This window comes from Gekko japonicus, unplaced genomic scaffold, assembly GCF_001447785.1.
Source record: "Gekko japonicus isolate JY-2015 unplaced genomic scaffold, Gekko_japonicus_V1.1 scaffold451, whole genome shotgun sequence".
In the NCBI taxonomy this organism is placed as follows: Eukaryota; Metazoa; Chordata; class Lepidosauria; order Squamata; family Gekkonidae; genus Gekko; species Gekko japonicus.
Genome location: NW_015175983.1, coordinates 265251 through 326097, shown reverse-complemented (window position 1 = coordinate 326097; position 60847 = coordinate 265251). Strand labels below are relative to the sequence as shown.

The 60847-nt window shown below is 50.4% G+C and overlaps 2 protein-coding genes across 2 annotated transcripts; both read right to left on the bottom strand.

Moving 5' to 3' along the window:
• Positions 1-3343: 3343 nt before the first annotated feature.
• On the bottom strand, positions 3344-14405 carry MED28 (mediator complex subunit 28). The gene is made up of 4 exons (XM_015426266.1): positions 14268-14405; positions 8328-8394; positions 7261-7373; positions 3344-3950 (listed from the first exon to the last, which is right to left on the bottom strand). Exons 1-4 carry the CDS (start codon positions 14403-14405, stop codon positions 3753-3755), a joined length of 516 nt encoding a protein of 171 aa, XP_015281752.1. The 3' UTR covers positions 3344-3752.
• Positions 14406-17583: 3178 nt separating this feature from the next.
• On the bottom strand, positions 17584-52900 carry LAP3 (leucine aminopeptidase 3). Its single transcript, XM_015426271.1, has 13 exons — positions 52784-52900; positions 51371-51486; positions 50210-50264; positions 45999-46104; positions 41967-42126; positions 39593-39782; positions 36974-37107; positions 35000-35124; positions 30827-30915; positions 28504-28606; positions 23105-23184; positions 19786-19895; positions 17584-18145 (listed from the first exon to the last, which is right to left on the bottom strand). The coding sequence occupies exons 1-13, from the start codon at positions 52883-52885 to the stop codon at positions 17950-17952; spliced, it is 1566 nt and encodes a 521-aa protein (XP_015281757.1). The 5' UTR covers positions 52886-52900; the 3' UTR covers positions 17584-17949.
• Positions 52901-60847: the final 7947 nt, after the last annotated feature.

Here is a 60847-nt window from a genome sequence, read left to right as displayed (position 1 = left end):
GGGGGGGGGTGCCATTCCTCTGCCACGTTGTGAAACTGACATTGACCCCCCCCCCCAAATACATTCTCCTGGTACTCACCAGGTCTAGATACTATGAATTACCAGTATTTTAGAAATATACAAATAGGCGATACCTGTAGGATTATGTGCAAAGGAAAAGTTCACCAATAACTAGAGAGCTTTATACTTTCCCTGTTCATTCTTCAATTCAGTTCCTTTTCAAAATTCTTTATAGTTTTTCATACAACTTCCATTTGCTGTATTATGTAAACAGTTGTTTTAAAAGATTTATATTGTACAGAAGCTGGGATCATGTGTGGTCGGCTGGTTCAGAAATGGATGCTATAAAAGTGTGATATTTATTTGTATTTATTGCCAAATGCACGATATGAATATTTATAACCTGCCATTGATTATACACATCAGTGTCTGTATTTTCAAAACTACTTACTACATCTTAAAACAGCAGGAATGTCACAAAGCCAAAAGAGATCCCGTGAGAACAAAGGCATTATACAGAGCCTGCTAACATATTGACATGATGCTGGGGGAAAGCTGATTCTCACTTAAGAAACAGAAATCCTGTCTCTTTTGGTCACACAAATGCAGTAGCTAAGAGGCCCCCAACCTTTTGCCAGTTTGGTGTCGTGGTTAAGTGCGCGGACTCTAATCTGGGAGAACCGGGTTTGATTCCCCACTCCTCCACTTGCACCTGCTGGATGACCTTGGGCACACCATAGTTCTGATAAGAGCTGTTCTCTCGTGAAGTCCTCGAGAGAGCACTCTCAGCCCCGCCTCCCTCACAAGCAATGCTCCCTCTAAGCTGTGGAGTCTTGTGAGCAAAAATTCTACTGGCATTAAAGGTGCTGGCATTAAAGTTGTGAGCGAGCGATTTGGCTACTGCATGAATTGGTCTGCCCTGGAGCCCTCCTTCCTGAGCGAAGACAAAAATGGGGGCCAAAAAACTGTGAAAAAGAGCCGTTTCTGTCAGAGTTCTCTCAGCCCCACCTACTTCCCAGGGTATCTGTTGTGGGGAGGGGAAGGGAAAGGAGTTTCTAAGCCGCTCTGAAACACCTTTGGGTAGTGAAGGGCAGGGTATAAATCCAATCTCTTCTTCTTCTAAACCCCTCTGAGACGCCAAGTGAAGGGTGGGATATAAATCCAATCTCTTCTCTTCTTCTTTTTGAGCCTTTTGGAATTCTGACATAGTGAAGTGGCGGCAGCCACAAAATGGCTGCTGCAGGAGGCGAGGCCAAATAGAAATAGGAAACGGCTGCCACGGATGACCTCCTGGCACACAGTGAAGATCCTTGTACTGTGGGGGCAGCTGCTGCCAAAGCCATCTCCAGGGGTCAGCCAGAGGCCTTGCTGCCAGGAGCCCCAGGGGGCTCCTCCCATTCCTTCAAAACCCTCGGCAGGCACCAGGGAAGGTGTTGGGGACACCATGTCGGGGACCCCTGCGGAAGAGCTATTAATTTACGTACGACGTTTTTAAAAGGGTCTCGGTGAGCGTGGCGCTTCTTTCAGGAATCACCACCCACCCTTAGAGAGGCCTACATGATTAAATCCACTTATAAAATAAAGTTACAGCTACCCAGAAGTAATTCTGAAGTTACAGCTTGTGTCTGTTCCGTTCACAACAGGCCAAAGGCCATGCAGTGCTTCTGCGTACTGAGTCAGTTCAGGGGTCTGTTGGGCCCAGTGCCGTCTGCCGCAGAGCCCCCTAATCTTGTTGAGACGCTGGCAACTTTAGGAAGTTTGAGAGAAACTGACCCAGTCACGTAATGCTGGGAAGCCAGGCATCTTTCTATGCAAAAGGAACGTCCTTCTGGATGCAGGCTCCCCACAGAGGAGCAATGCTCCCTCTAAGCTGTGGAGTCTCATGAGCAAAAACCCTACTTTGTGAGCTCCTGGCCTTAAAGTTGTGAGCGAGCGATTTGGCTACTGCATACATTAGTTTGCTCTGGAGCCCTCCTTCCTGAGCTAGGACAAAAATGTGAGAGCCGGAGGCCAAAAAACTGTGAGCTGGCTCGCACTGACTCAGCGTATAGGGAACACTGCAGAGGTGTACAGTGATGCCTCCAGGAGTCTTGAAGGGCCTCCTGGTCCAGAGAGGTGGAGCAGTCCCAGGAGTGGCTACTTGCTCTGGGAGAAGTCAATGGGTGCCAGGAAGCCCCTGGACACACTGCCACATCAGGAACTAGTGCCCGGCTGTGACTGGGACCTGCTCTCCAGGGCTGGATGCTGAACGGCCCGGTGTGGAAAGCCCTTTTCAAGTGGCGATGCCAGGGACTGAAAATAGGACCATCTGCAGGCAAAGCATTTGCTCCGTCTCAGTACTGGGGACCCACATAACTGCCTCTGATGTTCCAAGGTGATTCTTAAAACAACAACTGCTTTATTTCAACTGCCTCTCGTGTTTTTACAGTCCAGCACCCTCTCCCCTTGGTATACATTCACATAGTGCTACAGTGCTACTTATTAATTTTGTTTTAGATTTTATACCCTGCCGTCTGGCTCCAGAGACCTCAGTTTATGGCTGTGATCCATACAGTCGTTTAGAGAGATGTGGGACTTCTCATACAGAGAGGGTAGGGAATTCTGACTTTGAATAGCTGAAGTGTTCCCCCCTGCTTGACCCTCGATCACTGCATCATACTGTGCATCATTCAAAACCAGCTTCCCTTGAGGCAGGGTTGCTGCCGGAGAAATGCAGATCCAAAGTCCCGCCCATCCTCAGACTTACAGACGTGCTTTCACACTGCATCGGTGTACTGAAGGGAAGGATCCTTGGGATCAGACTGGGGTGCAAGAGCTGCTGCAAGAAATGAGAAGTCGCAAAAATCCCGACACATACTGGGGAGAACCTGTTTGTAGCCCACCCTGAGCCCGTTCGCGGGAAGGGTGGGACAGAGATTGAACCTCATAAATAATGAATAACCCCTTGTCCCATTTACAAAAGAACTTATGCACAAGGAATGATTACTATTTATTCTCTTTAAGCCACAAGCCCCCGACCACTCTGTTTGCAAAGGTCACCTGACTCTCAGGAGCAACTCTTCAGGGAAGACGGAAGAGATAGCCATTCTGTGAACTTTGTGTCCATTTATGATTCATTAGATCCGACCGGCTGCAGTCGAAACAAAGCCAGTTTTCTAAGCAAAATAAAATGGGTTTCTCCAAGAGACCCCGTGGCGATGATGTGAAAGTGAAGACAGCCAGTTTTTATTTCTGTTTGTTACGTGTGATTTTATTCTCCACTCCATCAATTCAAAATATTCAACAAGTAACTCTTGGCTTGCAGAGACTTCCACTGAAGGAAGGCGGTTCAGGTTTAGGAACCAAAGGACATGACTTCAGCCAGAAAAGCAAGGCACGAAGCAATCCCTTCAGTGGCTGAGTCTTTCTTTTTACTACTGTTTCCCAGGGCACCCATGCAATATTTAAGAAGGAAGCTTGCTGCTGTTCTTCCAATTACTATTTAGCAGAAAGCATTTTAATACCCCCAACAACCGTGTTTTCAGTCTACACGCCAAGTTGCAGTTTCATTTCCCCCCCCCTCCCAGATAGAATACACACAAAAAGAAGCCCGCTCCCTAGATGACAAATTGCATTTTCAACCTTAGCAATAATGCTGAAAGTTTTTAAAAAAATAGTTATACCATACAAACTGTACAAGGTTTTTAAAAGTTCCACATCACTTGGTCTAAAAAGTAGAAATGGTGTTCCAAAAGTAGAATGAGCTTTCTTGTTCATGTCTGCTTAAGAGGTGCTGGGATATTTGCCGACGCTTGCTCTAGGTAAGCCAAAGGTCCTTGAGGCATTTCAGCCGGCTTTTTATGCTGCACATTGAGGTCTTCGAGAACTTGATGCCAGTGTCGCAGCTTCCCCAAGTGCTTCTGAATCAGTGCTTCTTTCCTCTGTAGCTCATTCCTCAGTTCGGAAACGTCCTACCAGAGAAGCAGGCACACAAGAATCAATGCACAGTCAGGAACTGCCTCTCTAAAACTTGGGTACTTACTAAACTCTACGAACTCTTGAACACTAGAAACAGTTTTTTGTACATTTTCATACATTTTCTACTGTTAAGTACTGGATACAGTATCTAAAATACTCTTTGCAAGTATAGTTTCTGTTAATTTAGACATGTTCCTATGAACATCTACTCTGGAATACAAAACAAGGAAGTATTTGCCTGACAATGCTGATCTTAAGAGGATTCTGATGGACAACAATCGACCTGTTTTCCACACTGGTTGCAACAGCAGCAGACTTTCAGCAAACCTCCTGATGTTTTCTCCAAAGGATGGAAACATCAGCACTTTCAGAGGCAAAGATGAGGAGTCTTTATTTACTGTCAGATCTTGGGTCCGAGGACTCTCGCAACACTCTTGAGATAGCAAGATTTGTTTATTGAGAGTTACAGGTCATCCAAGCATATACAGAGTTCGTGTTGGAACTATCGGCGCCAGGCTAGGGCCAAACCTATACAGAGCGTGGGACTGCCCCTGGTTCCCCAAGTGCCCAATCATCCATTCCCAGATGGCCTGCCAAAGCTTCAAGCTCAACCCCGTGGCCGCCCCCAGCACCTGCAAACTAACAGTTATGTTATCCATACTGCAAGGTCATGCCGACTGCCAGGGGTCATTTCATAGAAAAAGAGGTGCAGGAGCTCATTAGCATAACTCATTAGCATATGCCACACCCCCTGACATCACCGGAAGTGTGTCAGAAGGCAACACCCACCGCTCAGGCTCCACTGGACTGTTGATGTTGGTCTATTTGTGGGGGGGGGGGAACGTGCAGATCTGCCCTCACAGAGGAGGGAGAGCTTGTACCTGTAACTTTAAAGGTGCCACTGGACTGTTTTGGGCGGCGGCGGGGGGGCTCTGCAACTTACCTGGCTGCTTCTTGCTCTGACTGAGGGCTGCTGGAAGCAGGAGGTGGGGCTTGTTCCATGTGCCCGCCTCCTTGGCTCTTTACTGCCGGAGCTCCGCTCCTGTGCGCTCCTGCAGGAAATTATCCCTGCCAACCACTACAAGCCCTAGGTCAGCGAAGCAAAGATTCACATCCGCACTCCCTCCCAAAGAATGTGCATATACGAAAGCAGTGGGAAAGATCAGCGAGGAGGAAAGGAGTTAACCCTTGATGTAACAGAACGGTAGTGTCAGTGGAAAACAACCCATGGCAAGCGAGGCATGAGCCTGACACTTGCATCTTTCCCCTCTCCTCCATTTTATCCTCACAAGAGCCCGGTGAGGTAGGTGAGGCTGAGAGGTTGGGTTAGACCACTGTGTGAGACCGGATGCTGGACGAGATGGACCATTAGTCTGATCCAGGAGGGGTCTTCTGATGCTCTTAAGAGAGGGTGTGACTGGCTTCAGTGGCAGAGTGGGGGCTGGAACCTGGGTCTCTCAGATCCCTGACACCTCTGGGTCTCACAGTCCTTGTAACAGGGAACACATCGAGACATTTCCAAGCTCTGGTTACCTTTCTTTCAAAGTACAGTTACCCAAACTTCAGCCCAGTTGCTCACAAAAGTAGAAGGCCTAACCATAAGGATACAATATATTATATGTAGCCTTGACCGGAAAATGCTGTAAGATCAAGTTGTCATTAAAAGAACAAACAGTGAACAATAGCTAGCTGAGAAATGCTGGCTTGCCTTAACCCCACTAATAAATCAATAGTTGTAGATTTTCTGGGCTGTCTGGCCGTGGTCTTGGCATTGCAGTACCTGATGTTTCGCCAGCAGCTGTGACTGGCATCCTCTGAGGTATAACACAGAAAAACACTGCAGACTGGGCCAACCGGTAAAATCAGCAGTGGCTGAACATAGCCTAACTCAAACAGGACACTGTATCTTATTCCAAGAGACTGAAAGGCTGGACAACACATCCAATTACCATGTCAGATTACACAGGGAAGCCACTGAAATTAATAAACATAAACACAATTTCAACAGGAAAGAAGAGATTTTAAAAAGAAATAGGGCAATGGTTTCCAGTCCTGAAAAACACAAAATGCTCTACATCTTACAACAGCACTAAAGATAAGATTAGAATTTCAACAGCCAATCCGTATGCAAAAGAACCTCCTCATTAGCATATCACAGCATGAGGAACTCCTACCCCACCTTCCTGAGTAGATATAATTTACCTGCCTACCATCTTTCTTCTCACTTTGACACAGAGAGTACTCCATCTTTCTGTGTTATATCTCTGAGGATGCCAGTCACAGCTGCTGGCGAAACGTCAGGTCCTACAATGCCAAGACCACGGCCAGACAACCCGGGAAATCTACAGCAACTAATGAACTCCAGCCGTGAAAGCCTTCGACAACATAATAAAATCAATAGTTGAGGTGAAATATGAATCTGGAACGTCCAGACTCCCTGATTAGTTTCTTAACCATGAGTCTACATCAGCTCTCAGAAAGGATGCTTGTCCTTTCTTCACTAACTGTGCTGAACTAGATCTACTGGCAGAACAACCCTACAGTTTTAAAGCATGGCTTTCCTATAAGAGGAAATTTGTATATAAATTACTCTCTAGAGTCCATCCAGAGTTCTAAAATGATGATAATGCTTTAACTGCAGTTTGGTGGAGCGCGGAGTCTAACCAGGGAGAACTGGGTTTGATTCCCCACTCCTCCACAGGCAGCTGCTGGTGTGACCTTGGGTCAGTCACAAGTTCTCTCAGAGCTGTTCTCTCAAGGGCAGTTCTTGGAAGAGCTCTCTCAGCCCCACCTACCTCGCAGGGTGTCTATTGTGGGGAGGGGAAGGGGAAGGCGATTGTAAGCTGCTCTGAGACTCCTTCGGGTAGTGAAGGGCAGGGTATAAATCCAATCTCTTCTTCTTCTATTCTTTCTTAAATGGAATTGTGAAAAATATGCTCTTTGGGTCGAAGACCCAATTTAAATCACAGTTAAATTTCCAGCACAGCACAAAGATCTCTGTTGGTGGCTCCAAACCTCTGCAAAAATGAATGGTCGTGAACAATCTCAAGCCATACGGTTAAAATTTTTAAAGTGAAAAAACCTCATTGGCAGGTCAGTCTGAATGCGTCTTTAAAAGCCTATGTGCTATATAAACGGCCTTGAATGAAGGAATGCCTCATTCCTTGAGCTTACATCCAAAGACTATAATTCCGAACACCTTTGTGCAAAACAGCACTCCACTAAAATCACTGCTATTTACCACAGAATGCATACAATTATGACTGAGATTTACAAGGAGAGAAATTAAAAGTAGCACCTTACCTCTTTAATTACTTGCTCTGGTTTCTGGACAGAGAGCTGTAGCCTTTTTTGCAGGAAAAAGCATTCTGTTTGTCTGGCAACATCCAAAAACTTCTGAATGCACTGGTCAACACCTCACGTATAGGCAGAGAAACAAAGATTTTAAAGCGGTTTGGAAGGAAAACTCCAGGACAAACATCTTTACAAAGCGAACCCGTTACAAAATAACTAGAAAGGGTCAACATTATTGTGTGACATATTAGTATTTAAAAACACATCATGCAGAAACGACAGTTTCTCTTCTGAAAACATAACTTTAAAAATGTATAATGGCCGATGGTTAGACAGTGAGCTCAGAAAGAACAACTAGAGATCTCTATTTAGCCAGCTGCATACACAGGATGCAGAGATTACTTTAAGAAAGTTTTACTTCCATTGGGAAAGAAACAAGAATCTTGATAGAGGCAATGAAAAAGCCACAGGCCTCCAAAATTTCAGTTTTTGAACCCAACTGAGTCATATGATATCAGTACATGTAGAGAAGATATACCAAAGTAATTTCAAAGGTTCAAAGAGCACAGCCGGGCCCGGCGATCCCCAACCTGTGTGCAGTCAGAGGGACTGGAGTGTTTTTCACAATGCTGAGCCAGATTTTTAGATGCATCCACTACCGTATGCCCCTGAGAGTGGTGAGCCATGGCTTACTCCTCTCTTGAGAGGAAACGGGCACTGATATTGTTCCAGTGTACAGCAAGGAGGCACCAGGATTCCCTGGGACAGCCCAGGTGACAGACATGAAAGAATCCACGAATCACGCACGGACAGCACAGCCCTGACCCCTGACTGAATGGACAAAGAGAGGACGGGATGCCAGATGGCAATATTCATTGGATGATTGAGGGATGATGCCCACCCAGTGTTCGGGGGAAAGATTTATGTATGATCCTGACTGTACAGTGAAATACGCCTCTTCACGAAAAAAGTGCTTCAGGTGTATCAAAATGTATGAACAATGACGCAGCCAAAATGAAGAATTCCCCAGTCCTGGCAATCCCCATAACCAAATAAAGACAGGTACACGTGCTTACCAGTTCTAATTTCTTCCTGGTCTGTTCCATTGACATAATCTTGACTCACAAGGGAAGCAAAGCAAGCCTACATAATCAGAAAAATATATCATAATCACTATAGCCAGCATGGTGTAGTGGTTAAGATCAGTGGACTCTAATCTGGATAACTGAAGCCTGCTGGGTGACCTTGGGCCAGTCACAGTTCTCTCTGAACTCTCTCAGCCCCACTTGCCTCACAAGGTGACTGTTGTGGGGAGAGGGAAGGAAGGCAATTGCAAGCCACTTTAAGACTCCTTAGGGTATAAAAAAGCAGGGTATTAAAACCTACTCTTCTTCACTACAACCAAAAGGTCACGCAACCAACATTCTAAGCATATAACTTGCTTTAATTCAAATGAATTAAGCAATCTGTCCTTACAACACGCAACAGCTGTTCTCTTTGCAATAATGAGGAGTAGGGTTGCAAAATGTAGTTGATTCACTGATGAGGTTCGCGGATTAAAAATATCTTGAAAGTTTAGACAGATATATCCATTTATTCAGGCAGCCAGTTTTTAAATATACTTTTGAATGCAAGTTTTTACCAAAACTGAAGGTGGCAAGCATTCTCTCCGAAGAGGCATTCCCCTTCGTACTCAGACAGGAGAGAATGCCTCTTCTCTGATGGTGGTTATTGCAACATTAACATGTAATGTTTGCTTTGTTCTCTGGAGCGATTGCTTTATTTCTATGGACAGTCAGTCAGTTAATTCATCAGTTCAAAACTCACACGATTAATCAATAGAGATTTCTTAAACAGGGTGGCAGCTCAAGCGAGAAGTCACTAAAAACTTCATGTGATCCACTGGTACCTGCGCTTGCAATAAAACCAGATGCCAACTTTGCTGCCACATACACCCAGACGAGAGGAGTATCACTGGACCTGACGACATTAACAGCAGCATCTCAGGCTCATTCATGTGCTCATCTTCTAACATTGTATATGCCATTAAATGCCAACAAGGCCCTTTGTAGGCTTACCAAGTGGCGGCGGGGGATCCTCATGTCTTTACAGGATCCCTGCCGCGGGGACGGCAATACGCGTTGCACCCGCCGTCGCCAGGATGTGACGTGTAGCGTAGCGTCACATCCTGGCGACAGCGGGTGCAACGCGTATCGCCGTCCCCACGGCAGGGATCCTGTAAAGACATGAGGATCCCCCGCCGCCACTTGGTAAGCCTAGCCCTTTGGTTCTCTACATAGGACAAACAGGACAAACCCTAGGCCAGAGGATAAATGGACACAAATCTGACATCAAGAATCACAAGACTGTAGGAAAACACTTCAGCCTCCCGGGACAGTCAATGGGTGACCTCAAAGTAGCTGTTTTATTGCAAAGAAACTTCAGGAACAGACTACAAAGGGAAACTGCGGAGTTGCAAGTTATTACAACACAGAGAACAATGGACTTCCCAGGCCTTAACAAGAGATATTATCTCACTACGTATGCTAACCTCACTCAGCCCTTACATCTGTATTCTCACCAATCCCCCAGAAAGGCCATACGTCCTCTTTTTTTCATTTTATTTCTTATTTGGAATAACAGATTAGAATAGTAGGTTGTAATATAATGTAATGAATAGCAGAATTTAATGTCATTTGGAATGGTAGGTTGGAATGTATTTCTCTGGTCTGGGGGCAGAGGAGATATACTGCACAGCCTGCTGCCCCACCTCAAAGAAGTAGATGCTGTAAGGTTATCTCCATCCTTGAGAGGAGATGGATGAAGTATAACGGCAGGATCTCAGTTAATTACTCTTAGCATCCCACGATTAAGAAGGATGCATCTGCCCATCCACCTTCAATTTTGACATATTTCTTTCTTTCTTTTTTTTTCCCCCCGCCCCCCCCCCCCCCCCGGAATTAAACTCACACAAATGCTAACCATATAAACTAAGCTTGTTATTTGGTCCTTGAATCTGTTAAACATCTTCATTATGCTAATTTACTGCTCATCCTCTACCTATATGTATGGACTGGTAATTTCCATTTCATCGTATCTGAAGAAGTGTGCTTTGCACACATAACTTATACCTCGAATAAAGCTTTGTTGGTCTTAAAGGTGCCTCCACTGGACTCAGACGTTGTTCTGCTGCTTCAGACCAACACGGCGACCCACCTGATTGACCCACTTTTGTACAACATAGAGCTTCACCACAAAGAGATGTTTTGCAGCAATTGTCAATGACATGTGAACTGGGTACCATTCTGCAAAACCAGGGGTCATTTCCTGCAGGAGCGCACAGGAGCAGAGCTCCAGCAGTAAAGAGCCCAGGGGGCGGGCACAGGCAACAAGCCCCGCCCCCTGCTCCCAGCAGCCCCGGGCCACAAGGAGTATGAGTGTCTGCGTGTCATGTCCCCCCCCCCATAGCTAGCAATCCAAAAAAGTCCAGTGGAGCCTGAGCAGTGGGTGTTGCCTTCTGACACACTTCTGGTGATGTCAGGGGGTGTGGCATATGCAAATAAGTTATGCTAATGAGTTGTGCTAATGAACTCCTGCACCTCTTTTTCTACGGAATGACCCCTGTGCAAAACTATTCTTACTTGTTGCAAATACCACCAAGGCCAGAAACCATTTAATTAATTTGTGTTCAGGGAAGTCACCTCAAGGTTAGACTACTGTAAACGCTCTCTACATGGGGCTGCCTTTGTTGCAAATTCAGAAGCTGCAGCTAGTGCAGAATGGGTCTCTCTAGACGGGAATGGGTCTCTCTAGACGGGACGACATCCAGCCTGTGCTGAAAGCGCTGCACTGGCTGCCAATGGCGTACCGGATTCGCTTCAAAATGCTGGTTCTTACCTTTAAAGCCCTATATGGCCAGGGTCCGGCTTACATAAAGGCCTTTCCCAGCATGTTCCCCCAAGGGCACTACGGTCGGGGAATCAAAATCTCCTGGACATTCCAGGCCCCAGGAACATCAAATTTACTGTCACCAGGGCCAGGGCGTTTTCGGTGGCGGCTCCTACCTGGTGGAACAAGCTCCCAGAAGAGATCTTGTGCAGTTCTGCAGGGCCTGTAAAACTGAGCTCTTCCACCAGACTTTTGAATAGGAGCCGCCACCACCACCACCACCATTCCATCACCGCTTCCTCTGTCTCCGCACTTTGACCACCGGTTGAGCGGGTATTATTGGGGGTGTGAGACATTCCTGGTGGATAACAGTGCTGCCGGGACTCCAGAACCCCATCTTGGAATTCACAATTTAAGTGATTTATTGGAGCACCGATATTTTAGTGAATTGTATCATACTGTATTTTATACTGTTCTTTATATTGTTTCATTGTTTCAACCTTGGCATTTATGCCTCCTTGTGAGCCACCCTGAGCCTTTGGGGAGGGCGGGATATCAATCCAAAAATAAATAAATAAATAAAATAAGTAAATCTCATAAAACATCTACGCTACGCTGGTATTTTTTGTTTGTTTTGCCATTAAACCACAGTCGACGTGGCAACCACGTTGGGTTTTCTCAAGGCAAGAACCATTCAGAGGTCGTTTGCCATGGCCTGCCTCTGCATAGTGACCCTGGACTTCCTTGGTGGTCTCATCCAAATACCGACCGAAGCCAGCCCTGTTTGGCTTCCAAGATCTGACAAGACTGGGCAAGTCTGGCCTATCCAAGTCAAGGCGTAGCAGAAATCGTGAGCTAGAGGCCCCGGTCACACGGGAGGATCTGCCCCGCAAGAGGGACGGATCGGGGGTGCATCAAGCGGGCGCAATCACACTGCAACATTTGGGAAGCATCACGCACCCGTCCCCGATCCAGCCCTTCGGCCCGAAAACACGCATTTAAAAGGTACTACCTTTTGAGCGCTACCTTCCAGATGATGTGCGGCAACTCCAGGCATCTGGTCGGGGAAGTGCTGGTTGCCCGTCGCAGCCACGCCATTCCCTGTCCCACGCATGCGCACAACCGCGCTACTGCCGGTTTGCTGCACAACGTGTGATTGGCTGCCGGAGCACGGAGCCGTGGGGGCACATTGGATCGCGCTCCCGCGGTTCTTTTTGCTCCGGCTCTAATTTGCCTCTCTTCAGCAGCGGATCATACCGCTCTTGTGACTGGGACCTTTGTTTGCCTGAAACTTGGTCTACAAATCCAGCAGAATTCTGGTGGCTGAATTCTGAGGCTGTAGCATGGGCCTCTAGCTGCAGGTGAGACGGCAAAGGTTTTTTATGGTAAAGTTCCCCGTGTAAAAGAAATGCTGCAATTAAAACTAATGCATACTAGTTTCCCATCTACAATTATTAATGTACAGGAACTCTGTGCTCTGACAAATAGTCCCTTCCACTGCTGTCTTAAAGTGTAACAATGCACTAAACTGCTGCTTTATCACCATGTCTTCTGCTGCATATTTTGGCATACAATTTACAAGTGACCACCCAATGACAATCAGTGTCCCAGCAGTGGAACAGTCTGCCTCAGGAGGTGGTGGATGCTCCTTCGCTGGACGTTTTTAAGCGGAGGCTGGATGACCATCTTTCAGGTATGTTGTAGGGCTATCTTTCGGCTATGCTCCTGCAGTATGCAGGGGGTTGGACTAGATGACCTGCAAGGTCCCTTCCAACTCTAACATTCTATGATTCGAAATATTAATAGCAGAGGGTGTCCTTCACTCAGCATTGAGAATGGTCGCTTACCCCCATAACCCAGGCTCCTGCCAGGCTGTTAGTGCCATGGTGATATTGATACTAAATACACAGGAGCAGAATTTGTTGCCGCTTCAACAGTGAATAGAATGTCCGGTACGTACAGAGGGCTGTCTTACTGAGTCATGATGATCAAAGGGGGCTTTCAATTCACTATCTGAAGTGGAAGCTTTGTGTATCATTCTGGTCTAGACAGCCAAGAAGTCCACAAGAAGAAGAGGAGATTGGATTTATACCCCGCCCTTCACTCGGAGTCTCAGAGCGGCTTACAAACTCCTCTCCCTTCCCCTCCCCACAACAGACACCCTGTGAGGTGGGTGGGGCTGAGAGAACTCTGACACAAACTGCTCTTTTTCAAGGACAGCTCTGACAGAGCTTGTGACTGACCCAAGGTCATCAAGCCAGGTGCAAGTGGAGGAGTGGGGAATCAAACCCGGTTCTCCCACATTAGAGTCTGCGCACTTAACCACGACACCAAACTGGCTCAAGGAGATGTCAAAATAAAACGACTTCATTGGAACTGAGCAGTATGACTAACTCCATTTGCCAGATGAAACTAATAGTCTTTCAGGCGCGTGAAGGCTCTTTCCTACTTTTGTCAGACTGTGCCCCCCCCCCCCCTAGAATATATTTACTGGTCTGGAGCATTTCTAGCCTACCTTTCTCCAGTCATCGTGGACTCAAAATTCGTCCCAGTGATGACTAAAAACATAACCTTAAAAGGAACGCCTATTTTCTTGCCCTTCTGCTGCCAACAAGAAGGGTGACCGATTCTACCACAGGATGAATTTCAGAGGGGCAGCCTAGGGGTCCAAAGGGTTATTCTCTGCTGAAAAGGGGGGGGGGGGGAGGCAGGAAAGCCTTGGCTAGTGTTAGGGAAACTCCTGGACATTTGGGGAGGGCAGGGGCCTCAGTCCTCCACCCGCCATTTCCTCCAGGGGAGCTGATCTCCGTAGTCTGGAAATTATTCGGGGGGTGTCTCCAGGTCCCACCTGGAAGCTGGCATCCCTACGAAAGGTAGACAAAAGGAACATAGACACAGCGCCCTAGAGCGTAATTATGGCGCAACGTCCGGTTCCGGACTGAAAGACCAATGAGCTTCGTGGGATCGAACGGCTGCTCAGTACTGCGAAGACCCCTCGCGGAGAACCGGAAGTGACGACGGCGCGCGGTCCATACGGGCCCCCCAAGCCCTCTTTTTTCGAAATCCCCCCCCCCGGTCGAGAAAGGGGCGCGGCGACCCTCGTCCGCTCTCCGCCCTGCCCCGCCTACCTCGAAGGAGGCCTCCAGCTCATCCACCAGAGTGCCGTTGGGATTTCGCGACCCAGCGCCGGGGTTCAGGGGCAGGAGGCCAGCGGGGCCTGGGCCGCCGGGGGCGATCCCGAACATCCCGCTCAAGCCGGCCGCCATGGCAACCGCGCCGAGGCCAGAGGGCAGTACTGCGCAGGCGCCCGGTCGACGCACCGACCAAAGAGAGACGTAGGGCGTCCTGAGGGAAAGGCGTGCCCTGGACCATAGACTCGGCAGTCCTAGAGCGTTTCCTTGTTCCTAGGGGGCGGGCTTATTCGGACGCCATTTTGTGAGGGTGCGTTGCGAGGAAACGAGGGAGGAGTCCAGGCTTCTGATTGGGCGGTGTCGGTCGCTCTCTTCAGATAAGTTGCTTTCTCTCCCTGAGGCCGAACCCCGGGCAGGATGCGAGGGTGATTTCTCCTCAGAATGTTTCCTTTGACCAGCAGGCGGATGGCAAGAGATGATGACATTTGACGCTGTACATTTGAAACGGTGCGCGGCGGTCCCAAAGTCATTGAGAACAACAACAACAATAATAATATACTTTATTGTCGTTGTACATAGTACAACGAAATTCATTCGGTGATCTACAACCATACTCCTATACACTCACACAACCATTCACAACCATCCCATAACTCCCTTAAGGTTCACATTGCAACTTAAGCCACCAATGTCACCCAAATTCCAATTCATACAGCATTTAAAGCAATAGTAGCTCTCGAATAAAAACTGTTTTTTAATCTGTTTGTCCTTGTTTTAATTGTCCTATATCTTCTACCCGAAGGCAGCAGTTCAAACAGGGAGTGTTCAGGGTGTGACAAATCCTGACAAATTCCAATGGGGGCACCTTTAAGACCTAGGTTTGTTCGAGGGATGAGCATTTGTGTGCAAGGCACACTTTCTCCAATGCACTGGAATGGCAGAGTAAACCTTGGTTGGCCTTAAAGGCGCCCCCCCACTGGACTCTGGATTTGCTCTGCTGCCTCAGACCAACACTGCAGACTACCTGGACCAAAGTTATTTAGATTCAGGGGTGGGCGGGGGGCCGTGTTGGTCTGAAGCAGCCGAGCAAATTTAGGGTCCAGGGGCACCTTTAAGACCCACCAAGGTTTATTCTGGGTGTAAGCTTAAGTGAGTGTGTGCACAGAAGTTTATAATCGGAATAAAACTTGGTTGGTCTTAAAGGTACCCCTGGACTCAGACTCTGTTTAGATTCACAGAGGCCCCCTCCGTCACGGAATTTGCCGCAAGAAAGGCACGAATGTCGGGCGGATTTTCGGGGCATGATCAGACGGCAACATCTGGGAAGCGTAGCACACCCGTGGCGTCCCGCCGAAGATGCGCAGTAAAAAAGTACCTCGGAAAGTGCACTAGTATCCGGAAAATGTGGGGCAGGGGCGGGCGTCTGATCACAGGAGTGCTAGTACCCCGTGGCATCCGGTGCCCGTCCACTTCCCGTCACAAACTGGATGTTTTTCGTAAGCGCATGCGCACAAACACGAAAATGAAAGCAGTGCTGCTCCGCAGAACTGTGCATGCGCACAAACGCAAAATGCTTGCCGTGCCGCTTCTTTGCCACGCTCCAGCATCGCCGTGTGATTGCCAGCTAACAGCCTAAGCGCAGAGACTCGGGGGACCGTGTGATTGGGCTACCGTGCTTTATTTTGCTCCAGGGCAAACAGCCATGCCTCCCCCCCCCCCCTGTTATCTGACCCATGTGACCGGGGCTAGAGTTACTTAAGATAAATGATTAGGGACTGTGGTCTATCTATACTTCCGCATAAGACTTGGATTCCAACCCTCTCACCATCCTGGTTGCCCTCTTCTGGGCACGCTCGAGGTTGTCAACATCCTTCCTAAAATGTGGTGCCCAAAACTGGACACAGGACTCCAGGTGAGGCCTGACCATAGCAGAATAGAGCAGAACGACCACCTCCCTTGATCTGGACACAAGGCTTCTGTTAATGCATCCTAAGATTGCATTGGCTTTCTTCGCAGCCACATCGCACTGCAGGCTCATGTTTTGCTAGTGATCAACCAGATCAACCCTTTGCCTGATGGTGCTGCCATCATGGCTACCAGGAGCACAGCTGCACCACCTGCTGGTTCCTCCCCAAGGATATGTGGGATACTGTAACTCTGCATGCCAGAGGATCTGGAAGGGAAAGGGTTAAGAGAATTCTCTCTCTCTCTCTCTCTCTGGTACACTTGGCTGTTGGCCCCACCCTCTCATTGACTAGAAGCCCTTGCTGGCCCTTCTGTGTTCCAACTTATCCAGGCTTGGAAGCGAACCTTTTTGAAGTTAATCTGTCCACACAGTAAGTTAAATGTCCCTATGTGAATAGCTCACACGAGATGTGCTGTAAAATTTCTGTCTCTCGTTACCATTAAAGTCAGACCACCTTTGTAATTTGCTTGAACAGCATTTCCCCTTCGGGGATACTGTGTAAAGCTTCTGTGCTCCCAAGGCAAATGATGTATATTTTTACATTTAACCCAATAGTATCCTGGGCTGCATGTTCAGCTGCCCTGTCTCCAGTGACTTTGCCCTTTCCCCCTCATTGCCCTCTTGTGCCTTTCACCGACTTCAAGAACCGCCGTGTGCCGCATCGCCCTCCACCCTCACGTTTCCCGTGAAGCCTTTGCCACAACTCCCCTCCTGAAATGAATCTGGAATGACGGCGTAGTCTTCCCCATCTCACTGCTGCCCCTCTGTCGGGTTTTCATTACAAGTTCCTCAGCACAAGCACCTGTCTTATATCATGTACTCTGTAAGCACTGTGCTCGTGGATGATGCTCCAGCAATAACAGCAGTTGTATCAGATCTGATTGAAGAGGGAAGTCCTTCTTCACCCAGAGAGTAATTAACACATGGCATTCACTGCCACAGGAGGTGGCGGCGGCTACAAGAATGGGCGGCTTCAAAAGGGAATTAGATAAGCATCTGGAACAGAGGTCCATCAGTGGCTATTAGCCACAAGGTATAGATAGGGACTCTCAGGCTGGGGCCTGGGCTTCTTTGTCTTCTTGGTGCTGGGGGGGGGGAGTCAACAGTGGGAGGGCTTCTGGTGTCCTGGCCCCACTGCTGGATCTCCTGATGGCACCTGGCATTTTTGGCCAATGTGTGACAGTGTTGGGCTGGATGGGCCATTGGCCTGATCCAACATTGGCTTCTCTGATGTTCTTAAGTAGGCAGGGTAACATTCCAACTTCTGTCCCTTTCAGTGTTTTTCTGGGAGGGCAGCAAGCAACCTTTCTCAAAGCTGGGGGGGGGGGTGCATTTATAAATCAACACTCAGGTTTCAAAGTTAAGTTTATTGCCTGTGACAGATTTACAGTCCCGGTTTCTAAGTCTGATTTGCGATTGTTCCTTCAGTACTAAATGTACAAAAAGGGCTCTGTGATGTCTCGTTGGCATAACAAAAAGGGGGAGAAAATAAGAGATCTTTGTTTGGCAAGGGCCTTTTACAAATGAATTTGTAGTCCGTCACTATAGTATTTTTTTTTTAATTTGCAGAAAACACCACGTGTTGTCCTTTGGGTATTTTGGTAGGTCATCTACACCCATGGGGACATTAGCTCGTTTCTGAATCAGTTCCAAAATTAACCAAAGGACTGGTTTTAAGGTTGGAGGCTACACAAGGGCAGATCTAGCCACTTCCTAGACGCTTTTCTTGTCTTGGCTCAGTCGGGTAATAAACTCGACTAGAGTCCGCGTGGGGCGACCTGCCATGCCTTTGCGGAGGTACGGGACTTCGTCTTTATTTTCCATCACGCCAGCAATATCCAAGTGAGCCCAGTGAGGGGCGGTTACGAACTCTTTCAAGAAGGCAGCAGCTGTGCAGGCGCCACCAGACCTGACAGGAAAGACAAGGATTGCCATAATTAATCCTCTTTTACTGTTTACTTAAGAATGCAAGCTCATTTCAGACGTTTATTAATTTAGACATTTTCTGTGCCCCCTCTCCAGGGAACCTGCCCAATGTGGCTTGCAAAATAAAACACAATAAAGCACAAAACACTGTAAAACACAAAGCACTGTATTAATTTAAACTCAGCCATAAAAACCCAGCCAAGGCATAAAAACGTGTGCAGTTCTTGAGCTATAAGCAGACTATAATGCTTCTGTCAGCTACGCTGCCTTGAAGGTTGGGGAGGTTGGTCTGTGTCTGGTTAATTGCTATTGCTTTCCTTTCAGGTTAATTGCGACTGCATTCCTTTCTGTGATTTCTCTGCTGTGCGCCGAAACGCTTATCTATACAGATGTGCAGGAGGGTGTTGTAGTGTCTGGGACTTCCCTAGGTGCCGTGGGAGAGTGTTCGTTCTCAGCTTCAGCTACCTAACGGTCTCTAAGCCTTAGCCCGCGCGCGGGAGGGCGTCAAATTGGCCAGTACTGGAGTGTATATGCATACGAATACCCTATATCCTATTATGCCCATGGGGCCGCTGCCATTCTTAACATGTTATGTTATGTTACTGCATCTATAGCTCTGCAATAAAAATATTACCGTTCCTGAATGCGTGTACTTCGTTGTTGGCTGTGGGTAATACATGGGTAATACAAAATGTTTCGGCCTGGCACTGAAAAGACGGTAGGGTAGCTGCCAGGAAACCCTCATGGGGAACGGCGAGGTTGCTCCCTCTAAGCTGCGGAGTCTTGTGAGCAAAAATTCTGCTTTGTGAGCTACTGACATTAAAGTTGGAAGCAAGCGATTTGGCTGCTGCATCAATCAGTTTGCTCTGGAGCCCTCCTTCCTGAGTGAAGACAAAAATGCCTGAGCTAGAGGCTAAAAAACTGTGCGCTTAGCTCTCACTAGCTCAAATTAGAGAGAGCACTGGGCGCCACCACTGAGAAAGCCCCGTCTCCAACCACCTCACCTTTGGAAACGGGGACACAGAGAGCAGGTCTTGTGAGGAAGACCTTACCTGGCGGGCTGAACAGTCTAGAGAGGGAGGTGGCCCTTCAAGTACCTCGGCCCCAAGCCATTTAAAGCTTTAAAGGTAAGAAACAGCCCTCTGAAATGTGCCCAGAAACGGATGGGCAGCCGGAGACATGGGTTGACACAGCTGCAGCTTAGAACCCACGCCAGGGTTGCACCTTTCAGATGTAAAAGCCACGGGTCCCTGTTGTTTCAGATTTCCATCCTCCCAGCTTCGATCCCATCTTTGTGGGGCGGGAGCCTGTGGAGGCAGAGGGGTGCTCCCAAGCACTGGCTGTCCGTTCGGCCTGCGCACTGACCCACGGCTTCGCCTGATTTGCAGGGGCCCATCCCTGGAAGCAGACGGCCTTGCCTCCTGCCGCTGCCCCACTTGCACGCAAATCCAGACACGCTCCTTAAGCTACTCTTGCCTCCGTGCCTCGAGAGGCTCTCCGCGTCCTCTCCTCACATACTGCACCTTCTCCTTCTCCTGATTCCCGACTGACACAAGGACTCGGAGGGGCAGTTCCATGTAGTAGCAGCGACTACGGGTTCCGTATTTCAGTTCGGCAACATACCTGTACTTCCCAATGTTGTTGAGATCGGCAAGCGGAGCGTCCGTGACCTGTTTGGTGTAATGTTCATAGAGAGGCATCCTCCAGACGCGGTCCCCGGTCACGATGCTGGCCTGCAGAGGAAACATCAGCATCGCACTGTGAGTGAAAGGAAGTCAACGGGGTGGATCCTGCCCCTGTCCTACCACTCCACCTCATAAGGTTTGAGGCCTTTCTCCAAGGTCTGGAAGAGTCGCTTAAGTTGGACGAAACTCCTTAAGCATCTAACTCACGGGAGTGCTAGGAAGAAGAGATTGGAGAGGCTTACAATCTCCTTTCCCTTCCCCTCCCCACAACAGACACCCTGTGAGGTAGGTGGTGCTGAGACAGCTCTGAGAGAACTGCGGATTGCCCAGGGTCACCCTGCAGCTGCATGTGAAGGAGTGGGGAATCAAACCCGGTTCTCCCAGATTAGAGTCTGTGCTCTTGACCACGACACCAAACTGGCTCTCAGATCCACTCTGGTGTTCTTAAAACTTTTCCACAGGTCCAGGACAAGATGCAGTCATGATTCTGATCTGATCCCAAAGCTTATGGCTCTGATCCCAGAGCTAATGACTCCAGCACACTCGATCACCCAGAACAAAGCATTTGTGTCTTCTACTTTCTCTCTGGCGTAGAGTCCACATGAAACAGTCAAATGCGCTTTGGACTTCCAATGTGCAAATTCCCTTGTGAACGTACGATGTGGAGACTTGATTAGCACATGCTGGAGAATAAGGTTAGTGGGAAGGAACTGCTGGAATGCTGAGGTGGTGGGAAGGACTGACCAAAGGGAAGGATTTCGTCACACAGCGTATCAATTTGTGAACTCGCTGCCACGGCCACCAACTTGGAGGGCTTTAAAAGGGAGAGTGGGCACATTCATGGAGGACGGGGCTATCAGTGGCTGCTCATCATGATGGAGATCTACTCCCTCCAGTACCAGAGGTAGAAGGCCTCCCTAAATCCGGTGCTGGAGAACACAGGCAGGATGATGCTGTTGCTGTCTTCCTGGTTCTGGGCTTCCCAGAGGGAGCCGGTTGGCCCCTGCATGAACAGAACGCTGGATCTGATGGGCCTGGGGTCTGATCCAGCCGGATTCTTGAGAGCCAGTTTGGTGTTGTGGTTAAGTGCGCGGACTGTAATCTGGGAGAACCAGGTTTGATTCCCCACTCCTCCACTGGCACCCGGCTGGATGACCTTGGGGCAAGCCATAGTCCTGTCAGAGCTGTCCTTGAAAGAGAGCAGTTTCTGTCAGAGCTCTCTCAGCCCCCACCTACCTCACAGGGTGTCTGTTGTGGGGAGGGGAGGGGAGGAGAAAGGGATCGTAAGCCACTCTGAGACTCCCTTGGGTAGTGAAGGGCGGGGGATAAATCCAATCTCTTCCTCTTCTGCTCTTGCCACTTGTGACTGGAGGGGAAGGACTGTATTTTAGAATGGCTCCCACATGTTAAAAGCTCTCTGCCAACAGAAAGCCAGCACATATATATGAAGGAGCATTTGAAACTGGATTCCACCCACCTATGCAGTCATTCTGTTGCCTCGGACTCCTGCATGCTTGTTCAGGATGGATAAAAGGAAATAATTATTTACAGAGAGAGGGATTAAAATGTGGAATTCGCTGCCAGAGGATGTCGTGACGGCCACAGGAATGAACACCTTGAAAGGGGGATTGGATAGATTCATGGAGATCAGTCTATCAATGGCTACAAGCCACGGTGACTGAGGGGAACCTCCATATTCAGAGGCACTAAGCCTCTGAAGCCCAGAGCCAGGATGCAATATCAGGAGAAGGCCTCGGCCTCTATGCCCTGTTGTTGGCCCTCCAGAAGAACTGGTTGGCCCCTGTGTGAGACACGAGACTGGACTAGATGGACCCTCACTGGTCTGGCCCAGCAGGGCTCTTCTGAGGTTCCTATCAGGGGAAGGCCTCGGCCTCTCTGCCCTGTTGCTGGCCCTCCAGAGGAACTGGTTGGCCCCTGTGTGAGACAGGATGCTGGACTAGATGGACCCTCACTGGTCTGGCCCAGCAGGGCTCGTCTGAGGTTCCTATCAGGGGAAGGCCTCGGCCTCTCTGCCCTGTTGCTGGCCCTCCAGAGGAACTGGTTGGCCCCTGTGTGAGACACGAGGCTGGACTAGATGGACCCTCACTGGTCTGGCCCAGCAGGGCTCTTCTGAGGTTCCTATCAGGGGAAGGCCTCGGCCTCTCTGCCCTGTTGCTGGCCCTCCAGGGGAACTGGTTGGCCCCTGTGTGAGACACGAGGCTGGACTAGATGGACCCTCACTGGTCTGATCCAGCAGGGCTCTTCTGAGGTTCCTATCAAGGGAAGTGCTCGGCCTCTCTGCCCTGTTGCTGGCCCTCCAGAGGAACTGGTTGGTCCCTGTGTGAGACAGGATGCTGGACTAGATGGACCCTCACTGGTCTGGCCCAGCAGGGCTCTTCTGAGGTTCCTATCAAGGGAAGTGCTCGGCCTCTCTGCCCTGTTGCTGGCCCTCCATAGGAACTGGTTGGTCCCTGTGTGAGACAGGATGCTGGACTAGATGGACCCTCACTGGTCTGGCCCAGCAGGGCTCTTCTGAGGTTCCTATCAAGGGAAGTGCTCGGCCTCTCTGCCCTGTTGCTGGCCCTCCAGAGGAACTGGTTGGCCCCTGTGTGAGACAGGATGCTGGACTAGATGGACCCTCACTGGTCTGGCCCAGCAGGGCTCTTCTGAGGTTCCTATCAAGGGAAGTGCTCGGCCTCTCTGCCCTGTTGCTGGCCCTCCAGAGGAACTGGTTGGCCCCTGTGTGAGACAGGATGCTGGACTAGATGGACCCTCACTGGCCTGATCCAACAGGGCTCTTCTGATGTTCTTATATGTAGATGAGGCCTAAGAAATATCAGTTGAAGCAACAGAAGTCTGGAGCTTGCTCCCAAGTGTTCTATTGTGTGTGTTTACAAGCCCACTACTGTTCCAGATGTACAGAGAAAATTCAAGCGTTTCTACATTTTGAAAGGGAGGAATCTAAGAAGTGCCTTGTCAGATTGGATTCAAGAGCTTCTTCTGGTCCCCCTCTTCATTCCCAAGGTGACCAGTCAGATTCCCATAGAAAGATCCCCAACGGGGCATGTAACTCGTGCCAGGATCTGGTCGTGCAAGAGGCATCCCACCTCCAGAGTCCAGTTCTGTTTTTAGCTCCCAAGGTCAGCAGCTTCTGACTGACCGATCCGCCACAGAAGGATCCGCTCTTACAGCCTTCGAGCCAGTAGCCACCCCCCTCCCTTGTGAGCCAGGAAGTTGCTCTTTGTCCCGTGACTGACCTCATACAGCTGATCCCACAGCTGTTTCGAATTGGTAAAAACCCCGGTGGCTGCAGATCCCAGCGCAATATCCATGGCACCTAGAGAAGAGCAGAGAGAGCCCGCGTTACCAATCTGTTTTCCCACAGGGTGGGAGGAGCGTCTCTTGCGCTCTCTCTCCGCTTCCAGTTGTGCTTCGATAGTGTCAGATAGAAGGTACCCCCTGAACAGTTTCCTTCGCTGGAAAGATCGGAATGCAGGCCGCGTTTGTGCCCAGAGAGCTGCGATACGTCCCCTCCCAAATCCAAAGGTGGGTGGGTTGGAGGCCAGCAAGCAAGGAAGGGGAAAGAACGGACGAGGGTCCGGACAGAGCAGAGAAACGGGGGAATGGACGGCCACAGCTCAGTCTCCTTCCGCCTTTCTCTAGCCGCTCAGCCACAGCATGAAGACACCACACGGTCCTTGCGACGAGCCACGGCCACACACAAAACGACTCCTGCTCTCAGTGCGAGTAGCCAGAAACTTTGAGGTTCGGTTTGCTGGATGTGTCCAAGGAAGGGGCGTCCTGCCGCAGATGAGCAAAAGACGAAGTCGTCTGGGTATGAGGGAAACACACACACACCCCACCCTGAAACATCCACATTAGGACAGGGGTGATGTGGACGGCAACCATGGGACTGATTGTGGGACCCTTGAAAGGCAGCTGCCGCAGCTGAGCAACAAAAGTGCCAGGAGACCTGGGCATCGCCTGGCTGCAGGGAGGGCTGGAACAGCTCCTGACCTTTTGCAAGATGATTCGTTCTCGCGAGGGGCTGGAAGCGGCCAGGGGGCACGCGTGGCTTGCCACATTGCCTCCCGAATGGGTGAGAGAGCAGGCCAGCGAGGAGGCACCCAGTTGCTCTCTCGGCGGTGGGAGGGAGGGCCGAGGAGGCAAACAGGCGGCTGTGCTGGAGGAAAAACCCCTCTCCCCTCTTATTTATCTATTTAAACCATCTTAGCTGCTTTTCTCCTTGGCAGGACTCAAGGTGGCTTGTGATATAAATAAAATATTATAAAAACAACAGTGATAAAACCTCTAACAGTCAAAGATTAAAAACTCCGATCAGGCCCACCAATAATAAATCGACCAAAAGGCAGACCTCAGTAAAGCTGTCTCCCACGGCCTCCTGGAGATCAACCGTCAGGGGGCCGGGCGCACCTCCCTGGGGAGGCTGCTCCATCATTGGGGGGCTGCCCCTGAAAAGGCCCTCTCTCACGGGCCCACCAAATTTTTATTTATTTATTTATTTTTCGCATTTATATCCCCCCCATCCTGTAAACGGGCTCAGGGCGGGTCACAACATTTGAATAAATACAATAAAATTTAACAACACATTAAAACATATAACATATAAACAGTCGCCCTGACTGACGACCTCCGTAGGCATCTGGATCATGGCAGTGTGGCGGCACTGGCGTTGTTAGATCTGTTGGCCGCTTGACACGGTCGACCACCAGTTGCTGGCCCACTGCCTCGCCAACGTGGGGATTCAGGGGCTTGCCCTCCAATGATTTGCCTTTTTTCTCCAAGGTCGGGGACAAAGGGTGGCGATAGGGGATCAGCGGTCCCGGAGACATCCTCTTGAATGTGGGGTGCCTCAGGGGGCAGTGCTGTCCCCGATGTTGTTCAACATCTACATGCGCCCCGTTGCCCAGATTGCTTGGAGCTGTGGGCTTGGGTGCCATCAATATGCAGATGACACCCAGGTCTATCTGATGCTGGGCGGCCAGTCAAACTCCGACCCAGATGACCTTTATCGAGCATTACAGGCTGTGGCTGGTCGGCTCAGACTGAGCCGGTTGAAACTAAACCCGGCAGAAATGGAGGTCCTGGGGGTGAGTCAGACCGGTCGGGGGTTGGGATCGGGGTGCATTTGCCCGGCACCGGCTTTCCTGAGTCAGTCAGATCTCACCACAGTGCTCCTTGCCTTAGTTACATCTAGACTGGGCTACTGCCGTGTGTTGTGCTTGGGGCTACCCTTGAAGAGGGTTTGGAAGCTGCAGCTAGTGCAGAATGCTGCAGCCAGGCTGTTGATGGGGCTCTCTAGAAGGGATCACATCTGGCCTGTGTTGAAAGCGCTGCACTAGCTGCCAATAGTGTACCGGATTCGCTTCAAAGTGCTGGTTCTTACCTTTAAAGCTCTATATGGCCAGGGTCCGACTTACCTAAGGGACCACCTTTCCCCATACATTCCCCCAAGGGCACTACGGTCAGGGAGTCAACACCTCCTGGTAATTCCAGGCCCCAGAGTCATCAAATTTGCTGCTACCAGGGCCAGGGCTTTTTCGGTGGCGGCTCCTACCTGGTGGAATGAACTCCCGGAGGAGATCCGGGCCCTGCGGGACCTTTCGCACTTCCACGGGGCCTGTAAAATGGAGCTCTTCCGCCAGGCTTTTGAGTAGGAGCCGCCGCCACCACTATTCCATGTTCGTCATTTTTACACCATCGCACCCCCCACCACCACTTATGTGGGTACCATTGGGGTGTGCGAGACGACCCTGGATTGAGAAGGGATGACAGTGCTACTGGAACATATGCTGGTTTGGGATTAGCTCCATCTTGGGATAAATGATTAATGTGAAACCAAGAGCACCAACACTTTATTGGATTGTATTATATTGTTTTATTTTGTTTTTATCTGTTTTAATGTTGGCATTCGTGCCGTTTTGTTAGCCGCCCTGAGCCTTTGGGGAGGGCAGGGTATAAATCTAATAAATAAATAAATAAAATCAGTAGTCATGCTTGCCGTAGGGAGAATCCGGCCCATTGATGTAGCCGGTTATCAGTAGGTGGGAGATTGCAACCTCGGAGGGCCATATGTGGACGCCCGCTGCATCAGCCAAAGGCCTGGTGGAAGAGCTCCGTCTTACAGGCCCTACGCAATTGCATAAGATCCCGCAGGGCCCTGGTCTCAATAGGGTGGGGGGCCAGGGCAGAAAAAGCCCTGGCCCTGGTCGAGGCTAGGCAATCACCAGGAGATGTTGACTCTCAGAGCGTAACGCTCTCCGAGGCGTATATGGGAAGAGGCGGTCCCTTAGGTATGTTGGTCCCAGGCCGTATAAGGCTTTGAAGGTAATTCCCAACACCTTGAAGCGGATCCAGTACTCAACTGGCAACCAATGCAGCTGACAGAGCACATGCCGAACGTGGGTCTGCACAGGTGTCGACGCCAGCAGGCGCGCCGCTGCATTTTGTATCAGCTGTAATTTCCGGATCAGCTTCAAGGGTAAGCCTTGAAGTGTCCTTAATTGGTGGGACAGTCAGGAGGGCCTCTCCCCACAATTTTAATTCCTGGGCCGGAATGTACAGAAGAAGACGGTCCTCCTGATGCCCCAGTCCCAAGGCACGGAGGGCTTTAAAGGACAAAACCCACACTGTGAATGGGGCCTGGGAGCGGACTGGGAGCCAGTGTGATTGCTGTAGGGTTGGGGACAGGCGCTCCCGATAGCTGGCCCCGACCAGCAGTCCAGCCACAGCATTCTGCACTAGCTGCAGCTTCCAAACCCTCTTCAAGGGTAGCCCCAAGCACAACACACGGCAGTAGCCCAGTCTAGATGTAACTAAGGCAAGGAGCACTGTGGTGAGATCTGACTGACTCAGGAAAGCCGGTGCCGGGCAAATGCACCCCGAGCCAGTGTCATAAGGCGACCACTGTGTCAAGCAGCACTCCCAAGCTGCGAATCTGGCTTTTCAAGGGGGAGTGTCATGCTCCCTCTAAGCTGTGGAGTCTTGTGAGCAAAAATCCTACTTTGTGAGCTACTGGCATTAAAGTTGTGAGCGAGCGATTTGGCTGCTGCATAAATTAGCCTGCTCTGGAGTCCTCCTTCCTTTCTGCTCACTCAAAGCACCGCTGTCTTGTCAGGATTACGTTTCGCCTTGTTCACCCTCATCTGGCCCGTTACTGACTCCAAACACCAAGTTCAGAACATCAAAGTCATACTTGGAATCAGGTGGAAAAGAAAGGTAGAGGTGGGGATCGTCTGCATATTGGTGACACTGCAGCCCATGCCTCCTGATGACCTCTCCCAGGGGCTTCGTACAGAATGGGGGATATGATGGACCCCCTGCAGATCCCCACAGGTCAGCGGCAGAGCAGGAATCCCCCAACGCTGCTTTCTGAGACCGACCCCCAGACAGGACTCAAACCACCACAGCACAGTGCCCCTCAGTCCCAGTGTCCAGAGGCAGCTCAGTCGGATACGACAGTCGATAGTCTTAGGCCCCTGAGAAGGCCAGAACTAGCGGGGCCACATTCCCCTGCCTAGTACCCGGGAGAGGTCATCAACCAAGGCGACCAAAACAGTCTCTGTTCCCAACCCTGGCCCGGAGCCAAACGGAAATGGGTCCAGAAAAATCCGTCTCTTCCGCGAATGCCTGAAGCTCCACTTCTGGGGCCCCGTGGGCCCCTCCTGTGGGATGATGGAGGGCAAGCTAAGTGAGACACGAGACTTGGGACAGCCCCGCCTCCCACAGAAGCAAAATGCCAAACCGGCCGGCCTCCCACCCTCCACTCGTTGGCTCTGCAGCCTCTGCACCTGGAGCCTCCCTGCTCCGCCCTCTGCTTGCCAGTCGGAGCCTAGATGGGGGGGTCCTCCCAGGAATCCACTGAAGCGGCACTCAGGCTGGTGATGGAGCAAAGACGGGACAGAAAAGTGAGAAGTCTGAAAGGAAGGAAGGCCGGCACCCTCCTAAGCATGAAATAAAAAGAAGTCCTTCTTCACCCAAAGAGTCATTAATGTGTGGACTTCACTGCTGCAGGAAGGGGTGGCGGCTACAAGCACGGACAGCTTCAAGGGGGGACTGGATAAACATACGGAGCAGAGGTCCACCAATGGCTATTAGCCACAAGGTACAGATGGAAGTCTCTGTCTGGGGCAGGGATGCTCTGTCTTCTTGGTGCTTGGGGAGGTCAACAGTGGGAGGGCTTCTGGAGTTCTGGCCCCGCACGCGGACTTCCTGGTGGGTCCCGGGTTTCGGCCACTGTGTGACTCAGAGTGTTGGAATGGATGGGCCATTGGCCTGATCCAGCATGGCTTCCCTTACGTTCTTATGAATGCCGGCAGTCTCTCTGCTTACAAAAGACACACACAGTTGGAAACCACACACTTTAAGCCATGCCAGCATAGCCTAGAGGCCGCATCCTTTCCTCAGAACTCATGGGCTGGTGAACACGTCTTGGGAGGAGGACGCAGGCAGCGCCACCACCTATGGCGCATGATGCACGCAGACACACTCTGTGTGTCGCTGAGCACTCCCAGAGCCAGAGCCAGGCCGACTCTGTCCTCAAAGGAGAGGATCCGTCGCTGTTCAGCGGGTATTCCAGCAGGTATTCTGGGACCACGAAGGACGGGAGCCACGAACAAATGAAAAGGCACAATACCTGTTAACGTTGCGGCATCGACAATGGCCCTGGGATTAAAGCTGTGTGCGTAGTAAAGAGCGTCCGCCAAGACCAGCCTTCCCTCTGCATCCGTGTTATCGATCTGACACAAAACAGAGGAGCCAGGGAGGAAAGGGTTAGACCCTCTTTTTCTATTGGATCATTGTCGTCACATTATGTCAGCGCACTACGAGGGAGAAAGTCCCGACCTGGATAGCCCAGGCTAGACTGACCCCATCAGGTCTCGGAAACTAAGCAGGGTCGGCCCTGGCCCGTGTTTGGATGGGAGACCACCCAGGAAGTCCAGGGCCACGATGCAGAGGCAGGCAACAGCAAGCCCACCTCTGAACGTCTCTGGCCCTGAAATCCCCACTAGGGGTCGCCATAAGTCACAGAGTCACAGAAACAGGGAGTTGGAAGGGACCTGCGGGGTCATCTAGTCCAACTCCCTGCACAAGGCAGGAAATTCACAAATACCTCCCCCTCCCACACCCACAGTGACTGCCCTGAAGATGACAAAAAACCATCAGGATCCCCGGCCAAACCGGCCTGGAGAAAAATTGCTTCCTGACCCCAAAGTGGCAACTGGCATTTCCTTGGGCATAGAAGAAAGGGCCAGGAGAACCAAGCACTGGTGCAACAACGCTGCCTGCCCTCCCTCTCATGATCTGCCCAAGTTCACAGAATCCACACTGCTGTCAGGTGGCCATCTGGCCCCTCTTTGAAAGCCTCCAAAGAAGGGGAGCCCACCACCCCCCCAGGAAGCCCATTTCACGGAGGAACCTCTCTAACTGTCAGGAAGTTCTTCCTCATGTTTAGCCGAAAACATTAGCTGAAGTCAGCTTGACAGCGAAAAATTATAATAAAACTAGGGAGAAAGGAATATAAACAAGCATCATCTTCATGTTTGGAAAGCCCAATCTGAGCTTTCAGGGCATTTCCCAGGCACTACCCCCAAACACCTCAACTGCTACCCTGTAGACAGGGGTCATTTCCTGCAGGAGCCCACAGGAGCGGAGCTCCACCAGTAAAGAGCCCAGGGGGCGGGCACATGCAACAAGCCCCACCCCCTGCTCCCAGCAGCCCTCAGTCAGAGCAAGAAGCAGCCAGGTAAGCTGCAGAGCCCCTCCCTGACCCCCCAGTCCAAAACAGTCCAGTGGCACCTTTAAGACCAAGTTTTATTCAGGTACAACCTCTCCCTCCTCTGCGAGGACAGATCTGCACGTCCCCCCCCCCAATAGCTAGCAATCCAAAACAGTCCAGTGGAGCCTGAGCGGTGGGTGTTGCCTTCTGACACACTTCCGGTGATGTCAGGGGGTGTGGCATATGCAAATAAGTTATGCTAATGAGTTATGCTAATAAGCTCCTGCACCTCTTTTTCTACGAAATGACCCCTGCCTGTAGAGTAGAATTCATATACCACAGATGGGGGGTGAGGGAGCCCCAAAGCTACTGAACAGTGGTCTGTCCATGCAGGAGAATGCAGTGGAAGAGTGGAGAATACCATTTGGGGGGAGGGGTGCATTATTAAAAAAACCCCTATGCATAAGAACTTCTATAGCTGGGGGGAAAAAAACCCTGACCTGGATGGCCCAGGCGGTCTTGATCTTGCCAGATCTCGGAAGCTAAGCAGGGTCAGCCATGGTCAGTATTTGGATGGGAGACCACCAAGGGATACTAGGGTTGCAATGCAGAGGCAGGCCAGGCAGGCCATGGCCAACCACCTCTGAACCTCTCTTGCTTTGAACACCCCATCAGGGGTTGCCACAAGTCGGCTGCAACTTGACAGCAAAAAAAAAGGGGGGGGAAGGGGGGGGAAGGGGGGGAAACTAAGACATCAGGGGAAAAAGCATAAGTGCTTGTTCTAGCTGTCTACCTACAAGGAGTCTTTTAGGCTTAGGAAGCATTTGGAACAATTGCTGGAAGACACAGGATAGACAGCAGGACATAAATCGAATAAACAGGACATTTTTTTAAAACGTGGATTCCCACCAGCAGCCTGGGGAGTGACATTCCATTGTACTACATCCTTTTGTTTCTCATATAGACCAGGCCCGAGTGTGCGGTTCAGGCAGTACTTCGACCAGGGATGTCTGGGCTCATCTATTACACCCCTCCAGGAACTAGCACTTTGTCAGATGAAGCACCCACAAAGCCAGACACCAAGCCTGTAAAAACAGGACATTCTACCCACTGTCCACCAAGACCGGATTTTCTCTGTGGGGTTGATCTCCAAGGGAAACTGCTTTCGCTGCTCACAGTCAACTGACCCTTGCCTGCTTCGTGCAAACAGTTGCAGGAGAGCCTCCTGAAACACACCAACCTGAATCGTCTTCCCGCTCTTGGCCCTCACGACATCTCCGGGCTTGTTTGCCTTCCCACTGGGCAAGTTCTCACACAGAGGTGCCAAACCTGAGTTGGAAAAAATAAATGAACTGTTTACTGCCTTCGGACATCACGATCACTGCAATATTTTCATATCACAGTTTGCATGGTTTATGAAAGCAGATGCGATTGTAGCTGTCTTCTGAAAGCTGTGGTCCTCTTTTGGTACCCAGTTGCTGAAATGCTATGCTGGGGATTATTAGAAATGAAAGGGTATTCAATTCAATTTGATTTATTACGATCAAAGATCAGCAAATACCTTAAAATGTTACATATAGTTAACAGTGAAATACAGCCAGATGGTATAGGTAAAAAAATTTGTTAAGACAACGTGGATTTTAAAATTTCTTAAGAAGTAATAGACTTCTGTCTGGTTAGGATAGCACAAAAAAGTGGAGTCCAAGGCCTCTTAGCTAATTCACAACTCAATGGTATCAAGTCTAGCAGGCAAAGAGACTGGGTGTTGGCCACTGTGTGACATAGTGTTGGATTGGATGGGCCACTGGCCTGATCCAACATGGCTTCTCTTATGTTTTTAAGTCAGGGGCAGTGATGCTCTGTATTCTTGGTGCTTGGGGGGCAACAGTGGGAGGGCGTCTCAAGTTCTAGCCCCGCTGATGGCACCTGGTATTTTTGGCCACTATGTGACACAGAGTGTTGGACTGGATGGGCCACTGGCCTGATCCAGCATGGCTTCTCTTATGTTCTCAGATCATATCATTGCTACCTATAAACAGGGAAACCTGTGGCTACAGGCACCCCTGGAAACTGCTGTGGGTGAAAGTCCCTAAAACAACCACCTTGGTATCCCCTCCTTCGTGTCCTCTCCTTCACCATGGACAACTCTCTCCAAGTCCACCAGCCCTCATGGCAGTACAGCCCCTCACTGATAGGGTTTGGGGTTTTTTTTTGGGGGGGGGGTGTTCTTGGCAAACAGGAAAGTGCAGCCCGGGACAGGGACATGACTCCCCCCCCCCCGTCTGCAACACAAGAAAGGCCGAAGGAGCATGCAGCCACTACCTACCCTGGGGGGCTTTCTTCTATGCCCTGCTATGTCAAAGGCCAGATGATATGTGAATGGGGGACCAGCTATCTGAATGTCCCAACAGTGGGCTCATTTCCTAAATATATATCATGCATCTTCTTTGCTAGATGCTACATATCTCATGCAAAATAGGGTGTGGTGTGCTGCTTATTTTTGGGGTCTGTTTTTTACTTTAAAATGACTCTTTGTATATAAACTGGTTAGTTTCTGCTGCCACCAGGAATTCAAAATTCCAAAAATCTCTTTCTGCTGCTGGTAATGTGACCTAGGGTCTGGGCATTTCAGAAGTTTATGTGGCCCTGAGGAAGGATTGAACTGAAATCTGGGATATACTTCAACAAAATTTGATTTATTGATTAAAGAACAAAAACAAGTTGCTGGTTATCTTTAACTGTTTTGGGAATAAAGAACTTGTAAATATAACTGGGTAGGTATCAGCAGCCATGAAATTAAAAGACGCCTGCTCCTTGGGAGGAAAGCGATGGCGAACCTCAACAGCATGATAAAAAGTAGAGACATCACCCTGCCAACAAAAGTCCACATGGTCAAAGCAATGGTATTCCCAGTAGTCATGTATGGCTGCGAGAGTTGGACTATAAGGAAGGCCGAGCGCAGAAGAATAGATTCTTTTGAACTATGGTGCTGGAGAAGACTCTTGAGAGTCCCTTGGACTGCAAGGAGATCAAATCAGTCAATCCTAAAAGAAATCAACCCTGACTGTTCCCTGGAAGGCCAGATAATGAAACTGAAGCTCAAATACTTTGGCCACCAAATGAGAAGGGAGCACTCCCTGGAGAAGACCCTGATGCTGGGAAAGACTGAAGGTCAAAGAAGACGGGGATGGCAAAGGATGAGATGGTTAGACAGTTTCATAGATGCAACGAACATGAAATTGAGCAAACTTCAGAGGACGGCGGAAGACAGGAGGGCCTGGCGGGAGCTGGTCCATGGGGTCGCGAAGAGTCGGACTCGACTGTGCGACAACAACAAACACAAAGGCATCACACACACAGTCCTTCTGACACTAAAATTCCACACTGACAGGAATCTCTCTTTCATGTGGGCAGCCACACTGGCTAAGCTCTTTGTCTTATGAACGCTCTCAAAACTTTAGAGTCGCACAGACTCTCCTCATAGCTCTTCCACACTTCACTTCCCAAGGACACATACACAGAACTCTTTAAGTTTCCACACAGAACGCTGCCATATCGCTCACAGAATTCCCTCAAGACACACACACAGATTCACTCAGAACAACTCCTCCTACACTCTCAGTCATCCACCAGTCACAGCACACTTGCCTCCCTCGATCACTCTCCTTCCAGCACTGCACTCAAACCAAACATTTAAAGACACACACTCAATAACACAAGGATCATTACACAGGGTTTTGCAGATAAGCTAGAGAACAAACAAGGCGGAAACAAGAAAGGTCAATATCCTTCTCACCAGTCCTGCATGGCGGAAGAAGAAGAGATTGGATTCATACCCCGCCCTTCACTACTCAAAGGAGTCTCAGAGCGGCTTACAAACTCCTTTCCCTTCCCCTCCCCACAACAGACACCCTGTGAGGTGGGTGGGGCTGAGAGAGCTCTGACACAAACGGCTTTTTCAAGGACAACTGTGCCGGAACTACGGCTTGCCCAAGGTCATCCAGCAGGTGCAAGTGGAGGACTGGGGAATCAAACCCGGTTCTCTCAGATTAGAGTCCACGCACTTAACCACTACACCAAACTGGATTCAGAGGACAGGCCGTAGGTCAGTGAGGAAACACTGGCTTTGCTGGCACGAGGTCCCAGGCTCAGTCCCAGGAGCTCCACAGAAAGGGCTCTCAGGCAACAGTGTTGGGGAAGATGCCGCCGCCTCCGGAGAACTCAGAGAGCCCCTCTGTCAGAGTAGACGGTACTTAGGCCTCAGCAGATGAATGAGCCGACTCTGCGTAAGGCGGCTTCGTGACCTGGATCCCACGGACCTGTTTTGCTCAGGGTGGCGCCCTCTCCTCTGGCGCGAGAGGAAAGCACCTGGCAGTGGAGGAAGCCACCCGTGTCAGTGGAACAGAGCAGTGCTCGAGGCGAACAATGTCTTGTGTCTCTTGACTCGCTTGCTCTGCGCACTGCCTCCTGAGATGAGGTGGGGGGGCAAGCAGGGAGAGGGGCCTTCTGGGTCCTGGCCCCATCTGGAACTCTCTCCCCAGGGAGACTCGCCTGTCCCCCCCCCACTTCTGTGGCCAGGGGAGGACTTTATAGTTTCACTTGGTGTTCCCTCAGCGATCCCTCCTTCCCACCCGCTGGTTTAATGGCTGCCTCGATGTTTCTGTCTGTGTATTTGAGCTTTGGTTTCAGTTCTTTTAATGAGGTGTTTCTGTTTGTTTTTAATGGCTTTTAAAACTGATGTACGTTCTTAATCGGTTAGCCACCACAGTGGCCTCGGTGAGGGCAGAAAGGCTGGGTGAGTCTACACAAATACACAAAGAAAACACATTCCTCGCTACCCCTTCTCTTTCCGTTTGGTGTAGTGGATAAGTGCGTGGACTCTAATCTGGGAGAACCAGGTTTGATACCCCACTCCTCCACTTGCACCTGCTGGATGACCTTGGGCAAGCCATAGTTCTGATAAGAGCTGTTCTCTCAAGGGCGGTTTCTGTCAGAGCTCTCTCAGCCCCCCCCCACCTCGACAGGGGATCTACCACTTCAGATTAACCGCACTGTTCCCCCCCACCACCTTTGTTACACTCATCTGTATAATATAGAGTCAGTTCGGTGTGAGAGCCAGTTTGGTGTAGTGGTTAAGTGCGGGGACTCTAATCTGGGAGAACCGGGTTTGATTCCCCACTCCTCCACTTGCAGATGCTGGATGACCTTGGGCAAACCATAGTTCTGTCAGGGCTGTTCTTGAAAAAGAGCCGTTTCTGTCAAGAGCTCTCTCAGCCCCACCTACCTCTCAGGGTGTCTGTTGTTGGGCGGGGGAGGGAAAGGAGTTTGTAAGCCCCTCTGAGACACCTTTGGGTAGAGAAGGGCGGGGTATGAATCCAATCTCTTCTTCTTCTTCTCTTCTTCTTTCACTTACCAATCAGGTTGATGGGGACTTTCAGCCGCGCGGCCGTCACAATGGCCGAGGAGATGGTCGCCGCTCCTCCCATATCGGCCCTCATGGCGTCCATGTTGGACGACGGCTTGATGGAGATGCCGCCACTGGAAACAGAGGCGCCAGCAGGGTTTAGTGGAAATGCCGATTCTCGAGTGGTTGCACACACCCCTGGCCAATGTTCCCTCTAATATCTCCCCCCACCCCCCTACTGAGCCGACCAGTTCACACCCTGAGCAGAATAGAACTGCTGGCCTTGGCCAGGTCCATGGCCTTTTCAGCCTTGGCCCCAGCTCGGTGGAACTCTCTCCCGGATGACATCCGTGCCCTGCCTGACTTATTAAAACTTCACGGGGCCCCTAAGGCAGAGGTGTTCCGCCAGGTCTTTGGCTGAGGCCAGCAATGGTTCCCCACATCTGCCCGGCACCCTCCCCCTCCCCTCCCCCCAAAACCAAATGCGAGATAGGCCATCTTGTCCTGAAATTGTCTTTAAATATTCGTGTTTGAATGCTAATATGGCATTTTTATGGTTCTGATCGGTTTCATAATGTACTTGGTTTTACAATGTATTGAATTTGTGTTGTAAACCGCCCTGAGCCCTGCGTCAGTGGGGGAGGGCAGTCAAGAAATTGAAATAAATAAATAAATAAAAATCTTAAAATGGGCAACGGGCAGTGCAAGGCCCTGCGAGGCTCCAGACGGCTGCTGCTGGGCAGTGTCCATGAACGGCCACTCACGTGCACAGCTCAGGGGGGACACTGCCCCCGACGTCTTGCTTTCTGCCACTCCTGATCCTCCCCAAAAGAGCACACACGCGGAAAGCATGACAAATCCCCCAAACGCCTATGAGCTTCCATTTTTGCTTCCATTTCTCTCCTCCCTGGTGTCGGGCTTGGCTTCCCTGCCCTTTGTGTCAAGCCAGTAAGTAGGTGCCAGCTCCCAGCAGCACTTGGCATAAGCCCAGGAGCCCGTTTTTGAACCCACTGCTCTCAGGTGGACAGAAATAACCCCAAAACCATAGATCCTGGAGACGATTTACAAATCATGTGACACTTCTCTCTGAGGCACCTGATATAAGGGGGCCAGTGTTCCCTCTAAGCTGAGTTAGTGTGAGCTAGCTCACAGTTTTTTAGCCTTCGGCTCACTTATTTTTGTCTTGGCTCAGGAAGGATGGCTCCAGAGAAGAGATGTGAAGGCCCGGGAAAAAAACGGAAAAAATTGGGGGGGAAACGTTCCCCCCCCTTTTTTTCCCTAAAGCCTTTTTTGTTTTTTTTCCCAAAAAATTGGAAAAATTGAAAAAAGAAGAGAAAAGGGGAAAAAAATGATTATGGAATGTTTTATTTTAACATGATGAATAACATATTTTAAGACAAGGTGTTCAAATATTTTCCAAATAATTTCTAAAAAATACGTATGGTATCAGATTGATCTAATTTCTGTGCACTGAGGACAAGCAAGTCCTAGGTTACAAACTGAACTCTCCAATGCAAGAACAAGATGCAATTCTTCCTTTAGGAAGTGCTATTGTCACAAGAAAAGAAAAAGGTTTCAATTTTGTTTTTGCATGTGGCTGGGTATTCTGTTTGTAATAATTGTTTGGATACACTATATTTTTAATATACTAGTTGTGATAATTGCATGCCAAGTAAAAATGTCCTTAGTCATATTTTATGTTCCTAAAGTAACAGAATGACTTTCAATCTGGAAAAGAAAAAAGAAGTGCTAATGTAGCATTTTTTCCGATTTTTCCAGAAATTTTACATCTCTACTCCAGAGCAAACTAATTTAAGCAGCAGCCAAATGGCTCGCTCACAATTTGAATGCCAGGAGCTCACAAAGTAGAATTTTTAATCCAAAGACTCTGCAGCTTAGAGGGAGCACTGGGGGGGGGGGGTGTTCTTGGCAAATTTTCAGATTCTGTTTCCTCACACTCAGGCACAGGCACCAAAGACTCACCTATCAAACGTAATTCCTTTCCCAACAAACACCAGTGGGGGCTCCTTGGTGTCGCTGCTGCCCTGGTAGTGAATCTCTAAGAAAACCGGAGGTTCCTCAGAGCCTTTGGCGACGCTGAGGAAGGAGCGCATCTCCTGGGCTTCGATCCAGGCCTGATCCCTGAAACAGAGATGGAGCTCAGCCATTCCCATTGCGAACGGGACAGAAAGGATAGAGCTGGACTTCCACCCTTGTGTGCCAAGGAAGGAAGGAGTCGCCTCCCCCCTGCTCCCGACTGACAGGGTGACTGCGTGGCAAAAGACCCAGCGTCAGAAGAAGAGGAGGAGATTGGATTTATACCCCACCCTTCATTACCCAAAGAAGTCTCAGAGCGGCTTACAAACTCCTTTCCCTTCCCCTCTCCACAACAGACACCCTGTGAGGTAGGTGGGGCTTAGAGAGCTCTTTCAAGGACTGCTCTTGAGAGAACAGTTCTGACAGAACTATGGCTTGCCCAAGGTCATCCAGCAGCTGCAAGTGGAAGAAGAAGACGAAGAAGAGATTGGATTTATACCCCACCCTTCACTCGGAGTCTCAGAGCGGCTTACAAACTCCTGTCCCTTCCCCTCCCCACAACAGACATCCTGTAAGGTAGGTGGGGCTGCGAGAGCTCTTTCAAGGACAGCTCTTGTCAGAACTACAGCTTGCCCAAGGTCATCCAGCAGGTGCAAGTGGAGGAGTGGGGAATCAAACCCGGTTCTCCCAGATTAGAGTCCGCGCACTTCACCACTACACCAAACTGGCTCTCAAGCAGGGGATCAGCACAGTACAAACGGCTTGAGAATATTCTGGTCCAGGGGTCCCCAACATGGCGCCCTCGGGTGCCACAGTCCCTGCCAACCCCTTTCGTGGCAACTGCCAAGGCTTTTCAGGAAACAGGTGGGGCCAGGTAGAGCTTCTGCCCAGCAAGGCTTCTGACCGGCTGTGCAGCCGCTGCCACACCACGAGGATCTACACTGTGTTACTGAAGTTGAGCCACGGCAAACGTTTTGCAGCCGGCTCCGCCTCCTGCGGCTGCCATTTTGTGTCTGCGGCTACCATGCCCTGTCACAATTCCAAAGGTGCCTGCAGACTCAACAAAGCCTGGGGACCCCTGTTCTAGTGAGTTCTAGTCTCCGTCTCCTGCCCTTTTGCCTAACAAGCATTCTGAAGCTATTTAATGGGAAATGCCCTGAATACAGAGTAAGGGTACTGTGGTGCTGAGATCTGGGTTCGAATCCCCACTAAACCACTAAGCTCACTGGGTGACCTTGGACTGGCCACTCCCTCTTAGAGCAGGTCTGGCTAAAGGTCATTTCAACAGCAGCAGACTGGCAACAGATCTCGTATGGTCTGTGTGGACCAGAGCAGTGAAATCTGGCGGGCCAGGTCTGGCCACTGTCCTCTCATTGGCTTCTCTTTTGCCAGCAGATTGGCCATAGCTAAATGCTGCAAACTTTGCTAAACCAGAAAAGCCCGCATAAAAAGATTTGCATGTGGGATGCAGGGCCTCAGGAATCACAATACAAAAAAACAACTATGGATATGAGCCCAAATGGGAAAAAACAATAACCGTAGAACAAATAACTACTTAATGCTTAAAGAAATCTCTTTTTTAATCCACCAATTTACTAAATACATAAACATCAAATAACAGAAATAGAAGAAGAGGAAGAGATTGGATTTATGCCCCACCCTTCACTACCCAGGGGAGTCTCAGAGCAGCTTACAAACTCCTTTCCCTTCCCCTCCCCACAACAGACACCCTGTGAGGTAGGTGGGGCTGAGAGAGCTCTGACAGAAACTGCCCCTTTTCAAGAACAGCTGTGCCAGAACTATGGCTTGCCCAAGGTCATCCAGCAGCTGCGAGTGGAGGAGTGGGGAATCAAACCCGGTTCTCCCAGACTAGAGTCCGCACACTTAACCACTACACCAAGCAAATCTCTTTTTTAATCTACCAATTTACTAAATACATAAACATCAAATAATAGAAATAACACCATCATTTATACAAAGCTAGTCTACTGGTGAACAAATCCCTTTAAATCGCTAAATTCTTACAAATATATTGAAAAGCTAATAAACACTAATAAAGAGCACAGTAAAGCGAAGAAGTATCCTTTTTGAAATATTATAATGCTGTGCACTTTGACAGGGCATGAATACTTTTATTCCTATATGCTTTCTGAGAAAGGAGTCATAATGACAAAATTTGTCTCAGATGATGTTGAGAGGCTTTTTCTCCATGCAGAAGCAGCCTCCAGTCTTACGGGACGATTCTTCTATGAATAAGAGCACTTGCACCTATTGTTGATTTTTGCTTAAAGTCTTTGCGCTTTTGCATACACCTTGTTCTTTGTTTCAGCTTCTACTACTTTATTGTATACATGATAAACCTATCTATGTCTAAATACTGTAAAATATACTATTGTAATTAATTAGAAAAATTACCAAATAGTTAGCGTCTCGTTGCAGTGTTTTCCCCCTCCTGACGGGCACCAAAGAGTCAGCGGCTGCCTCGACCCACCACAGACTCAAAGAGAAAAGGCGCCGCTTGTCCCCCCTGCACGGCCTGAAGAGGCTCTCCTGAAGCCACCTTACCTGGGCTTCGATCCAGGCCTGATCCCTGATATGGACCGTCACGTTGCTGCTGATGCTCTTCAGCTTCTCTCCGATGACGGCAGCAAATCTGGTCGGCGTGACGTGGTTGGCGGGGCCCTCCATCAGGATTCGGGCCAAGTTCTGGCCCTCTGCGTAGATCAGGCCTTTCTGCCAGGCCTCTGCTCCCTCACTACATGGAAACAGAGAGGGCAGCGTCATGCCATGTCTCCTGGCAGAGACACACCGGAATTCAGCTGCTCTCCATAGGGTGTCTCACACAGTGGGCAACCAGTTCCCCTAGAGGGCCCGCAACAGGGCAGAGGCCAAGGCCTCCCTACTAAGAATATCAGAAGAGCCCAGCTGGATCAAACCAGTGGTCCGTCTAGTCCAGCATCCTGTCTCACACAGTGACCAACCAGTTCAAGGGCGAAGAAGAGAAGAAGAGGAGGAGGAGGAGATTGGATTTATACCCCACCCTTCACTACCCAAAGGAGTCTCAGAGCGGATTCCCTTCCCCTCCCCACAACAGACACCCTGTGGGGTAGGTGGGGCCGAGAGAGCTCTGACAGAAACGGCTCTTTTTCAAGAACAGCTCTGATCCGAACTACGGCTTGCTCAAGGTCATCCAGCAGCTGCGAGTGGAGGAGTGGGGAACCAGTTCTCCCAGATTAGAGTCCACACACTTAAGAGAGGCTGAGGCCTTCCCCTGATGTTGCCTCTTGGCTCAGGGATTCAGAGGATTAGTGCCTCTGAACGTGGAGGTTCTCCTCAGTCACCATGGCCTGTAGCAGTTGATAGGCTTCGCCTCCATGAATCTATCTAATCCCCTTGTCAAACTGTTTATTCGTGTGGCCATCATGATATTGGGTAGCAAATTTCACATTTTATTCACTAGCTGTGTAAAGTAGTCTTTCCTTTTGTCCGTCCTGAACCTACTGCCCATCAGCTTCATTGGATGCCCTCCAGTTCTAGTATAATGGGGAGAGGGAGAAACATTTCTGTCAACTCTCTCCACCCCATGCATAACTTCATAAACCTCTATCATGTCGTCCCCCCTCCTGCCCCCCCCCCCCCAGTCGTCTCTTTCCGAAACAGAAAAGTCTCACACTGTTCGGCCTTTCCTCCTAGGGAAGGTGGTTCAACACCCTCATCAGTATGCAGGAAATCCTCTCCCTTGCCCAGGGGTCTTGCCTTACTGCCCCTGCTGCTTCTCTCAGACGCGAAAGACGGCGGGGGGGCCGCCCCCCCCCCCCCCGGCGCCCGCAATGTACGTTCGCAGGCAGCCGCTCCTTCCAGCAAGCAGTCAGGGAAGGCACAGGTTTTAGAGCTGCGTAGTTCAACGTGGTTCTACAAACTTGCTTGGATAAATAAGGAAGGACGGCGGTCTGCACTGCTGTGTTTAGCTTACTGTCAGCAAGATCCCATTTAGGTCATTTCTGTACCGCTTAATGTGTCACATGTGAGAGCCAGTTTGGTGTGGTGGTTAAGTGGTTAAGACTCTAATCTGGGAGAACCGTGTTTGATTCCCCACTCCTCCACTTGCACCTGCTGATGTGACCTTGGGTCAGTCACAAGCTCTGTCACAGCAGTTCCTGAAAGAGCAGTTTGTGTCAGAGCTCTCTCAGCCCCACCCACCTCACAGGGTGTCTGTTGTGGGGAGGGGAAGGGAAAGGAGTTTGTAAGCCGCTCTGAGACTCCAAGTGAAGGGTGGGGTATAAATCCAATCTCTTCTCTTCTCCTCCTCCTCTTCTTCTTCTTCTTCACGTGGATACTGATGCCGCGCTTCAGTCCTTTCCGTTTGTTCCAGACTTCTAAAACCCTAATGCGTTTGGTTGCTGACCATTGACTGCACTGGCTCACTGTGTGTAATCCGCCTCGAGTCCCTGGGAGAAAGGCGGATTACACACAAATAACGTAAGTAAAAAAGTTTTCAGTGGAAGTTCTACAGCAGCTGACAACCTAACCACTCGCTGGAGGGTCCTGACCCATGGATCACAGGCTACAAAAGAACACCTCGTTTTATCTACTTTTCTTATGACGCCACGACGTGGGGGGGGGGGGGGGGGGGGGAGAGGAGCAGGAGGAGGAGATTGGATTTATACCCTGCCCTTCACTCCGAGACTCAGAGCAGTTTACAATCTCCTTTCCCTTCCTCTCCCCACAACAGATACCCTGTGAGGTAGGTGGGGCTGAGAGAGCTCTGAGAGAACTGGGACTGACCCAAGGTCACCCAGCCGGCTGTGTGTGGAGGAGTGGGGAATCAAACCCGGTTCTCCCAGATTAGAGTCCGCTGCCCTTAACTATTACACCAAACCAAACAACCAGAATCTGGATACTACTGAATTGCAGAAGTCTGACCATCTCTGCTAATCACCTTCCATGTAGCTGGACTTCAATTGCCGGCTTCTTCTTCTGCTTAAACTCGTCATATTCGTAGAGCCCCAGGATGGCTCCTTCTGCCGCCGCCTGAGGATCGCCACAGGGGTCCACTTCCACGTAAGGGAACTCCAGGTCCTGAACCTGCCGGCATCCGGCTGGGGAACAAGACAGATTTATATTTGGTCACCTGGGTCCCCTAGAACTCAACAGTCCAAGAACCTCCTGCCCCAAGTCAGAACTTGGTGAAGTCGTGAGTGCAATCCTGAACAGTTGAATCCTTCTAAGTTCCTGAACTTCACAGGCTGTGACTCCGCTTAGGACCTGTGCTCGTGGGTTACAGGTAGGGGTCGAGAAATACCTGGGTATCTGGGAGGGAGGGGTTTGGGGAGGGGTTGCCTCAGCACTTAGTTCTTGTGGCCCTTTCTGACACGCCTAGGGAAAGGCCAGTCGCCACTTTGGGGTCAGGAAGCAAGTTTTCTCTGGGCCAGTTTGGCTGGAGATTCTGGTTTGTTGGGTTTTTTGTTCATCTTCTGGGTGCGGAACAGGGGTCACTGGGGGCATGCGGGGGTGGAGGTATTTGTGAATTTCCTGCACTGTGCAGGGGGTTGGACTAGATGGCCCTGGGGGGGGGGTCCCTCCCAACTCTATGATTCTGTGTGGGCTAGCCTGGGCCGCCCAGGTCAGGGCAAACGGGCAACAGCACACCTCCAGGAGAGAGAAGGTATTTATTAATCCGTGATCCATTGGTGCACTTTGGATGCATTTTGTCTTGCAGCTTTCGGCCTGCCGGCGACTCTGCCTGAGCGGCAAAGGGCTCTGCCCAGCCGTCCCGCACAGAAGAGGGATAACTGCTGTTTTAACTGGCCAAGGTACAGCCACAATCTTAATAATGATGCTATAAAACTAATGCTTAATGAGCACGCTCAGAATGTCACCTGGGTACATTTTCTTGTTATCAGTTTGATTCGTGAGGCAACTTTGTTAACTGGCATAACCCTGACACTATTTGATGCCTCAGCTATAAGAGAACTAGATGGGGCTGGACTTCACCAAATCCCTCACTCAGTCTCATCCAACTCCCCTCTTGACTGCTGTCGTTCAGTCTGGAGAAGAGGAGGCGCGAGGGGGGGGGGGGAAACACATGACTCTGCTCTCTTGAAGTATCTGAAGGGCTGTGTCACCTAGAGGAGGGCCGGGAGCTGTTCCTGTGGGCACACCATTCTAAAAGGAAGAACACTGTATCTTTTCTTCACTAATCCTGGACTAAGAAGAAGAAGAGGAGACTGGATTTATACCCCGCCCTTCACTACCCAAGGGAGTCTCAGAGCGGCTTACAGACTCCTTTCTCTCCCCCCTCCCAACAGACACCCTGTGAGGTCAGTGGGGCTGAGAGAGCTCTTGACAGAAACGGCCCTTTTTCAAGGACAGCTCTTGTCAGGACTATGGCTTGCCCAAGGTCATCCAGCAGGTGCAAGTGGAGGAGTGGGGAATCAAACCCGGTTCTCCCAGATTAGAGTCCACGCACATAACCACTACACCAAACTGGCTCTCATTGGATTTATACCCCACCCTTCACTACCCAAAGGAGTCTCTGAGTGGTTTACAAACTCCTTTCCCTTCCCCTCCCCGCAACAGACACCCTGTGAGGTAGGCGGGGCTGAGAGAGCTCTGAGAGAAACGGCTCTTTTTCAAGGTCAGCTCTTATCAGGACTACGGCTTGCCCAGGATCATCCAGCAGGTGCAAGTGGAGGAGTGGGGAATCAAACCCGGTTCTCCCAGATTAGAGTCACCGCACTTAACAACTACACCAAACTGGCAGCCCGGGGAGGTGGTGAACTTCCCACCCTCACCAGCAGTCTCCATGCAGCAGCTGGGCGGACACTTGTCAGGGATGCTGATCCTGCACTGAGGGGGGGAGGGGGGGGGCTGGACTCGATGGCCCGTGTGGCCCTTTCCAGCTCTGGGACTCAACCGCTCCTGTCCCACATAGCTTTTGTCCATTCAGGGCTCGTGATCCTAGGCAGAGCCTTCATGGGGGGGGGGGAGTGTCAAAGGGGAGCCCCTCCTCTCGTTTTTCGCCAGCAGGAAAGTTGGTACGGCCCAGCCCCAACGCTTTAAATGATGCAGCTCTCAAAAGGAAGATTTCCTATGGTATCAGCCAAGTCGCAAACTTGCTGGGGCTTCCGATGAACACCTGAACTAGTGGCCACTCCAGCTGCCTGACGCAGGCCCTGCGGGCACAGAGACTCCAGGACAGGCTGACGGCCACATCACAGCCTCACAGCAGCTTTCAACTGAATACCAGACGTTTAGACCCCATGGGACTCCCATCTTATATAGGGGAGCGGTGGCACAGAGGATTTATCCTCTGGTTAGAATAGTAACATCTGAGCTGAACAGGCTTGCTGTCAGTTCTAGCCCCGCGCTGGTGTGAGCTGCCAGCCTTGTCCCCAGCTCGCCGTCTACCCAGCGGTTCGAAAGCTTCGGCGAGTAGATAAAATTGGTACCAAGCCTTAGAGAGAGTGAGCACACTGAATCCCCCCCCCTCGTGGGGTGGAGCGGTGTTAGCCAGCAAACGGAAGTCCAGCTCGCATGATGGAAAGCCTAGAGAGATCTCCTCGGCGTGGAGAAAAGCCTGTAATGGGCCGTCCGGTCAGGCAATGGCAGTGTGGCGCTACAACTCAAGGAGTCTGGAGAAAAGCAGATGCCATCGAACTCGGCCAAGGAAAAATGCCGTTCCGGATCATGTCTCATCTGCATCTGAACGAAACCCTCGTCAGCTGTGAATGTGTGCAATTTAAGATGTATATATTTTGTCCTCCCTTACCCCACAAAACATTGTTAGTCCCTCGTGAAAAATGAGTAACTGTAAATCGCTCAGTGCCAGCAAGCTCTGCAGGATTGAGCGATCAATAAATTGAAAGATTATTATTATTATTATCATCATCTTTGCCCCTCTCGCTGCTTTAAGCAGGATAGTCAAAGGGAGCCAGTTCTGCAGAGGTTCCGTGATTTAAAAGCATCTAATTTCCTTATTGACTGACTCCATTTCTGTCCTACCTTTCTCCCAGTGGAGACCCCAATGAGGCCTAGCACCATTCACGTCCACTTTACCCTTACAACAACTCTGTGAGGGAGTCGAGGCTGAGTGTGGGACCAGCCCAGACTTCTGTGACAGAGGGGGGGGGACTCAAACCTGGGCCTCCTGGATCCTAGTTAACTACCACACACCACCACACTGGCTCATAAGCCAAGAGGCAAGAAAAAAGTACAGTCTTAGAAGGTAGTCTCTTTTTGGTTATTTTTTTTAGAGAGTGATATCATCAAAGAAATAGGCCAGAGACAAAATGCTTGGATTCAGAGCTGTGCTGTGATCATGCCTCATGCCCTTAAGTACCTACATATTCATGTACACAGAGAGCCAGTTTGGTGTAGTGGTTAGGAGCACGGACTCTAATCTGGGAGAACCGGGTTTGATTCCCCACTCCTCCCCTTGCAGGTGCTGGATGACCTTGGGAAAGCCGTAGTTCTGATAAGAGCTGTCCTTGAAAAAGAGCAGTTTCTGTCAAGAGCTCTCTCAGCCCTGCCTACCGCACAGGGTGTCTGTTGTGGGGAGGGGAAGGGGAAGGGGAAGGAGTTTGTAAGCCACTCTGAGACTCCTTCGGGTAGTGAAGGGCGGGGTATAAATCCAATCTCTTCTTCTTCATATGTGAGAAGGGTACTCCATTTGAACACTTAATAGTTCATTTTTCATTGTTTTGAAAAGTTTAAGAATGATCAGGGGAATCTATAACTCATCTCCAAGGGAAAGACTGAAGCACCGGTTTACAGAACAGTTGTAAACAGGTAAATTCAGGTGAGGCAGCACCTTTAGGACCAACAAAGTTTAAGGCTTTCCGGGTATAAGCTTTTGTGTGCCTGCACACCCCTTCAGATGACTCAGTGGGCTTAGAAGGGTAAAACTCGGTTTGGGATTGGGCTGTTAACACATTCCGTAACAACAGACGAGTAAAGATTGACATTTAACCTGCAATCGCTGCCCTGATATTCTCCTTGTCTTCATTCCAGTTCTCTTGCTCATTCACTCCTGCTCCCTTCTTCCCTAAACCAACAATGACCACGCTGGAGAAGTTCTACAGGAAAGAAAACAAAATATTCAGCCATACACTTTAATTAAAAAAGGGGAATTATGAAGAATATTTTTTAATAGACGGAGACAATTCCAACCTCAACCAAAAATGATACTTCTCTATCATCTTTCCACCGTTTGGGAAAAAAAGATGCATGAGACCTGGCAAAAATGGCACAGGTCCAGTCACCCGAGATACATGGAGAGGAGGAACCATGTAAACGCCCCTGGAGATCTCAAGAAAGTCCTTCTGAACAGGCCGATTTCAAAGAAGATGCCTTAAGCACAAGCTTCTTCACCTCGCAAGTGGCGGCGGAATACCACCCCAGCAGAAAGGAGAGAGGATCTAAAAGGTCTCGCGTTGGATCCTTTCATCCCCATTCCCACAGCCTTGGAGAGTGCCCTACAGCCGTCCTTTGCAACTGGATTTCCCTGTGTCAACAAGACAATCCAGTTATTCGTGACTGCTGGGGCACAAACAACAGCGGGACACCCAGAAATGTGCTGAGGCAGCCCGAAGCTCTTGCCTCACATGGCCTGATTTCGGTCTCAGATCCTCCCAACGTGAGTCAGTACCCTGCGTTTATCTTGCTCACTCAGCACTAACCGATTGCCTTCCCTCCCTATCGCAAACCTGCCTAGTTTGCAGTTTCCCCCCTCTCAAAGCATTTTTGCTAGGGCTGAAGCCTTCCCTATAGTTGAAGCGGCCCAAGGGCATAAGGAAAGGGGGCGGCAGCCAAACCCTGCTGGCCCCCTATGGGGGGGGGGGCTGACGGTGTAAACTGAATCGTAAAGCCAGGGGAAGGGAAGGGGGAGTTTCACCTTGCCTCTCGGCTGCACTCCCCGCCAGGGTTCCCTCTAAGATGAGTTAGTGTGAGCTAGCTCACAGTTTTTTAGCCTCTGGCTCACCCATTTTTGTCTTCGCTCAGGAAGGGTAGCTCCAGACACTGTTCCCTCTAAGCTGAGTTAGTGTGAGCTAGCTCACAGTTTTTTAGCCTCTGGCTCACCCATTTTTGTCTTCGCTCAGGAAGGGTAGCTCCAGACACTGTTCCCTCTAAGCTGAGTTAGTGTGAGCTAGCTCACAGTTTTTTAGCCTCTGGCTCACCCATTTTTGTCTTCGCTCAGGAAGGGTAGCTCCAGACACTGTTCCCTCTAAGCTGAGTTAGTGTGAGCTAGCTCACAGTTTTTTAGCCTCTGGCTCACCCATTTTTGTCTTCGCTCAGGAAGGGTAGCTCCAGACACTGTTCCCTCTAAGCTGAGTTAGTGTGAGCTAGCTCACAGTTTTTTAGCCTCTGGCTCACCCATTTTTGTCTTCGCTCAGGAAGGGTAGCTCCAGACACTGTTCCCTCTAAGCTGAGTTAGTGTGAGCTAGCTCACAGTTTTTTAGCCTCTGGCTCACCCATTTTTGTCTTCGCTCAGGAAGGGTAGCTCCAGACACTGTTCCCTCTAAGCTGAGTTAGTGTGAGCTAGCTCACAGTTTTTTAGCCTCTGGCTCACCCATTTTTGTCTTCGCTCAGGAAGGGTAGCTCCAGACACTGTTCCCTCTAAGCTGAGTTAGTGTGAGCTAGCTCACAGTTTTTTAGCCTCTGGCTCACCCATTTTTGTCTTCGCTCAGGAAGGGTAGCTCCAGACACTGTTCCCTCTAAGCTGAGTTAGTGTGAGCTAGCTCACAGTTTTTTAGCCTCTGGCTCACCCATTTTTGTCTTCGCTCAGGAAGGGTAGCTCCAGACACTGTTCCCTCTAAGCTGAGTTAGTGTGAGCTAGCTCACAGTTTTTTAGCCTCTGGCTCACCCATTTTTGTCTTCGCTCAGGAAGGGTAGCTCCAGACACTGTTCCCTCTAAGCTGAGTTAGTGTGAGCTAGCTCACAGTTTTTTAGCCTCTGGCTCACCCATTTTTGTCTTCGCTCAGGAAGGGTAGCTCCAGACACTGTTCCCTCTAAGCTGAGTTAGTGTGAGCTAGCTCACAGTTTTTTAGCCTCTGGCTCACCCATTTTTGTCTTCGCTCAGGAAGGGTAGCTCCAGACACTGTTCCCTCTAAGCTGAGTTAGTGTGAGCTAGCTCACAGTTTTTTAGCCTCCGGCTCACACATTTCTGTCTTTGCTCAGGAAGGGATGGCTCCAGAGCTAACTCATTGAAGCAGTAGCCATATTTCTTGCTCACCACTTTAATGCCAGCAGCTCACAAAGTAGAATATTTGCTCACAAGACCCCACAGCTTAGAGGGAACATTGCAAGCGGCTTTTCTGTAGTTGTCTTTCTCCCGAGGAAAGCGACTTCTGGGCTCAGGCAGCCCGGCTAAGGGGATGTTGCTTGCCTCCCTCCTGCCCACCCACCTGGTGCTTCAGATCAGCGTTTCCCAACCTGTAGGTCGCAAAGCCTCTGAAAGTGGGTCGCAGGCCAGTCCACCTCATGGCTGCCCCTTTCCCTTCTGTATTTCGTAAAGCAAGATCTGGCCCCTGGAAACCGTTTCTTCCACATCATGCATCGGCTGCTGTTTTTTCTTCACTGCATGTACACACCGAGCAAGTGGACACTGTCCTGATGGTTACTAGAGTGAGTTCCTTGGACTCTCCGGGGGGGATTAGAGGGGAGGATGGTTAAAAAACCTCAAGTACTGAGAGAATAAGAGTTAGGGAAGAGTAATGAGAATGATAGATGAAACAGCTGTGAAATTGCAATGAGAAGATATACATGCAAATTGCTAAATTGGAATTTTGCATATTTCTGTTCATTTTCTTCTCTCCCCTTTTTTCCCCTTTCCCCCTTTCTTTATCAAACTAATAAAACTTCTTTAAAAAAACTGTCCTGATGGTTACTAGAGTGAATTTCTTGGAATCGTAGGAGGGGATTAGAGGGGAGGATGGAGAGGGGCTTTGTTGTTGTTCAGTCGCACAGTCGAGTCCGACTCTTCGCGACCCCATGGACAAGATCTCGCCAGGCCCTCCTGTCTTCTGCCGTCCTCTGGAGTTTGCTCAGCTTCATGTTCGTTGCATCTATGACACTGTCTAACCATCTCATCCTTTGCCGTCCCCATCTTCTTTGACATTCAATCTTTCCCAGCATCAGGGTCTTCTCCAGTGAGAGTGAATCCCCCTCATGGATCACTGCCTTGTCATGGCGAGGGGGCTTACGTGGTTCGATGAAGCTGTGGGCTACACCGTGGAGGGCCACCCAAGATGGACAGGCCACAGCGGAGAACTCAGACCAAGCGTGATCCCCTGGAGAAGGAAATGGCAATCCACTCCAGTATTTTTGCCAAGAAAACCCCATGGAGAGGGGCTACAGAGGCTGAAATCTTGACCTCCATATGCAAATGCCGGAATGTTACGCGCTGTGGGTTCGTCGTGGGGGCAGCTGCCCCCTTGTTCTGCGATGCTACTTGTTTTCTCAAAAACGTCTGGTAGGCAACTGCAGGAAATGGAATGCTGAACTAGATGCGTGCTGGGGCACCCAAAAACCCTGGATGAGTCAACCATACTAAGTAAACTTGGACTTGTGGGTGACCGCACCAAAAAGGCTGGGAACAACTGCTTCAGATGAACCGCTCCCACGCCCTTTATAGGGATTTAAGAACATAAGAGACGCCAGTGTTGGATCAGGCCAATGGCCCATCCAGTCCAACACTCTGTCACACAGTGGCCAAAAACACCAGGTGCCATCAGGAGGTCCAGCAGTGGGGCCAGGACACTAGAAGCACTCCCACTGTTGACCCCCCCCCCCAGGCACCAAGAATACGGAGCATCCCTTGCCCCAGAGTCCCTATCTCTGCTCCAGATGCTTATCTAATTCCCTTTGGTGGCAGGTGACATCTAGTCTGGCCTTAAGAAGCTGAATTCTGTCAGTTCCGGAGGGGGGCGTGCAAAGGAAACGGGTACTTTTCCATCTTTGGTATTAATGCAGCGCCACAAACCTAAATATGATTACAAAAGAAATAGCAGTAGAAAAGAGCCAGAGTCCAGGAGCATCTTAAAGACTAACAAAATTTGTGGCCGAGGAGGAGCTTTCGTGAGTCACTGCTTCACTTCTTCAGGAAGCGATAATGTGAAAGCTCAGCTTGCTGGGGTGGGGGGGGCAGGGGAATGGGCAACATACCAAAGATAAACCCCATACCTGATGCAAGGCATGAAAGATGCGTGTCTTCCCTTTCTTCAGTGGAGGCCCCGAGCTGGAACACAAGCATGTTTGTGAGTCCTTGAACGCACATGCAGAGTTGCCAGTTAACCAGGGGAAAAGATGGACCGGCCTGCTCCTGTGACTGAAGCACAAGCCTCCTTGACAGAAATCAGACAATGAACCCTGCGGGAGCACCACAGATCCATCATCACTTCTTAACCTCGTCAAAGGAAGCTGCTGGTCGAGCCAGAAGAGCGGGGCCTGGAACGGTGGGAACTTTAGAAGGAACCGCTTTCCACACCCACATAAAAGCCCCGGTGGCTACACCTGCAGTGTGGGAATGCTGGCAGCCTCTACCTTTAGCTCTGAAGTCCACATCTACATACTGTCCCTTCCACCCACGACTCTCTCAGGAATGGCAGAACGCACAGGGCAATTCTGCTGAGAACCATCAGGCAGTTCCCATAGCAGAGGATGCTGCACACATATAATTTGCCAGCCGTGGGACTTGCTGTTGTTGATCCCGGGGGAGCGGAGCATCTGCTACTCCTCACCCCCTAGGCTAGACAGCTCTCCATATCCATCCAGAGACATCTGTTTGGCGGCTCTTGTCCTCCAGGAAAGCACCCGGGGAAAGAAAGGGCTGTTCTGCATTCTCATTTTTCTGGCTTGTAAGTTCTTTTCTCTTTGGGGGAGGGGGTTCTGTGCTGCATGTGTTTTGCTCCCTCTAGTGGTCAATTCAATTCTACGCCAGTTAATATCTGGCATTTCTCCCTGCGGATTTAAACTCCAGGTTTTTATGCCAGACATAAAACACTGCACTATCAAATTGAACACTACAGGGAGCAAAACACACCCAAAACAGAATCTCCCTCCGAAGCAACAGGAGCACATGAGCAATAAAAATGAGAATACAGAAAACCCCAGAAAGAGCTAAGCCTGCAACAGAGATCACTTGGGGGGGGGGCTGAAAAGCCCACCCCCACTGCTCTTTCTGACCGGCATGGAGGAGAGCACCGCAGACATAGGATAGGAAGGACGAAGGTGGTGGGGCAGCAAAACATGCAGGGAGTAGGTATTCTTAGCTATTTAATCTCGCGATACTCCCATGTCTTGTGATACCCTCACACGTGGGAAGGAACTGGTTTTGGTACTTACATTGACAGCAGTTCTTTGAGCTTTCCAGACACAACTTGATCAAAAGCATCTCCTGCCTTGGTCAACTGCACAGCCTTCTCCTCTTTCTCAGTGGCATAGACTCCCAGGACCAGGCCCTAAAGGAAATGGCATTGCTTTTAAAAACACTCCTCCATAAACAATTGCAACTGACCCTGGGAAGGGGTCCTGTCTCCAGGAGCAGAACACAGGAGCAGCTAGACAGACAGACCAGGTTTGGTTTGGAAAATAAACCGTTCCTTATGCAGCCATGCCCTCAAACACTTTGCATATGGAATCAGACAGGAGGGGTGACCTAACTCACAAATCCGGATTTGCCCAAGTTTTCCTACAAACATTCAGCAATTCCCTGATCAGTATGAAAGAGAGACTGAGCCTGCAAGCGTAGGTCCCAATCCAGGATACCAAGCAAGATGGACTAGAGTCACAGCTTGATTATCGTCTAGTGGAGAGCAAATGTGCTTGACAGGTTTTAAAGATTCAGATTGTGTGCGCGCATGTCTCTGGAGCACTGTTGGTGTGCTTGCAGCCGCTTCAACTATAAACTGCCCTTCCCAGTATTATGTTTCACTTTTGGTGGCTGTGCGAAGGGGAATACAAAAAGCTGCCGGAGGAGAGCGATTCTGAGCTTTTAAAAAAAAAGACCAGAGAGGAAAGGGTCAACCAAACTCTTCCCAGGCACTTTTTGACTGGACCGTATTTGTTTTTTTTTGTTTTTTTAAAAAAACCAACAACAACACAACAAATGCAGACAAAAGAAGCAGGGAACCTCTTGTGAGGCCTCATTTTAGCCCTCCCCCCCATACGAAAGCAAAGCACACAGCAAAAGATTGGACATTTAGCCAGATCAGATGTTATTTTCTTCAGAAGAAATACAAATGAAACACTGCCTAACTTGGAGCATCAACTAACAAAAAAACCAGAATATGTTTTAGTCTCAGTTTGCATCCTGCCCAATTTCCCAAAGGTTTCCAGACATATAAAAGTACAGAAATATCACCCAGTCAAACCGGAGCACCACTAAATCCCATGCATTTTAACTGAAGATAATCAGGTATCAACTAAATTCTACATCAAAACTTATTGATTTAATTCACTTCTACCTCGCCTTTTGAGGGCCCAAAGTGGCTTACGTCATTTCTCCTCTCCTCCATTTTATCCTAACAACAACCCTGCGAAGCTAGGCTGAGAGGGTGCGACTGGTCCAGGGTCACCCAGCAAGCTTCCAGGGCACGAGTTGGGATTCAAACCCGGGTCTTCCAGGTAAGAGTCCAACACTCTTAACGACACCCCATTTATACACAATTTCTCACAGCTCGGAGGGCCCCAGGCCCCAGCAGCAGCCCTCCCAGGCTTGGCACACTCTCCCCAATCCCACCACTCACATCAGCCTACCTTGTCTGTGCCACATGTGCTGGCGCATGGCTCGTCTGCCTCTGTGGGGAAGGCAGAACAGAAAGGAAGCAGAGAGAGAAAGACACAAGATGCCCACTGCATGGCTGGCGGCCTTCTCGGGGCCAGGAGGGAACACGGCCACTTTATAGCCTCCTGGACTGCTCCCAGCATGCCCGGCTCCCTTCATCAGCCGTTATCGGGCCTGTCAGAGAGGGAGTGCCCCCCCCCAAACTGAAACGGAGCCAAGAGAGTTGGGCAGTTTCCAAAACCAAAAGAGGCGGGACGGGCCTTGACCTACTTCCCAGCTTCTCTGGCCGGGCACCTGCCGGGGAAAAGCCAGGGAGGGCAAACAGTGTTTTCAAGGGACGTGGGAACTTGCGCCAGGCTCCGGGGACAGGAGGAGGCCCCTGGCTGGGCGGCACGGGAGACTTCCCCCACCCACTGCTTCCGGACGGCCTCCGTTCAGGTCGACGGAGCCTGTGCAAAAACGGTCCGCTCTGGACAGTGAGGGAAAGGGGGGACACACAGTCACACACACATGATGGCTCTCTTGAAGTACCTGAAGGGCTGCCGCTTAGGGGAGGGCAGGGAGCTGTTCCTTTCGGCAGCAGGCGGGAATATCAGGGGGGGGGATTTGGCAGAAAGAGTTGTGCAACAGTGGAATCAGCTGCCTCGTGAGGAGGTGAGCTCCCCCTCCCGGGCAGTCTTTAAGCAACGGAGGGACAAACACTGGTCAGGGATGCTCTAGGCTGGGGGGGGGGGGGGGGGGGGACTCGATGGCCCCTTCCAACCCGATGATTCCATTATTCTACCCATAGATGTGCTGCCCCCTTCATGAAGTCATTATCAGTGGAAGCCAAAAGGTCAGTGGGTATTGGTGTGTGTGTGTGTCAAGTTTTAACATCACAACATCATTTCTGGTCATGCAACCGGAAGCAACATCACGCATCGCTGGGCCACTCTGGCAGTCCCCCCCCCCAGATCTCTATGGTAAAATGTCTCGTTCCACTCTCCCGAAGCTCCCAGACTCGCAGTGTTCCCTCTAAGCTGAGTGAGTGTGAGCTGGCTCACAGTTTTTTAGCCTCCGGCTCACACCTTTTTGTCTCGGCTCAGGAAGGCGGGCTCCAGAGCAAACTAATCTCTGCAGCAGCCAAATCTCTCGCTCACAACTTTAAGGCCAGTTGCTCACAAAGCAGAATTTTTGCTCGCAAGACTCCACAGCTTAGAGGGAAGCATTGTCCCAGAGCAACCCGAACCAGGCACTGGGCAGCCACCAAGGCTGGAAGCAGCAGCCAGATTAACACTGGTCAGGGAGGCTCAGTCTAGGCTGATCCCGTATTGAGCAGGGGGGGGCTGGACCAGACGGCCTCTCTGCCCCCTTTCAGCTCTATGGCTCTCAGAGCATTCACCCTCAGCCTCTTCAGACCACGGGACCCACCTCCAACATTTCACTACAGACCCCGAGTTTCCCTCCTTTTCCCTTCAGGGGGGTGACCATGTACAAAAGGCGGGGAGGAAGGCAGAGGCCAATCCTGTCCTTTGAAAAGCAGCACAGGTGGAACCTCTCGTGCAGGTGAGGGGAGACCCTCATTCCTTCTAACAAGCCACCGTTTCCCCGCCGCTTCTGGGCATCCTTCTCCTTCTCTCTCTCCAACTTTCTCCTTCCCTTTCAGAAGAACCCAGGGGGGGGGGGAAAGCCCAGGTGGTGCCACAGAATCATTGTATCACAGCGTTGGAGGGTACCACGAAGGTCATCTAGTCCAACCCGAGGCACAATGCAGGAAATTCACAAGTCCCTCCCCCCCAAAAAACTCCCAGTGACCCGTTCCTCGCCCAGAAGATGGCATGACGCAACCCGCCACAGATTTCCGCCAGAAAGGCAGTGCTCTGAACACAGGGGTCCCAATCCGGCTCCGATCACTCGCCACATCCGGCGGCCCTCCGCAGGACACCCCACCCCTGCCTGACTCAGAAGATCCACCCAGTTCAACGAGATCTAGATGAGCATCGTGAGGCAATTTGGATCCCGCCCAGATGCACATCTGCACTGACTCCCGGCGCATCGCGGCCAGGTGACTTCCGTGGGCAGATGACAATCTCCCTTGCTGGGCTGTAGCAACGAGGTTATACTTTTGGGGAAAGGGAAGGCGTTCCTTGCAAGGGGAGAGCTACATGAGGGTGGAAACTGTGTCCCTCAACGCCCCCTCTAAGCTGTGGAGTCTTGTGAGGCAAAATTCAACTTTGTGAGCTACTGGCACTAAAATTCTGAGCGGGCTATTTGGCTACTGCATACATTAGTTTGCTCTGGAGCCCTCCTTCCTGAGCTGAGTGAGCCGAACGTGGTAGGGAACGTGGGAGGGATGTGTGAGCCAGAGGCTACAAACCTGTGAGCTAGCTCACACTAACTCAGCTTAGAGGGAACGCTGTCCCTGGTATCAGGGCCTTGGACTTTCTGCAGACAGGGCTCCTCCGAAAAGACGTAACCAATGTTCCCTCTAAGTTGTTGAGTCTTGTGAGCAAAAATTCTACTTTGTGAGCTACCGGCATTAAAGTTGTGAGCCAGAGACTCAAAACAAAAATGTGTGAGTCAGAGACTCAAAAACCGTGAGCTAGCTCACACTAACTCAGCTTAGAGGGAACATTGGACGTAACCCCCCCCCCCCAATGTCAAGCAGCCACCAAGTCAAGATCCTCAGAAGCCGCGCTCTGGCAAGGGGTCAGCGTGCAGCTATCCCTGGGCGGATCTCTCAGTTCTTTATTTGCCCTCACCTGCGCCCTGCTCTTCTTCCGCACAACTGAACTCAAGGGGCTGGAGCCTGCTCCGTCCTCAGAGCATGAATCCTCTGCCTCCATGCAGTAGGCCAGCGGTCCCCAACAGAGTCCCCATGGGCACCTGTCCTGGCGCCCACCGAGTGCTTTTAGAAAGTGGGCGGGGCCAGTTGAGGCTTTCCCCAGCAAGGCTTCTGATTGGTCACTGGATATCTGATCGGCTTTGCAGATTTTTGAAAGCACTGCTGTGGCGGCGGCCGCCACCTCAGCATGAAGAACTTCACTGTGTGACTGAAGGCCACCTGCGGCAGCCATTTTGTGGCTGACTTCCATCTGACCTCCCTCTCATGCGGCAGCCATTTTGTGGCTGACTTCCATCTGACTTCCCTCTCATGCAGCAGCCATTTTGTGGCTGACTTCCATCTGACTTCCCTCTCATGCAGCAGCCATTTTGTGGCTGACTTCCATCTGCCTACCCTCTCATGCGGCAGCCATTTTGTGGCTGACTTCCATCTGACTTCCCTCTCATGCGGCAGCCATTTTGTGGCTGACTTCCATCTGACTTCCCTCTCATGCGGCAGCCATTTTGTGGCTGACTTCCATCTGACTTCCCTCTCATGCAGCAGCCATTTTGTGGCTGACTTCCATCTGACTTCCCTCTCATCCGGCAGCCATTTTGTGGCTGACTTCCATCTGACTTCCCTCTCATCCGGCAGCCATTTTGTGGCTCCCCTCCCCAATGTTGTGCCAGAGCCCCAGTGGTGCCCGCAAGCTCAAAAAGGTTGGGAACCCCTGCAGTAGGCTATGCTGAGAGACAGCCCACAGTTAGATTCGGGGCCGTATGTGAATTTGAACCCAGCGACCCCCTGCCAGATTTTAACACCGTAGCGAGTACAACACACTGCCTATCCAGGTCGCTGCAGAGCTTCTAACTAAACACGTAATTACACCAACTACTGGTATGATCCTCAATAAAGAGACACAAACACTGCAAAATTTGTCTGATTGGGGAAGGTCCCCAAGGGGATCACGTTTTAAAAAAGCTTAAGCAGAAAAGCACCTGGCAGCACAATCCTAAGGAAATCCTAAGGAAATTTCCCCTGAGCAGGCTTGAATCGGGTTACTGGAAGACTTGCTTAGTCAATGCGCCTTATCTTTCCAAGAGTCTTAGACTTTGCCTTTGAGCACGTACTTTGCCCTTCTCTGGCAAGCGGCTACTTCGACGTGAGGTTCTGGGCGTGCCAAAGTTCCCAGCAAAGTTCCCTCTCTTCTTTTCGAAAGGAGAACAAGCCCCGCTTTAGAGTACAAAACGATTTTTTTTAAAAAAAGAAAAGACCTTTGTTTTTCTAATTAACTTCTCTTCCCTTACGTTCCAACAGTGGGATACAAAGATGGCACTCTGATCAGAATCCCAAATTTGTCCAGCCAAGCTGGCAACCGGACCCATTCAGACTGGCAGAGCAAGGGGGAGGGTGGGGAACTGGGCCCCCCAGGGTCAGCATATCACCGGCTCCTCCCCCAAGCCCCGGTCGCGCTCCTCCCCGGACTTCTTGGTGTTTTTTCGGAAGTTTTCATTCAAAAGAAGAATTGGTATTTTGAGACTGCAAGAGGGTGCTGAAATCTCGACAGATCACTGTGACAGACTGGGACTCGTCCTCAACCAGGCTGAAACAAATTGATTTATTAAGACATTCAGACCTCTCCTCTACATTCAAGACGGCTTATGGGCTGTAATTAAAGTTAGGGTTCAGTGGCACCTTTAAGAGCGACGAAGTTTTGTTCAAGGGTGTGAGCTTTCGTGTGTGCCCCGTGTGCATGCCCAATGAAAGCTCACACCTTGAATAAACCTTTGTTGCTCTTAAAGGTGCCCCCACTGGACTCTAACTTTGTTCCGTTGCTTCAGACAAACACGGCCGCCCACCTTCAGCTGTAATTAAAACATTGCACATTTATATAATGTAATGTATAAATACTAGGAGCAAGGGCCGTTGTACTTCAAGACAACAAGCTCTAGCAACAGCCCGGCATCCTGTGGCCACGGCCATCAGAGCCGCTGGAGGTTTCTGTTCATCTGCGGCCGCCGGCGGTCGTCCTGCAGCTGGGCACCGGCCACCCAAGGGGCTGGGTCACGGCACTGTAAGGAGCGGGCTCAGGGCCCATGCGTGGTCACCGGCAGTTCCGCACTTGTTGCCCATATGGGGAACGGCACCCCTCTTGGCCACTGGCAGAGCAGACAGCCCGCACGTTGCCCGCAGCCTTTGGGTGGCGGGGCAAGACTCCGCCACGGTTTGTTTGAATTGCGGGGCACACTCACCCCGGCGCCCCATCTGTGGGCGGGCGTCAGAGACCGCGGCCAGTGGCCAGCGTCCCCGGTGTGAGTGGTGGCTGCCTCAGCCTATGGCTGAGGGAGCGCGTTGAGTGTGGTCACCCCAAATCAGCTTTATAGTATAGAGAGATTATGCCACAGTTGCAGGCTCGTAACAGGACAGTGTGGAGAAACCCGGTTCCTTCCCAGGGCGAGGAACCGCCCTGTGGTCGATGTGAATAAGAAATCTTGCCTCTCCCCCACCCCCATGCTTTGTAGACTCATGTGGGAGTCCTTGTAGGGGAAAGCAACAGGGCCGCCGACACTACACCTACCCCTGGCCCCATTAGCCCTTCAGACAGCTCTGTTTCCTTGAGATCTGGGCCAGATGTGCAGACTGCAAAGGCATCCTGGTCTCAACACTGGGAGGTACCATTGGAGCTATCACAGCTAAGACCAGCTTTCTGTTCTTCCACAACGTCGACAAATCCCCTCCGCCTCGTCCATAAGACCAAAACTTGGGGGGCATCCAATGAAATCGATGGGCCACAGAGTCGGGACGGGTAGAAGTTCTTTACTCAAGAAGAGCTAGTTGTTGGTCAGCAGTAGAAGAAACCTGGCTCCTGAAGCCCCTTAGAGACCAACAATATTTGGGGCAGACAAGCGTTCGAGAGTCCACACTCCCCTCTGTCAGACTCTCAAAAGCTTCTCCGCTGAATATCTTGTAGGCCTGTTAAGGTGCTCCTGGCCCTGACCCGGATAGGCCGGCCTCGCCCAATCTTGCAAACTATGAAGGGTCGGCTCCGGCTAGTCTTTGGATGGGAGACCTCCAAGGAAGTCCAGGGTTGCTACGCAGAGGAAGGCCATGGAAAAATCACCTCTGAACACCCCTTGCCCTGGAAACTCGGTGGGATCGCCAGAAGTCAGCTGTGACTCAACGGCCCTTTCCGGCACCACCAGGGCGCTCCTGGACTCAAATCAAGCTCTTCCACGGCAGACCAACACGGCCACCCTCCCGAAATTTTGCTCAACAAGTGGTTTGATAGTAGCATTCACTGCCAGCAGGCATAGCGAGGGTCCTTGCAAATGAAGACGGCGTTAAAAGGGGGCCAAACCAAAACAAACTATGGGAACACTTAACCTATGGGAAAATATCCTATCAACAAACACAAGAGAACGCTAAAACATTTCAGGCAGTTTGGTTCCCAGTAGTCCAATACTTTGCAGAAGGTGAAATTATCCCCAAAAATGAACACCTTAAAAACTTACTATATTTCTGAAATAGGTGACACACTTGTGAAATGGAAATTGATAAAAGGTATAACTCTGTTGTGAAATATGTTAATTCCACAGTTATGTAGATGATCATAGCATTGTAATTTCTTAGTATGAGACGTATTGTTATATTTCCTTATTTTGTATGACAAAAAATAATTTTAAAAAATGAATTAAAAAAAGGGGGGGCCAGACAGATTCATGGAGAAGAGGTCCACCAATGGCTAGCAGGCAGGGTGAGTAAAGGACACCCCTGTCTACCAAGGCAGCAAAAAAAACCCATCTACCAAGGGAAACCACCCCAGGGGAAGGCCCCTGAGAAGCAGGATACTGGAGGACACGGGCCACTGACCACTACAACTGCTCATGGAGGAGAGACCACGTTCAGAGGCAGTCAACCGGTGAATCCCAAGAGGCAACTTCGGAGGAAAGGCCTCGGCCTCTGTGCATCCCTCCAGAGCAGATGGCTGGCCTACGGGTTGCCAGATCTCCCCGACCAATGGCAGGGGTTGGGAAGGGTTGCCAGCTCCGGCTTGGGGAACGCCTGGGGATTTCTTTTTTGGGGGGGGGGGACAGGGCGCTCCGTGGAGTCCAATGCCACGGAGTCCACCCTCCAAAGCTGTTTCGGCGGGGGACTTGTCCTGTTGATTTGATTTTTTTGTGGGGGGGGGGGTTCTCAGCTCCCGCCGGGTGGCTGGCATTCCTCGCTGCGGGAGACACGATTTGGGGACCGGATGGGGTGTGTGTTTGAGCCAGGTGTTCTCCTCCAGCAGGGCTCTTCTCGAGTCACGAGCCCCAGGAGAAGGGTTAAACCAGCAAAGCCTTAACTTGTTAAATTTATGAATCGGCGTTGTTTAAAACGGGCAGGTTTGCAGCTTAATACAGGCTATATTATTAGAGGGTCAAACTAGAAAAAGAAGAAGAAGAGATTGGATTTATACCCCACCCTTCACTACCCAAGGGAGTCTCAGAGCGGCTTACAAACTCCTTTCCCTTCCCCTCCCTACAACGGACACCCTGTGAGGTAGGTGGGGCTGAGAGAGCTCTTGATAGAAACGGCTCTTTTTTTCAAGGACCGCTCTTATCAGAACCATGGCTTGCCCAAGGTCATCCAGCCAGGTGCAAGTGGAGGAGTGGGGAATCAAACCCCCTTCTCCCAGATTAGAGTCCGGGCACTTACCCACCGCACCAAACCACTAGAACGTCTACCTATTTGGAATTTGGAAGCAGTGTTCCCTCTAAGCTGAGTCAGTGTGAGCTAGCTCTCAGCTGTTTAGCCTCCAGCGCACAGATTTTTTGTCTTAGCTCCGGAAGGGGCAGCCAAATCGCTCGGTCACAACCAGTGTTCCCTCTAAGCTGAGTTAGTGTGAGCTAGCTCACAGTTTTTTAGCCTCTGGCTCACACATTTTTGTCTTAGCTCAGGAAGGAGGGCTCCCGAGCAAACTAATTGATGCAGCAGCCAAATCACCCGCTCACCACTTTAATGCCAGGAGCTCACATAGTAGGATTTTTGCTCACAAGACTCCACAGCTTAGAGGGAACATTGGTCACAACTGTAGCGCCAGTAGCTCACGGAGCAGACTTCTTGCTTACAAGCTTCGAGGGAGGAGCATTGTTTGGGAGATACATGCCCTTTGTAACGAACGGCATGGGCCTTTTGCAAGGTTTCTGAACTAAAAATCTAACACCCCCCCCCCCAAAAAAAACAACCCTAT

Coding starts and splice junctions, on each gene's coding strand:
- LAP3 (XM_015426271.1), bottom strand. CDS start 52,885: ATGCAGTGGGCATCTTGTGTCTTTCTCTCTCTGCTTCCTTTCTGTTCT. Junction 39,783..41,966: donor GAAGTCCAGCTACATGGAAG/GTGATTAGCAGA, acceptor GTTTCCATGTAG/TGAGGGAGCAGAGGCCTGGC. Junction 30,916..34,999: donor AGTCCCCATCAACCTGATTG/GTAAGTGAAAGA, acceptor TTTCCAACTCAG/GTTTGGCACCTCTGTGTGAG.
- MED28 (XM_015426266.1), bottom strand. CDS start 14,405: ATGGCGGCCGGCTTGAGCGGGATGTTCGGGATCGCCCCCGGCGGCCCA. Junction 8,395..14,267: donor AGCTGGAGGCCTCCTTCGAG/GTAGGCGGGGCA, acceptor CTGATTATGTAG/GCTTGCTTTGCTTCCCTTGT. Junction 7,374..8,327: donor CCAGGAAGAAATTAGAACTG/GTAAGCACGTGT, acceptor CCTATACGTGAG/GTGTTGACCAGTGCATTCAG.